The 72,089-nt window shown below is 35.0% G+C and overlaps 2 protein-coding genes across 3 annotated transcripts in view; both read right to left on the bottom strand.

The window, feature by feature from the left end:
• Window positions 1-1,248, bottom strand: part of LOC133863607 (shikimate O-hydroxycinnamoyltransferase-like) — a 3,541-nt gene extending 2,293 nt beyond the window's left edge. Inside the window, exons 1-2 of one of the 2 annotated variants that reach the window (XM_062299636.1) lie at window positions 1,126-1,248; window positions 188-648 (exon numbers count right to left, since the gene is read on the bottom strand). In XM_062299636.1, the coding sequence (XP_062155620.1) occupies window positions 188-595 (408 nt within the window). In that variant the 5' untranslated portion in view covers window positions 596-648; window positions 1,126-1,248. The remainder of the gene's footprint in view (window positions 1-187; window positions 649-1,125) is intronic. The other variant, XM_062299637.1, reaches the window with a different exon arrangement.
• A 30,899-nt stretch (window positions 1,249-32,147) lies between these two features.
• On the bottom strand, window positions 32,148-54,476 carry LOC133862284 (shikimate O-hydroxycinnamoyltransferase-like). The gene is made up of 3 exons (XM_062298051.1): window positions 54,390-54,476; window positions 53,064-53,501; window positions 32,148-33,257 (listed from the first exon to the last, which is right to left on the bottom strand). The coding sequence occupies exons 2-3, from the start codon at window positions 53,469-53,471 to the stop codon at window positions 32,373-32,375; spliced, it is 1,293 nt and encodes a 430-aa protein (XP_062154035.1). The 5' UTR covers window positions 53,472-53,501; window positions 54,390-54,476; the 3' UTR covers window positions 32,148-32,372.
• Between the last annotated feature and the right edge of the window lie 17,613 nt (window positions 54,477-72,089).

Below are 72,089 nucleotides of genomic sequence, written 5' to 3'. Positions count from 1 at the left end.
TATATAATTTTTTACCACCTTCTCAAAGGTGGTCTTTCACTATTTTTTGAATTTTTTTTTTTTTTAAAAATAAATTAAAGTGAGGGACAACCTTGCCACATAGACAAACTACATAGATAAGGTAATGAAAAATTGTATATTTAGGCGATAATGAATTATTACTAGTAAATAAATAAAACTCTCATACCTGCAAGACCAATAGGGGATAAGATTCGATCCCTTTGGAATAGTCCACAGCAGGAATGAGCTGCCGGAGCTCCAACGTGGGCGCAAAATCGCCGAAATCATCGATGACGGAGGTCGTCTCAGCCTCGACGAAGAGCACCCCCTCGGCATTACAATCAATCTCGATCCTACCGTCTTCGTCCCGCTTGAGGCGGGCGGCCATGGGGTAGAAGTGCACGAGGGCCCTGCTGAGGGCCTCCTTGAGCACATTCGCGTCGAAGAAGTTGGGTGCGCCCGTTGGCCGGTAGAAGTAGACGCTCGGTGTGTGGAAGCGCGGCACCACCAGGTCTACGTTCGAGTTCCACAGCGCGCGCTGCGGGGTCTCCCCGGCCGGCCGCACCATTGTAGACTCCTTCACGTTGATGATCATTCTTGCTTTCCTTCTCTTTGCCGTTTCCTAACCTGCGAAGATTCTGTTGGTTCCTAGTGAGAGAGGCCCCACCACCACAACAGATTATAGCATACTGTACGTTAGGTAGATTTGGCGGAATATATATAGAAATTTACCCAATCACTGTACAACTTAGATTTGCGTGTGAAAGATTTCAAATCAACACTTTGAAAAAATAAACTTTTAATTCAGTAATTTAGCTGATATTCTCTTGCAAAACTACCAGGGCCGCCAATCAGAGGTGCCAGAGGAGATCCAAATTCCGATATTACTCTTTTTTTTTTTTTAATTAAAGAAATATAGAAAACGGATTACTAAACAATTTTTTGGGTGTTGAAATATCGTTTTTCCGCCCACATTCTCCAAAAGTTCTTGCATTTTCCTTGATCAATCATTACTTACAAAAGAATGAACGAAAGGAGGAGAAGAAGAAGAGAATCAGTGAAACAGAAAACGGGAAATGCGAAGAACTGAAGAAGAAGAGTGAGAAGGAGAGGAGGGAGCCTTACCAAAATGCGGTAAAAGTGCCGGTTCTGTGTTTTGTGTCTTTTTGGTTGAGATTTGGTAAAGAGTGAGTTTAAAAAGGAAACAAAAACAACGTACACAAGGTTAAAGTGCCGGAACTGTCACTCACCTACTACGCCAACTACATTGACATGAACCAACTAGCACCCGCCACGTAACCGGTTAGAGGGCACTCGCGATCATAAAGAAATGTAATTGTAGTTAGTCCAGAAGGCGATAAGAAGCGAGAGAGAGGAAGTTGGTAAGATGGTGACCTGACCCACAACCATACTCCTCTGCGCTGGCCTCCCACCAATTCTTATCCTGCAAACTCATCTTTTGGGGCCAACATTCCCTTTTTTTTTTTTCTTTTTTTTTTAAATTTTTTTTTTCTATTCTTGTTGACCCACTTATTTGCTGACACGTCTAGAACCTGTCACTCGGGCCCGCCAGGACCATCATTTAGGGATCCATAACTCATCGTCACACTCACGCATCGTTTCTCCCACGTCTGGCGGGTGGTCGACTCTTGACCTGCGAAACTGTTTGGGCCCTGTGCGTTTTGCTCTGTTGCAAACTGTTTTAAAACCAATTTTGTGTTTTCATTTATCCTTGCGTTAAATAATTTTTAAAAAATGAATTTTGCGATTAGTAGAAACGAAGATAATGGTTAACCAAAAAATAATTTTTGTTTGACCAAAAATACTTAATAAATTTTGAAAAATAATTTACGCTTTTTGAAAGCGTAAATCATTTTCCGTAGATGGTAGATACAGTCTATCATCTTTTAAACGACGCAGTTGATCTTTACGTTCAAACAGTCGACTATTGTAAGATTTTGACAAGCCAGATTTCGGCACCATTTAAAAAATTTTATGGGCAAAAACACAAAACATTATTATTATTATTTTTTTTTTTGCTAAACAATTTTACTATTCAACAAAAACTTAAATTTCTTGTATTTCCTTGTGATTGTTGAGAATTGTTTCAAAGCTGGGCACAACACAGTTAATCTACTTAACTCTTAAGCTTATGCAATATTTCAAGTTGGGTTTGTGGATAGATTTCTGGTTTTAGCTTAAATGAGAGATTGGAATGAAAGCAATTGTTTGATTTCAACTGTCGTGGTTTGATGTAATTGGTTTGCAGCACCGGCCGTGAGCATGCAAGAATGAAGGGCTTGTTTGGCAACGGTAATAAAATTTTCTCTTTTCCTCTTCACTTATTCCAAAAACAATCAGCTTCAAAACATTCTAACTTTATATTAAATCAATAATTTTTTTATTATTATTTAAATAAAAAAAAAATCACTACAAAATAAAACTTTTTTACTTTTTTATACAAATTCATTTTACTTTATATCACATCTATCACTTCCAACTCTCACTACCAATTCCTCTTCCCTTCCCAAACAAGGCCTTAATGAATCATTAAGTGTGAAAGTCATGAAAGAGATGAAGTTTCCCTTACCAAACAAGGCCTTAATGAATCATTAAATGTGAAAGTCATGAAAGAGATGTTCGGGCTAGTTTGGCAACCCATTGTCATTCCCTCCTTATTTTTTTTCACTTCTTTCAAAAATATCAAATCAAAAACATTCTAGCTTTTTTACACTTTTTATATCACATCAATAATTTTTTATTATTATTCAAATAAAAAAAAATCACTACAAAACAAAACTTTTTCACTTTTCTATAAAACATTCCCAATTTTATATCACATCAATCACTTTTTACTACACAACATACAAATAATCCACAACCCAATCACTTACCAAACAAGCCCGAAGTTTCCCTTCCCAAATAAGGCCTTAAGAATACTTAAATGTTCCCTTAAAAAAAAAAAAAAAAAAAAAAGAATACTTAAATGTGAAAGTCATGAAAGAGATGAAAGAGATGAAGTTTCCCTTACCAACAAGGCCTTAATGAATCATTAAATGTGAAAGCCATGAAAGAGATGAAAGAGATGAAGTTTCCCTTACCAACAAGGCCTTAATGAATCATTAAATGTGAAAGCCATGAAAGAGATGAAGTTGCATGTAGTCACCAATATTAATAGAAGACAAGAAAGAATTGTCTACGTTATAGTACGTGTTTGAATAGGACTAATTATGTAAAATTGATAACCGTCCCCTCTCTTCCTTTTAATATAAAAAAAATTATAAAAAAAGTCAATTTTAAAAGCAAAAATACACTGTTCTTTTTTTTCTTTTACTTTTTTGATTGAAATTGATTTTTTTTTATATTAAAATGGGGAGAGGGGACGGTTAAACGTCCCCTCTTTATCAATTCTCTTAATTATGTGGGGACAAAGATAGTGGGGATCAGAAAATATAATGGCTTTCGGGCTGTGGGGGCGTCTGTGGCGTGGAAGGAAAATAAAAAATTATATAACTTTTAGTTAATTGTACTCCACTTTTATCATTTTTACAAATTTTTTTAAAGTTTAAAAATTATTAATTTAATTTATCATACTTTTTTTTTTTTTTTTTTTTGTAATTTCATAACATTTTAGTATTTAAAAAACTGTGCCAAACAAAAAAACTGGCCTGCGTGGTAAAAAAACTCATACTTCTATTACATTAACATATATATATATATATATATATATATATATATACACACATACACACTTGTTGAGTCTAATAAACGAGCCAAGCCATTTACAAACTTATTCACGAATGTTAACTGAGTTGAGCCAAATTCATACGAGTATGTATTGTTTAATAGTTAAACTTAGTTTTGTGTTCACAAGCATCCTATTTAATAATTTAGTCGAGCCCAAATATTTTCACGAATAATTATGTTTATTTACAATCCTACTTGCTTCACTTCCATAGTATGTTTTGTTATATGTTTTGTTGGGTTTCATTCCATAGTGTGTGTGTCTCTCTCTCTCTCTCTATATATATATATATATTGTTATTGGTGAAATGGGTTTGTTGCAAATTTTATATATATATTTTGGTATTGGTGAAATGGTTTTGTTGCAAAATTTTTAATAAATCAATGTTTATGTGAGAAAAGAGAAATTGTTTTCAAAACAATTGTCCAAAAGAAATAAGACCATTTTTTTTTTCCTAAACTGTTTTCAAAAACAGTTTATCAAACGCTTTATTAGCAAAAAAAATAATTGTTTTCTATTTTTATTTTTGAAAACAATTATTAGCAATAAAATAAAAACTAACTTATCAAACGAGCCCAAAATTTTTAAAATTAAAATGAACATTTTAGATAAAAATGAGGAGTGACCTGTCTGAAAATAAACAAGTGTCAACTTATTAAAAGTGTTAACATAAATTCCTATTAATTTGTAATCAGAAATTAAATAAAGATATCATTTACGATACAAAGTCAATCACAAGGATAAATCCGGCTGTCATGTCAATGTCATCGTGGAGAATAGGCGTGCGAAGTGCAGCAAAAGATATATGTACTAAAAATCAAAAAAATCATTGTACTAAAAATCAAAAAAATAATGGATCGAATCTTTGTACTAAAAATTAATGGATCGAATCATTTTACTAAAAATAAAAAAAAATAATAATCATTTTAATAATCAGGGTACGAGGTGTACTAGGTATCTGGTCTTGTGGGTTTCTCTGGGCATGGGAACGTCAGTTATCTACGTACGACGGCCATCACAATAAGTTTTTTCTAAAATAATACTATAAATTAAAGAATAATAAAAATATTATACAATTTTAAAAGATCGGATTGAGGCAAATGTATACTAGTTTGGCACGTTTAATATATATATTTAAATTTATATTCAAACTTATTTATTATCTAATAAATGATCGAGTCAAACTCCACTCGAGTTGGAGTTTATACCAATCAAATTTGAGTGGTTTATGAATAGTTCCGTTGATTTATGGATTTTGAAATTTATTGAATGTTAAATGGATTTTATTAGACGTGTTATCAAAGCAAAGTAATTATGACTTTCATGATTTTCCGTTAAGATATAGGCGTTATTTGGCAAAGCCGTTAGCAAGCCGAAGTAGTATGAAAGAGAGTTTTGGTATTTATTTTATTTTATTTTTATGTTTTTTAATAACAATTAACTTTAAAACATTTCAACTTATTTCACTTTTATATTACATTATTAACTTTTTTTATTATATTTCAAATAAAAAATTCATTACAATACAAAACTTTTTTCATTTTTCTATACAAACAATTTTTACTTTATATCATTTTTTATAATTTAAAAATTAACAATCCATTACTCTGTTCTGTACCAGCATTTATCAAACATACTCATAATTATATTTTTTGGTGTTGCTGATTCAACGATTTTGCTTGTTTGTTTCATTCATAGAATTTCATACAGAATCCATGCATCTTGCACTGTTAAGAGCATGCCCATACTGTGGCAAAATTTTGTTTTTTATCTATAATTTATTGTAATGAACACGTGTCGATTTTTTATTGGGTATGATATGACAAACTAACGGAATCTATTAACTTAATTGACGGAAAACAAGTTCAGAAAGTGATTCATATTTTTAGTTTACTACAAGGACCCTTTATAAACTTTTTGCACCACATGAAATAATTTATAATTTAGGTAAACTTCAAATATTAATAGTGCAATTATCGTTAATAATAATAATAATAATAATAATAAAATTGAGAATTGAATTTCGTACGAACCTTTCAAATCCTTAGCAAACGGGCCGCACAAGTTGTAAGAACATACAAGTCAATGGAAACAATATTTCAATGTGTCCAACCCACTGATGAAGACATTGCAGGCATGGTTGCACATGTACATGTGATGCATGTGTATTGTGAATTGAAATATTCACAATACCAATCTTATATTTGGGTTGTATGAAATTTCTTACAAATCAATTTGTAGGAAATTTTTGTTCTTTTTTTTTTAAACAACTAGACTTTAGGTAATGAACATTGTTTGAATATTAATTGAATAATTAAATTTAGAAATTCTTATCTCGATTTATTTGAACGATATAGATCTGTAAAATATCTTGACATCAAATATGAAAAATGGGTGAGATCGATCGATCTTTTATCAAACTCCTGTGCATGTAGGTGGTCTTGAAGAACACTACAAAGCTCTGTGCAACGAACCTTTCAAATCCTTAGCAAACGGGCCGCACAAGTTGTAAGAACATACAAGTCAATGGAAACAATATTTCAATGTGTCCAACCCACTGATGAAGACATTGCAGGCATGGTTGCACATGTACATGTGATGCATGTGTATTGTATTTGAATGGATGCCACATAAAACAGTAGATTATATTAGATGCATATATCTGATTAAAGCACGATGTGAAGGGTGTGATCGATTAATTCCCCTCTAAATGAAAAGAGTTAGGAATGGACCATAAAAACAGAATAACTTCACACATAACTGAATACCATCATAATATATACGCTGTTGATGGTGGTTATACAATCAATTATCAATAGGTCCATTTAGGCACCCAGTTCATTGCACATAAACTAATTAGGTAATTGGAACCCGCTATGTGACAAGTATCGATGGATCATACTTATGTTAAAGTATTGATCAATTATGCTTAAGTACTGGTGTTTTAACATGGAATCAAATCAGCTAAATGTCTTAAATTCGAACATTGACTCCGTTATTTACCCTATTTTAATTAAATATTCCACATGTCGAACCTCATCTATTAAAAAGGTAGTTTGAGCTCATACATGAGAGAGAATGTTAAAGTATTGATTAAGCTTAAGCTTTTGGGACAAATTTTGATTTAACAGATCATATCAGCGGAGCTGGCCAGCGTTATTAGGGTAGCTTTTTCATGTTTTACAAGAGTTCCATCAACCGGTCCGGCCGTCTGAATGAAAAGAAAAATAAAAAATAAATATGCGCGTCCAATTGGACACGTGTATTAAATACACGTGTCTACTTGGACGCGTGTATTTATACACGTGGCAACTGTTATTTTTTCCCAAATATATATTAAAAAGAAAAAATTGTGTTGTGTTCATTTTTTAAAAAAAAAAAAAAAAAAAAAAAAAAAAAAAAAAAAAAAAAACAAAAACTCATTATCTTATTAACCATATAAATCTGTGATATTACGGTGTACATAGTATATACACATAAAGTTAGCTTTTAAAGCTATATGCTATATGTAAATTCTATACTTCGAGTTTATGTTTTTTAGGTTCCTTATTTATATATATATGGTATACTAATAAGTACGTAAACCCTAACCTAATTTACATATTGTACTATATGCATAATTAAACCAAATAGTTCAAATTTGGGTTTAGTTTTGTACACCATCTACGTTTAGAAACAAAAAAAAAAAAAATTAAAACATAACAAAGTTAAAAAACCTATAATTAATACTATATATATAGATATGCATGAATGTAAACGGTTTAGAAACTATATACAGTAACCTTGCTATTTATGGCTATATATAGTAAATGCAATTATTTTGAGGGTTCCGCGCTACATAATAAATTAAATACTTATGGTTTAGTCTCTTATATAGTACATACACTTAGGGTTAGGGTTAGGGTTTATAGCTATATATAGTATATACACTTAGGGCTAAGGTTTATAGCTATATATAGTATATATACTTAGGGTTAGGGTTTATCGATATATATAGTATATACACTTAGGATTAAGGTTTATAGCTATATATAGTATATATACTTAGGGTTAGGGTTTATCGATATATATAGTATGTACACTTAGGGTTAGGGTTTATAGCTATATATAGTATATACATTTAATTAGGTCAATGACTATATATAGTACATACACTTAAGGTTAGGGTTTATGGCTATATATAGTATATACACTTAAGGTTATGATTTATAGCTATATAGCTATATAATATATATACTTAGGGTTAGGGTTTATGACTATATATAATACATACACTTATGGTTAGGGTTTATAGATATATATAGTACGTACACTTTGAGTTAGGGTTTATAGCTATATATTGTACATACACTTAGGGTTAGAGTTTATGTACATATATAGTACGTATACCTAGGGTTAGGCGATCATGTACATATATAGTACATACAGTTACGGTTAGGGTTTATAACTATATATAGTACATACACTTAGGGTTAGGGTTTATAGTTATATATAGTACATACACTTAGGGTTTATGTACATATATAATACATACACCTAGGGTTAGGGTTTATGTACATATATAGTACGTATACCTAGGGTTAGGCGATCATGTACATATATAGTACATACAGTTACGGTTAGGGTTTATAGCTATATATAGTACATACACTTAGGGTTAGGATTTATAATTATATATAGTACATACACTTAGGGTTTATGTACAGGGGCGGAGCCACACTATGGCTTGGGGGGGCTTGGGCCCCCCAAGCCAAAGAGCTCCCCCCCAAAAAAAAAAAAAAAATCTAAAAAAGAAAAAATATAATTTTTACTCCTATTCTTTAAAAAATTTGTAGTTTTGGCCCTCCCAAATTATTTTTTTTTCAATTTGGCCCCCCCAAAGCCTAAAAGCTGGCTCCTCCCCTGTTTATGTACATATATAATACACATACCTAGGGTTAGGGTTTATGTACATATATAGTAAATACACTTACGGTTAGGGTTTATAGCTATATATAGTATATACACTTAGGGTTAGGGTTTATAGTTATATATAGTACATACACTTAGGGTTTATGTACATATATAATACATACACCTAGGGTTAGGGTTTATGTACATATATAGTACATACACTTACGGTTAGGGTTTATAGCTATATATAGTACATACACTTAGGCTTAGGGTTTATGTACATATATATTAAATATACCTAGGGTTAGGGTTTATGTACATATATAGTACATACACTTACGGTTAGAGTTTATAGTTATATATAGTACATACACTTAGGGTTTATATACATATATAATACATACACATAGGGTTAGGGTTTATGTACATATATAGTATATACACTTACGGTTAGGGTTTATAACTATATATAGTACATACACTTAGGTTTAAAGTTTATAGCTATATATAGTACATACACTTAGGTTTAGGATTTACGTACATATATATTAAATATACCTAGGGTTAGGGTTTATGAACATATATAGTATAGTATATATGCACACTTAGGGTCGGGTTAGGGTTTATATATTTATATGTATAATTTTTACTTTTTATTAAAAAATTATAAATCATTTTTACAATTGGAGACGTGTAATAAAATTACACGTCTCCCATTAGGAACGTGTATATTAGTACACGTTCCTAATTGGCCACGTGGCCAACATTTGGCCAGGTGCACAGCGCGGGACAATTCCCGCGCGCCACCTGGCCATTTCTTTAAAATATTTTTTTTAAAAAAAATAAAATAAAATTTTTTTAAATGGGTAGCTTCCTCTCTGGAAGCTACCCATCGACTACATCTCTCTCACCCTCACTCTTACTGTCTCTCTCTCACCCTCGCTCTTTCTCTCTCCCTCTTCGTCGACGTCACCGGCCACCTCACCGACCTCCGCGCGTCAGGCCGTTCCTCCGGCCAGCTCCCTCTCCGTCAAATCACCTCCGGCCAGCTCACTCACTCACTCACTCTCTCTCTCTCTCTCTCTCTCTCTCTCTCTCTCTCTCTCTCTCTCTCTCTCTCTCTCTCTCTCTCTAACCCAAACACTACCGGCCCTTAACTCCGACCGGTGATTTCATCACTCCGGCCGTGACCTATCTCCAGACAAAGTCTCCCTCTCTCTCTCTCTCTCTCTCTCTCTCTGTCTCTATCTCTCTCTATATCTGTCGCTCTCTCTCTCTCTCTCTCTCTGAACTCCAGCCGGCTCCAAACACTCCGGTGAGCTTCAGGTCTGGACCTCTCTCTCTCTCTCTGACTTGTGTTTTTCTTTTGTTTTTTTTTTTTTGTTTAATTAATTTTTTTTTTCCACAATGCAGGTACAAAATCCACAACAAATATATACCACATAAATTGTGTAATTTTCCCTTATTTTTGTCATTTATTTTTTCGCTATAATAAACGTGGTACATTTAAATGTATTTGTTTAAAATATGTTCCTATTTGTTTTAATATTTTCGGACAATAAACGTGGATTTAGCAATTAATACTAGACAGTTTTTTTTCCCCATGCAATGCTACTGATTTGGTTGGGTTTGTATATATATTGTTATGTTGTTTTCTTTTAGTTTTTTTGTAGTTTTGCATGTGAAATATGTGTACATTTTTTTTGTCTTTTTTTTTTTTTTTTTTTTTATATATATATTTTACTGTACTACGAATATGTTTTGCATGGGAAACCAACGATTACAAATTGACCGTCCACTTTTTACTTCATTATTCGTATTATAAAATTTACAACATCATTTTGTCACTTTAAATGTTGGTGTGAGGAGAAGACATATTTTTCCTAAGCATCCAGTACAATTCGCCTTAACAACAAAATTTAAAAAAGCAACATAAAATAAATATATGCATTTTACATATGGTCGACATATACAAATTCATAAAAAATCCAAATATAAAAAAATGAATTCTAAAAATGGTTCACATATACCAAATCACCTTAAAATAAATTGTGGAATTGTTTAAAATCAAATTTCAACAACCATGCTGTACACTCTATTTTAGCATTTTTTTTCTACAAAAATAATAACATAGTTTAATTGTACATTGTGTTGCTATTATCCTTTTTGACAAATTTTTACAAAAATGATTTTCAAACAAACTTTCCCTCATTTAATAATAAAATGATCGTACCCAACGATTTCAATGAAAATTAACCTCAATAATTATAATGAATAAAACAAAAACAAATTTGAATCAAATTTGCCACCGTCTACCATTTACAATAATATATGTTATTGAGCAATTCATAACAAAGGTCTAAACCCTAAACCCTAAACCCTAAGGAAAAAAAAAATTAAAAAACCCTAAACCCGTAAGAAAAAACAGAAACCCTAACCCTAAACCCTAAAAAAATACAAAAACCCTAAATCTATAAGAAAAAAAAAAAAAAAAAAAAAAAAAAAAAAAAAAAAAAAACCCTAACCCTAAACCCTAAACACTACAAAAAAATCAAAAAATCCTAAACCCTAAACCCTACAAAAAGAATTATAAAAATCTTAAACCCTTAAGAAAAAACAAAAACCGTAATCCTAAACCCATATTTAAAAATACAAAAACCCTAAACCCTTCAAAAAATAAAAATAAAAAAATTAACCCTAAACCCTGCAAAAAATAAAAATAAAATCAAAAACCCTAAACTCGTAAGAAAAAACAAAAATCCTAACCCTAAACCCTAAAAAAATACAAACACCCTAAACCTATAACTTAAGAAAAAACAAAAACCTTAACCCTAAATCCTTAAGAAAAAAACCTAAACCCTAAAAAAAAAAAAAAAAACCCTAAACCTATAAGGAAAAAAAAAAAAACACCCTAACCCTAAACACTAAAAAAAAACTAAAAAATCCTAAGCCCTAAACCCTAAACCCTACAAAAAAAACCCAAAAACTATAAACCCTAAAAAAAAAATACAAAAACCCTAAACCCTAAACCCTTAAAAAACAACAATTAAACACGTAAATCCTTAAGAAAAAAACCTAAACCGTAACCCTAAACCCTAAAAAAACAACAATCCAAAACCCCAACCCTAACCCTAAACCCTTAAAAAAAGAATAACGTAAACCCTAACCCTAAACCCTTAATAAAAAAAAAAAAAAAAAAAAAAAAAAAAAAAAAAAAAAACCCTAAATAATTCAAAAAATATAAGTTAAAAAATAACACCTAAACCGTTAAAACACAAACAAAAATCCTAACCCTAAACCCTTAAAAAAAGAAATACGTAAACCCTAACCCTAAACCCTTAATAAAAAATAAAAAAATAAAAATAAAATAAAAATAAAAAACCCTTAAAACACAAACAAAAATCATAACCCTAAACCCTTAAAGAAAGAAACACGTAAACCCTAACCCTAAACCCTTAAAAAAAAAAACCCCCTAAATCCTTCAAAACATATAAGTTAAAAAATACAAATTTTAATTAATTTGTCTACATTTGTTCGCAGGTATCGATGGACCAGAGACCCCCTCCCTATGCATATCGGGCACCCCGCCCACCCGTGCCCCCCATGACCACGCCCACAGATTCGAAGGCATTATATACTGCGGCATGGCCACACTACCCAGATGCCGCTTATAGACTATTGTTGCCAGGTACGGTGGCCGTGCCCACGTCAGATCACGGGCAGACCAGCACAACTGGATGTTGCAGTTCTCCATTGTCGGAGCTCCCGACATTATCTCAGATAGGGTTCACCCCACCGGGTAACGTGGCTCGATGGTGGGTGCGAGAGGGGATGGGGCCACAGGGTTATGCGCCGTACTTTCCGTATACATATACTGGACATATGACATGTAACCTTAATAGTGAGACGCAGGATGATAGATTTCCTCTGTCACAGACTAGGGGGATGCAGATGCCGACTGTGGGGGTGGGACATGTGCCAGCACAGGCAGCGATGCAGGGCCAGATTATGGGGTTGAGACAGATGCCAGCATCGACAGTGATTCAGGGCCCGGGGCCTGGAGAGAGCTAGATGCCTTTATCTGGTGAGAGCCAGGTGCCACTTTCCGGTGAGAGTCAGATGCCAGATCTAGGGGGGAGCCAGAGTACCCATGAGGAGGACGTTGCGATGTTGGGTACCGATCAGTTGGCCCCCGATAGCCCCCAGGATATGCTTTCAGATGATGATCAGCAGCCTCCACCAGCAGGAGGGGTTGGCGAGGAGGTCGTAGGCGACCCAGCACATAGAGATTGAGCAGATTCGGTTGATGGGTAAGTACATATTTAGACATACTTAAAACTCATATTATGTTACCAAAAATAAATGTTAAGTTTGAATGAAAAATAAATTTTATGCACAATTTGTTGATATAATTATGTTTTTTAGTGTTAACCAATTAAATGTTGTATATTTTTTTTCATTAGGGTACAATCCAAACGGAACCATATATTATGAGGTGATTAGGGACCCAGAGAGAAACTGGGTGCTCCCGAGGGGGAAGAAGGTTGTGTTGCAGTACAATGCTGCTCTACAACCTGTAGGACGAGCCTGCAATCGTTTTAGGCGGGCTGAGAGAAGGCTTATCAGGAGCGGGTCCTACATACATATGCGGGACGAATGGGCGAGGGTAGATAAGCAGATTAAGCAGGCAATGTGGGACGCGCTGATGGTATGTTTTAAAAATCTAATTTATTTATTTATTTGAATTAAACTTAAAATTAAGTTTTTCTTGAAGTATTTAAACCTATAATGCTTAAATTGAATGTGCAGGAGGAGTTTTATCTACCTGTATCAATAGACAAGCGCAAGGCACAACAGGAAGCGTGGAATGATATAGGTCGGAAGCACCGCTCGTGGAAGTCGAGGTTCAAAACCAAGCTACATATTCAAGACGGTGACACGCCCGAGATTATCCGTGTGAGAGTGCTGGACAATTTTTTTTTGCGAAGTATGACGCAGCAGATGTAGAGTTCCTGCTGAGCGATTGGTGTACTGAGTATAAAAGGGTATGTAGGCTTTTAATTGTATGACAGAAAAATGTTGTGGTTTTTTAATAACAGTTCATTTAATTTTATTACTACTTTAAGTGTGTCAATGCAAACATTTTTATTGTCATGTTCAATGCGTAGGTGACCTCTGAACGGATGAAGAGGCTGGGGGAGCAGAATGACCTTCCCCATTGTACGGGATCCAAAAGTTATGCCAGATTTAATCACGAGGAGGTGTGTAAAAATATATGTTTATGTTTTCAATATTTGTTGGTAATTGTATTTCTTTTTCTTTACACTATTCTCTTGCTCTCTGTTTGTTATATATTTCAACTGGATGAAGACAGACATGTACATCTGGCATGCTCCCCACTCGCGCCGCGTCGTTCGTGAAGACCCACACAAGGAAGGATGGCACTTACTTGAATGAACGTGCACGGGTCTTATGCGTATGTTACTGATCTAATTTACTAATATTTCTAAATTATGTGTGATATGTCATTATTCAGTTTATGAGTTTTTCATGTTGATGGCGTACAGGAGAAGATGACGCAGGGTTTATCCAGTGATCCAGTCGCCACACAGAGTGTCTCAGCAGATACGGTACGTTGGGCACCGAACAACGCGTACGAACATGCGGTTGGGAGGCTTGAGTACGCGGGGAGGGTTCGGCAGGTTGGGCCAAACGTTACACCTGTTCGAGGGACATGTTTATCATACAGGCCTTGCTCACAGGGGGGACCATCTGAGGGCACCTCTCGGGATTGGGCCGAACACGCCCGGAAGATGGAAGAAATCCAAGCGGAGTTACGGGCTGAGCGAGAGAGGAATGACGCGTTGGAGCAGCGCATGCAACAGTTCGACGCTATGGAGCAGCGCATGCGACAGTTTGAGGTTTTCATGTCCTCCATGGGAGTATCACAACCATGTCTTGGTGCTCAGTCTTCACCTGCACACGTAGGTAGTACGTCGTTTGTTAGTAGTGCATCTGCAGGTATGATTTATATTGTGTATAGGACAAAATTAATTTCAATTTGTTTTCATTACTCCTTTTATTTTGCAAGTAATATTATATACTTTAATTGTCTATATTATTTGCAGGTGATTCGACAACAGTTGGTACGTTGTCGCCTGTTGGACGACGGCTGAACCAGCACTCCCCTATCGCTACACCTTGGCCCGCTACATCATCCCTTGCGCAGCAATCGCCGGTTGGCGATAACACGTCTATGACGGTACCTCGTGCTTCGCAGGAACGCCCTTCAGATTTGCAGATATTTTGTGTAATTATTTTTTGTTTGTAAAGATTTGCATAGTTATCAAATACGTTATTAATTATTGGTTTGTGTAATTTGGTTTTGTGATATTTTTGGGTAAAATAAATATTGCGTTATTTGTGGTCGGAAATAAGAATTTTTTTTAAAAAAAAAAAAAAAAAAAAAATTAATCCAAACAAATTTAAAAAGACAATAACCAAAACTAAATTGAAAAAAATTTTGAAATTGTATTTTCTTATTTAACTAAATTTTTAATTTAATTCTTTAATTGTATTTTTAATGTAAATTTGAAATTTTTTTAAAAAAAATAAAATAAAATAGACACGTATATTGAAATACACGTGTCGAACAACTGGACACGTGTATGTCAATACACGTGTCAAACAGTTTGACACGCAGGGGCGGAGCCACACTATGGCTTGGGGGGCTTGGGCCCCCCCAAGCCAAAGGGCTCCCCCAAAAAAAAAAAAAAAAAAAAAAAAAAGAAAAAATATAATTTTTACCCTTATTCTTTAAAAAATTTGTAGTTTTGGTCCCCCCAAATTATTTTTTTTCAATTTGGCCCCCCCAAAGTCTAAAAGCTGGCTCCGCCCCTGTTGACACGTGTATTTCAATACATGTGTCCAGTTTGACACGAGTATTAAAATACACGTGTCAAACTGGACGTGTCAAAATGTGCAGTTAGTGACTTCCACATCAGACACGAGTCGCATGCGTGGCGAAACGCACATAGCAACCTGTTCGACACGTGTACAGTGACCGTACACGTGTCGAACTGCACGTGGCGAATTTCATCTATTTTTGTAGTGTTTACGACGCAACTTAGGTGAATGGCGAAAAAAAAATAAAAAGAAAAAAAGAAAAGGAGGTTGACAGCCAGCATCGACGAGAAATCATTTTGAGGATGATGATTTTTTTAAAAATTATTTTCTTTAATTTATAAAAATAAAATCATTAAAAAGATCCTATATGTACTTTTTCATCTTTGTTGACTACAGATCCAATCGTGCTTTTAATTAACAATTGGTTCTAAACTCATGGTCAGCTAAGTTATTACACTTTTCTAATATATAAAATCCTTAACCATTTACTTATAAATAAATAAATAAATAACAGGAAAGAAATTACGGTTAGATCTAATTTAGAAACAAACAAATTAAGTGGCAAAACATAATTGAGGAAGAAAATAAACTATAAAGCGTGTTCTAGCCCAATTGCAAGTGTAGGACTGTGCAAATTAAACGGGTAGATATTCACCGTTAATAACCTTCGTTAACCAACCGTGTACTTGTATGGGTGGACAGTTGACTTTTTTCAACTAACCCCTTAAAACGGTGCGGTCAAAGGTGGTAGCTAGGGTAAGCGGAGGCGGTAATAATTGCCACTGCCAACCCTTATATATATAGCCAAATAATGTCATTTTGGTCTAGAGCGGTTTGAGCATAAATAACTATTAATCGACAGTGAGGATAGATGATAACTACTCGCCCTGAAAAGACGGTACTATTACTCAAAACTATTAACTGCCTAAGGCAACAATTAAAAGTAATAACTGCTAACCGCCATCACCTATACAACCATAGCTAAGTGTACCATTTTTTGGCAATCGCTTTAAGGCTTTGAGAAGAATTTGTAAGTAGGAAAATAAATTTAACGGTTAGTAAAAAAAAAAAAAAAGAAGGTTGTACAAGAGTTGTACAAACATTGTAAATGTATCATATCTTTAAAGCTTTCTATTGCAACTTAAGTGAATGGAAAAAAATAAAAATAAATAAAAAGGAGGAAGGTAGGGGAAGGGAATTGTTAGTCAGCCATCAACGATTATTGAGGAAGATGGTACTTTTAAAATTAGTTTCTTTAATTTATTAAATAATATCATTAAAATATCATATTTGTACTTTTTTTTATTATTAATATATATTTGTTGATTATAAATCCAATCGAATACAAGAAAAAGTAAGTGCTAAAGAAATTAAAAAATTAATTCTATATTGTTTCTAATTATTATATCCTTATCTCATTCAACAGATTAAAGCCAGTAATAGCGTGTAAAGAAGGAAGGCGAGACTCCAAGTTATTCAAGGATAGTGGCTTTGAGTTTCTCGACCCTTTGATTTAGTATTAGTTAGTTATATTTTTCAAGGGGGCCTGGACCGGGTAAACATTGAAATTGAAAAATGTTCATGAAATATAAAGTTATAGAATGTTGAGTTAAATTTCCAATGCTATCAAGGTTGCTTCAATCGGAGCTCGGACTTAAAATTTATGACCATTTTAGGTCGACTAGGTTAATGTTGATAACATACACAAACTTGAATAATTATGTCATGAATCAACTTTTTCATCAACTTTACCCTAGACTTAAAACTTACACCTAAACATGTTTTGACACTAAATTTTTCAATATTAAAAACCTAACAAAAGTCAACCTCGTTTTTTTTTTTTTTCTATTACCAAACAATTTTTTTTCACTACTCTCTCACAAAAAAAAAAATTCAAATCTTATTTCACATTTATATTATATTAATTACTTCTTATTACCATTCAAATAAAATACTCAAAACAAAATTTTTTTACCAAACCGACCATTGTGTTTGTATTTGAATTCTCTTGAGTTCATTTCAACCGGAGAGCCGTTTACCTTATTCTTTTCTTTTTATTTTTTATCTTTTTTTGTCGTCTTTTCACATTTTAGTACTCATGATGTAGAAATTTGAGCTCAAAATTCCAACATGCAAGTTGATTTGTCCCGGTCAACAAGATCGAGTTGGAATATTACTATGAAGAAGCCAGATAATCACGTTACATTTTGGATTATTATCAGACTTTATTGTTAGCCAATGAAATTTTGTTTAACATAAAATTCATCTTTATTTTCTGCAACGTCAACTCATGGTCTTCGTCGCCCATGTTCTTCTGATGGATGGCAACATTTTCTATTTGCCTCCCTTGCTTTTGTTTTGTCTTTTGCTTGATCTTTTCTATTCAATGGCCGGCCTACTTTCTTCGCACGATCGATGCTAGAAGAGTCTCAGAGACTGATCGAAAGGCAACTGTAGAGACCTAGGACTTCTCTCTCTCTTTCTGGAACATTCACTTGTACCAGGAATTTTTGTGATCGTTGGATTTAATTATTGGCTGAGACGATGATGTCAAAATTACGAGATCATTACGAAATAAAAATATAATTTTTAATATTATTCAATCTATAAATATATATAGTTTCTTTGTGTGTTTGTGCAAGCGAATTTATGTAAAATAAAAATAAAAAAGTCTTAAACTTAATTTAATTTTGATGTCACAAGTTATACCTGTATACAAAAGTTATGTCTATAAAATCATCGTTAAAAATAACCCTTTGGAATACAAAAGTTTTTATATATAGGGTCCTATAAACTTAATTCTATTTTATTTATTTAAACTCTTTTTGTCATTTTTTTTGTGGCAATATAATTGCTATATCAATATGCCAACATACTCTCTTACCGGAGCATATGAATTGATGGGCTTGAACGGATAAAAATTAGCTATAAATTAATTTAATAAAGTGACGTGTTTTTAAATCAATCTAAGAGATATTTGCTACATGCCAACCAAGTTTGTAGCTAACTTTCTCAAACCCTCCTAATAATTTGTGAATGGCTCTAAAGAAAAGTAATTAGTCAATGCATGGGAAGCTATTCTTATCGTCCAATATAAATTTCAAACTCTTCACTTGCAAAATATGTATTTTAGTGAGGCATGCATTCATGATTCAACATCAATCAGCTTTTATGGTCCCAACTTGTTTATGTTTTCTTTCACCGTTCATTATTACAAAAAGGAAAGCTAGCTACCACTTTGAACTCTTCACTAATATACTGCGACAATCTTGACAGTAAAAAGTGTAGGTGTTGCCCATATCATTAATCCTTTCAAAAGTCTTGACTTTGGGTAAGAGTTTTAGCCTCACAAATCAAACATTAAAAAGAAAAAGCTAACAAAATGCTAATCAAATCAACCCTACTTCGAAAACCCATTTGAGGGGGCAATTTGTCGTTGAGGAGATGAGTAAAATATATATGAGGCGGACATTTGTTGTAGAAAAATATATTTCTAGTGTTTTTATTTGACTTTTTTGCAACTTTGTGGACCCCAAAGCACCCCCTGGGTCCTGCGCTAAGGATAGAGGAAGAGGACCAACTACTACAACCTTCTGCATATGTTGCTTCTTTTTTCTGTCTTTTTTTTTTTATTATTATTATTATTGTTTTCGTTTTCGCTTATAGGCACTGTACTAATGGCTAATCTTCAATTTTATTATTTTTTATTTTCTCCTTTTTTTCCTTTCTTTATTGGTGCACGCTACCTTATTGTCCAAGTACGAGTTCTAGAGGGAAACGCCCTATGGGATGACAAAGTGAAGTAGCCCGGACTGCAGTGTATATCTTAAGGAAAATGTTAAATTTACAACACCAATACAATAACCATACAACAACCCTTCACATGAGGGTGGACCTCACACATTAGGACCCACCCTCATGTGAGGGGTTGTTGTGTGATTGTTGTGATGGTGTTGTGTATGAATCAAATCCCATATCTTAACGATGGGGTTGTGCCAAAATGCAATATATTTCACTGTTTTTTTTTTTTTTTTTGGCCTTTTCTTTATGGTAGAAGGCCTAAAAACTTGTGTAGAAATTTATGGAAAAAAAATAAAATATGAGAGTAAAAACGGAAGCAAGAGAGAGAAAAGATACAATAAATTTTGGGGTAGACTAGATACACGCTCGTTTGGGATGTATTTGCTGTACATTTCTTTTACAATTAAATCCAATGGTTGATTTGCAAAGAAACTGTATATATGGATATATACCGTAGAACGTAGATATATAACAGATGAAAAAAATAAAAAATTCTCATTTTGAGGTGGTTCAATGTCAAACACCTATATCTACCACGGTCAATTATTCTTAGGACTATATTAAGCTCTCGTCAACTTAATTCATGTTTATAATATACAAGTTCCAATTTATAAGAAACCTGTGGTACCTAGGATAACACAGATATGATAACTTAAACGGGCATTATTTTAGTATCGACCTAATACTGAAATATATATTCTAACAACATGCATGAGGCTAAACAAACAAAGATATGCTAGATATTAATTCCCAAATATATAATCAAATTTCAAATTCTTTAATGGATTTGAAAATGAAATGGGCAGAAATAGTAGCATTAAAATATTGAAATGAATTAATTATTCGGCCAAAAGGCTGGGATGGAAACAGGCCAGTGAAGAAGAAAACCATAATTATGTTGAATGTACACATTTAATTATTTCATTCTTTACTAGTGCGCACATTTGGGAAACCAACCTTTCAAGTTGCACCCCATGGTTGGTTGGGTGGCAGCAACCTTGCTGCCCACCCACACAGCCCACGCGAAGCTCGCTTGCACGCCACTGCAACAACCCCCCTTGCTTGGTGGTGATGAATACAGCTCCTTTTCGCATTGGATATTTTTTTTATTGAGCTTAATTAAGCTTTTATAATTATAGCGGATTAGAATTACAGGCTAGATATCATCAGATTAATTAAATGGGTCGAATTATGATTTATTTATATAGTCTTATATTCTTGTATTGTTACGATCAAAATTCAACACGCGTATACGAGCTGCTATCCTAAGTAACATGGAGTGTACGTAGTGTAACCCTTAATAATGGGGTTGTGCCTAAATTCAATATATTCAATATTCACTGTTTTCTTTTCTTTTTTTCTTATTATTTATTTATTTGGTAGATGGCCTAAAAACATGCATGAGACTAAACAATAATAATTGTAGCATTAAAATATTGAAATGAATTATTCAGCCAAAAGGATGGAACCAACTTAACCAAGTGAAGGAAAAAAAACCAGTTAATTGTATATATTGAAATGTACATAATTAATTAATGATAAAATGCTTAAAAGACTACATTTCAAACACATTATTGCATAGCAAGATGGAATTTTCTAAACTTTATAGAGAAACCAGGTTTAATTTTGAGAGATTGACAGACGCAGAGCCTCAAAGAACTCAAACAGCTTTGCTCGTCCTTCCATGCCCACAAGGTGGCCGGGTTGAGATTATCAGAGATTATTTGTCTGAATTGCTAGTAATTTAAGTAAATAATGTAAGAAACTTCATATAAAATATATTTATCCCGGTAGTTGGTCAGATAACTCAAAATTTATTTGGACAAGTGATCTCATAAATGTTGTCTCAAATGAATTTAGCTTAAGTGCTGTAAAATTTATTTTTTAAAAAATAAAAAATAAAAAATAGCATTATGTACAGTAATTTTTTCAATGGTCTAGATTTAATTTCAATTTCTCCCTTTCTAATGAAAAACTTATAATTAAATTTCGATAATAAAAACAAAATTACATGACATATGCGGTAGTTTTTTTACAATACCTAAATCAAATCTATCTCACATTATTTATTTAAATTATTAATAGGGTAAATGTCTAATAAATCCCTGAGTCGGAGCGTCATTTGAATTCGATCCCTCACTTTTTGAAAGTAAGTATTCAGTGCTTAACTTTTTTGCGAATTTGAAACAGGTCCTTTCGTCATTTTTCCATCCATTTTTCTAACCATCGTTAGTGCCACGTCAGCACTTTCACCATATTATCTTAAAATAATTTTATTTTATTTAATTATTAATTTAAAAACTTAAAATGTTATTATTTTTTTTTTTTTTAAAAAAGACAAAAAAAGAAAAAGAAAAAAAGGGGGTTTGGGGGTGGCTGCCGGTAGCAACCACCCCCAGAGGGGGCCGGCCCCACCTCTGGGGTGGCTGCACGGATACCCCCAGCCTCTGAGCAAATTCTTTTCTTTTTTTTTTTTTTTTTTTTTTTGTTCTTGACTATGCCCTGTATATCTTGAAGTGGGTATCAATCAAAATTCGTTCTTGTTGCTTGTCATCCCTGGGATTTTATCTTATTTTGGCATTTTAGTCAGAGATGGCATCCAAAGCAATTACAGGTCTTGGGAGTGAAACAACAGAAGCCGAAAGGTCTACTGAGAATGTTGCAATTGATGGCATAGCAACAAGGAGATGGCAAGCAGAGGCCTTTGGCCCCACCACAGGAAGTGCACAGTGCACATATCTGGAAGCTCCCCAGCCTCCTCCTGCTTTCATTCATCACCATCATCATCATCTCCATCTTCCCTTCCTCCATCAAAGGAACCATCACAGCCTCCGTCCCATTTGCTTCCAAATCAAGAAACAAACATTCAATCCACAAAATACCAACACCTAGATAATTATGGGAGCCACTCATCCAAAAGTTTGAAGGCAGAGATCAAGACATTAGCAAAGATCAGACATAGGAACATTGTTAAAATTCTTGATTTTTGTCATTCTGATGACTCAATCTTTCTAATTTCTGAGTTCCTACAGAAGGGAAGCTTAGGGGAATCAAAATCTGTTTGCCGACAACAATTCTCTTGCTTTTACATGCCATTATGAATATGGGCTACTCAGTCAACCACACCAGGATTAATTTTCAAGCTTATCAAATTGTTTTCTATGGGTTTTTGTTGTTGAAATACAATTTTGATTGATGTTGTTGTAAAAAGGAAATTGTTTGAATTGAAAATAATTTCTCCAAATCTGGTAGGAGACACCCCATACAAGTTGTTTGTAGAAATATCTCAATGACTTGATGAGTTGTAGGAATGTTGTTTCTTGGAAACCTTGATATGGGGTTCGGGCACGTAAGGAAATTGTTTTGAAATTTTGGCTTGTAATTCGTTAGTTTGATGGTACTGCTTGAGCTATTGTTGCTTGAGCTATGGGACGTCCGTGTAATGTTCTGGCTTTCATGCTGGAAATGGGGCAGGCCACTCCAAAGGGAGCAGCACCACCATCGGGTGGCAGCCCTCCAAATCCCTTACCTTTTTTGTTTTTGTTTTTTTTTTTTTTTTTTAAATATATATTATGTTTTTAAATTAATAATTAAATAAAATAATATTATTTTATGATGATGTGGTTAGTGTGCTGACGTGGCACTAACTGTGGTTAGAAAAATGGATGGAAAAATGACGGAAGGACCTGTTTCAAATTCGTGAAAAAATTAAGCACGTAATACTTACTTTCAAAAAGTGGAGGATCAAATTCAAATGGCGCTCCGACTCAGGGATTTATTAGACATTTACCCTTATTAATAATATATTAAAATAAATAATTATTGTGAATCTTTGTCCCGTCTAGATGATTTGGGACCACCGAAACCAAAGCCCCGGGTGGGTGGCCAGTGTAGGTTTAAGCTCAAAGCTGATGATGATGCTTCTCCTCTACTTCCAACTATCCCTTCCAAATCAATACTATTCATATTCCATTTCCGTAGGCTTAATTAAAAAAGATGGAACCTATGTAGGTTGGGGATTACCCAATCTCATTATATACTTTGTTCCATCCACCAACCACATCCACGTCCTTAACAATGTTGTCTTTGTTAGAGTACATGAGAATTTTTTTTTTTTTTTAACAGAATAGCATATGCTATCATATATTAATAAATAAAGTCCCAGGGCAAGGACAAAAACAAGAGATACAAGACCCCAGTACCCTAAGCTAGATAAATCTGACTTGAAACAGCAACCTGAACAATACAAATCGTTATAGGGACAACAATGAGCCACTCTTTACATTTACAGTGCAACTCACAAATAGAAGATGGCAGATCTAGCACCTAAGCCAACAAATAGTCCAGTAACAAATAAGCATCACAAAGGCAAATCGTGAGAAAACACTAAAATGACGAAATAGATCACCCTAAAACAAGAAGCACAAATCATTTGTAAACTTTATAAAGAGTATTAATGTACACAATCATATTAATCAATAAGAACACAAAATAGCCCTATAAGGCTCTATCTTAGTAGTGAACGTAGGTGTTTAATACCAAACCACACGTAAAATTCTTGTCTTCATGTTATCTCTTTCTTTCCTGTCCTTTCTTATTTCAATTTTCATTTAATTATAAACTCTTTCATGGGATCAGACCCATCAGATAACACTAATCTTCGATACCAAATGATATGATCATAATTATTTGATATTTTTCGTGTCGTGCTAGAGTCCAATAAGGAGTATATTTTCGTAAATTTTATATTCCAATAAAGAGTTAGATTCATTCCTTATTAAAACTGTCATAGTCCTAAAAGTCAAGACATAATTAATCTATCATGTAAGTTGTAATACATTGTTTCTCTATTTATAGGGGAGCTATCAATAAGAAAGTGTAAGTTGATTATTATTTTATAATAAAGTTTACTGTGTTTTAGAGGTTAAGGCTCCATCGAAGTAGCCATTGGAGATCACGGCTCTCTTGAAGTAGCCCATTTATCTTTTTCTATATTTTATTACTACTGGGTTCGCATCACCAAATTGTAGAGGTGTACATGTGGGCAGATATTAATCGCCCACATCCGCTATTCGCTATCCACACATACTGATGCAGATGCGGTTAATAAAAACTACTAACCGCATCCCACATGCCCCTTTATATATAATTTTTTTTTTTTTGTATATTTATATATATTATAGTTAATATACTCAACATAACACAACGCCATCAACATTCACTAATGAATGTTCTATATTTAGACAATTTATGTTGTTTATGTTATGAATTTGTAATATTATTTTTTTTTCTGTTGAATTTGTATTTATTTTTATTATTATTTGCTGGCTTCAAATTTGTTGTTATGCTCATTGAATTATGGATAAAAAAAATATAAGGGTGTTTCTTGTGAACATTCATTACTATAAATATTTTGAGATTATATATATTATCCATTCTACATGTTTTTGATGTTACAATATATTTTCAAAACAAGTTCAAAAGATTAAAAAATACCGGTCAAAGTTATTTTTAAAAGCATTTAAAATAGGCTCATTACTTATTTGCGCATGGCAGATAATAATTGCACTTGATAAATACAATAACTACACGGATGCGAAAAAAAAAAAAAAATGATACGGATACTGATGCAAATATCTAAAAATAATATCTTCATTTTACAGATGCGAGTACAAATATACAAATATCCGCATCCGCATCGATCTACACCCCTGCCAAATGGTTATATGGATTCCAATTCTTGTGGACGTACTTCCTTCTTCAGCATCTGGGAACACTCCCTAGTCACGACTCACTAGAGAGTGAGTCGAGTGACCAAGTGTGATAGAACTTGCCAAAACTCACATTTTCTTCTCTTTCACACTTCCACGTCTTCTACCAATGGAGCCGAATTGTCCACGAATCTTCTTAGGTAAACCTAATCATGGTGTTTCTTTCATTTCTTTGTCTTTAGGCCCCACACCTGTTGCTTCACTCTACACCAATTTTTTTTGTTTTTCCCTCACAAAGCAACCACTGCCTTATCTCTTACGCTTGTATCCTTTGCTTTAGCCTCGTCTTGCGTCAGGTTGCATCAACCTGATTTCATCCCTCTAAAAACAAAAGTCGGCTGAGAAAAAAAAAATATAGGGCCTAATGGCCTATATTTAGCTCATGAGGCATGCCTTTTCGGCTCTTTATTGGCCCCATTATATGGTCTTTGTTAGTCCTATTTGATAACCATGCTCGTTTAAGGCCGTAGTTGACTCCATTTTTTTGCCCATTTATCAGCCCAATTTGTACTATAATCGGCTTTGTTTTAGCCTATTGTTATTAAAGGCCATCTCCAGCCATGGTTGCCAGCTGCCACCAACTAATGGGATTTTCCACCATCATCTTCAGTGATTTTCCAACATTATCTCGAGCCGCCACCATTTCTAGCAATTTTTCGGCCGCCACCATCTCCCACCAAGCGCACACCCTTAGTTTCTCTTTGTGGTGCGTAAGATTATATCGTTCATCACTTTTATCCAACAGTTCTAGTGGTCGAGCTCACCAACAGTTTTTTATGTCTGTCACACTAGATTTTATTTTATATATATATATATATATATAAAAAAAAATTAAAAAAATTATTTTATTTTCAAATTCAAGCTTCCACAAACTATCGCATTGAGTTTGATGAGGTTCATGATTGGGGTTAATATCCGGCCAGAAACTCGTAACAGGTCACTAACCAACTTCGGGTAACCAGCTCCGAGTATATATATATACACACACAATAGCCCAACCCACAAGTCTTTTAATAATTGGTTTTGTCAAGACCACCCAGCCCATTGCAATTCCTCAATTCTCCATATAACATTATAACATTTTCTAGGTTCTTCTAATCTTCTCTACGCCACCATTTCCAACAATTTTTTGGCTGAGCGCACACCCTTTGTTTCTCTTTGTGGTGCGTAGGATTATATCGCTCATCAGTTTTATCCAACAGTTCTAGTGGTCGAGCTCACCAACAGATTTTTATGATTGTCACACTAGATTATATTTTGGGAAAAGTACACATATCCCCCTCAAACTACCACTTAATTGTCAATGTACCCCACAAACTACCAATTGTGTCAATTGCCCTCCTCAAACTACTAAAAAATGTCAATGTCCCTCCTAATACCAACAAAAAGACAAAAATAACCCTAAATTTTTTTGAATAAGACAAAAATGTCCTTATAAATTCGAAAAAAAAAACTAAAACTAAAATATTATTTTTTAAAAAACAAATTAAATAAAAAATACGAAAAAGAAAGTTTTTTTTTTAAAAAAAAAAAAAAACAAACGAAAAAATAACTGAAAAATATAAAAACAAATCTATTTTTTTAAAAAAAAACAAACGAAAAAGAAAAAGGAAAACCCAGTTTTTTATTAAATTAAAAAAATAAAAAAAAAGAAGGATTTTTTGTTTAAAAAAAAAACTAAACGAAAAAATAACTGAAACTTACAAAAATAATTTGTTTTAACAAAAAAAAAGGAAAAAAAAAAACAGTTTTTAATTTTTAATTTTTTTTTTTGTATAAATTTTTGTTATTTTATATTTTTTTAAATATTTTTTTAGTTTTTATTTTATTTTAATAATTTTATGAAGGATATTTTTGTCATTAGAGGGACATTGACAGTTTTTGATAGTTTAGGGGGGACATTGACACAATTAGTAGTTTGGAGGGGACATTGACAATGAGGTGATAGTTTGAGGGGGTTATGTGTACTTTTCCCTTTTATTTTATATATATATATTAAAGAAATTCTTTTATTTTCAAATTCAAGCTTCCACAAACTATCACATTGAGTTTGATGAGGTTCATGATAGGGGTGTAAATCCAGCCGGTTATAACCAGCCGAGAACTCGTAACAGGGCACCAACCAGTTCCAAGTATATATATATATATATACATACACACACACACAAACAATATCCCAGCCCACAAGTCTTTTAATAATTGGTTTTGTCAAAACCACCTAGCCCATTGCAATTCCTCAATTCTCCATATAACATTTTCTAGATTCTTTTGATCTTCTCTACGCCTCCATGATGAACAAACCCTAAAATCCCAAATGTTAACTGTTCTCCACCACTCCTCTCTACCCGATCAAGCTCATAACATGTCTACCAGTACAAGCAACAACCCTACACAGAAATGAGAACGTCATAGAGGGATTCGGCCATGGAGCATCACCATAGAACGTCAGAGAGGGATTCGCCCATGGAGCATCACCATCTAATCGACACATCTTCAATAATCGAATCATCAACTGATAATTCATCACCATCTAGTCTTCAATCGCTTGGTAATATCTTCTCTCTCCCCTCTTACAATATTGCTTTCTTTGTCTTTTTGGCAATGAATTCCCATGCTTATTCTTACTTTTTTGCTTGTTTGTTTGCTGGGAAAGTGAAGAAAAATGTAAAAATTCCTATTTTGCGCTCCGGTCCCATGTTTATTCTTACTTTTTTCTTGTTTGTTTGCTGGGAAAGTGAAGAAAAATGTGAAAATTTCTATTTTGTGCTCCGGTCCGAATAACCAGGTACCAACCAGGTGGTTAACCGGCTATCCAGTTGCAGAGCCAGTTTCTAAGTCTTAATAACCGAGGACCCCAAAGCCGGTTCCCGATTTTTGCCAATAACCGAGAATTGCCTCCGGGTTTACACCCCTAGTTCATGAGGATGTTAGACTATATGATAAGGATTTATATCCATATAATAACTGAGGATTGGATTACACTAAGTAAAGGAAACTGATTAGAATTAAATGAAGATTCAATTATCCTAAATAAAAGAATTTGATTAGATTTAAATAAATTCAATTCATTTGTAAGCTCTATAAATAAAGCATTTTATACAATCATATTAATCAATAAAAGCACGATGTTGCCCTATAGGACTCCACCCTAATCGTCAACGTATGTGTCTATTACCAAATAACCTCTAAAATTCTTGTCTCCATATTCTCTCCTTCTTACCTTTCCTCTTTTATTTTTCATTTAATTATAAACTCCTCCAGTTTTGCCTAGGATGCCACAAACTTCTCTATTATTGTCTCCCCTTAATGGGTGCTTTGGGCCCTCTTTGCATGTCATGGCCCGCCCTTCTTCGCCTTTGGGCCGTTTTTGCTACTCATGGTTGCTTTGCCTTCACTTGTACTTTTAAGTCTTTAGGCTTAACTCTCTAATGATGTAATTTGTGTATGGGGCTCGCATCTAAATTTACTTTTTTATATTTTCTCTCTCTTTTTTTTTTCTTTTTTTTTTGTTGTTCTAATAGAACAAGAAGAGAAAATAGAACAAAAAAAAAAAAAAGTATAAAATTTGTTTATAATTCATCGCATGCGTAGAGGGTATTTTGAAAATTTTGATTAGATTTAATATAAAATTTTAATGGAGAATTGAAATTAAAAATAAATATTTTAAATTGACACTTTTTAAAGTTTGAATACTTAAATTGTAAAAGTAATAAAATATCAGGAGGTATAAAGTGAAGTTTTCTCTTAAATTTATCTCTTCATATAAGCTTAAACTTTTATAATAAATGATATTTTGAGCACGCCAAACGAATCTAAGACCAATTTTAGAGAAAAACTTTACTTATCACCCTTGATCTTTCATCATTTTTGCTATCATACCTCTAAATTTTAAAAAATTTTAATTTAATGTATCTATCTTTCAATTTTTTACAATTTCACCCATTCATTATGATTTTCCGTTAAATCTTATCAAAATTATCAAAGTATGATTTTTTTTTCAAAGATTCATATATGTATATTTTTTGCAAATTTCTTTAAATCCTTACCAACGCCTAAATATTCCTTGCAATTGTTTTTTTTTTTTTTCCCTTAAAAAATGAAGAATATTTTTGAAAATTTTGACATCTCTCCGTTAGTATTTAACTAAAAATTCTATCGTATGGGTGAAATTGAGGGAAAAAAATAAATTAAAAGATAATTATATTAAATTGACATTTTTTTAAATTTATGAGTATAAGTACAAAAATAATGAAAAAAAAAGGGGAAAAAAAAAAGTTTTCCAATAGTTTTACGTAAGAAGACCCAAAAGCATTCGACATTCACTAGTCGTTTAATGCACGGTACATGATCCATCATGTGATCTCGTAGAGATTAGGGAAGAATTGCTTCTCAGTGTAAACTGTAAACTACCATATATTCATTTGCAAATGTACGTATATGAATGTGGGCATGCAGTCCAACTCCTAATAAAAACAAAAACTATGAATTGAATGAAAAATAAAGATAAATATGTTAATAGTACATATATATATATAAACAGAAAAGAACTTGCTGAGTTTATATGTTAATAGTAGAGGTTTCAACTCAAAGAAGTCCACTTTAGTTTTTTAGAAAAATACAATTAACCCCTCTAAAGTTTGACTATTTTTTTTAATTTTTTTTCCCGCTATTTAAAAATTTGCAATGTACCCTAACAAAGTTTTCAAATTTGTCAAATGGGCCAATCCGTTAGTAATTTATGTTAATTTGCTATGATGGAAAGGGCATCCGCACGTGTTTTTTTTTCATACGAGCTTCTCCATTTTAACTTCAATTAGAATCGGTCAATTACCGAATTGGCGTTCATAAAGAAAAAATAAGAAAAAAATAATAATAATTTGTTGGTTTCTCTTCATAATAATAATATAAAGATCCTGATCAGTGATCATGAGGAGACGAGATTTCTCTCGCCCAAGAACGCGGAACTAGGATGCATGTCTTAGAGCACTAGCAGCAGCTTCCCAACCATTTTCCTTATATTTAGGGAACAAAACTACTTTTTGTTTCCCTAAAAAAAACACCCCACAATAGATTCCCTTAATTTTCCCTATACCAATTAAATATTATTTTTTACTCTTATTTTATTATTTTTTTCTCTTTCCTACTTTTATTTTTTTTATCAATTTCTTTTCTTCTCCCACTCGTCTTCTATCTCTAGACTCTCTTGCTCTCGTCTTCTCCGGCTAATCTTAGATGACAACCAAATGAAAACCAACAAATCTGGTTCCACTTGCAGAAAAATGCCAACAAATTCCCAAAACCCACAAACAGAGCAGAAGCAAAACAAAAACCAGCCCAGTCCTCACAATTGGGGTTTTATCCGAAGAAAGCCACAAAAACCAGCTGATCCGGTTGATTTCATGTTCTGCTATAGGGATTGGAGTTCGAGGACGTGAATACCAAGAACCCAAATGGGGTTTCATCCGAAGAAAGCCACAATTGAAGACCGGCGCCGATTGTGGTACGGGTACCTCTAAGACCCCTCTTTGGCGAGGAAGCCCAGTCGGTCAGGCCGTCACCAAAAGAGAAAAAGGTTGGCGAGCGGTTGCCCCAACAAAATCAGTTGCCCGTGGAGGTTGTTGATAGAGGGCTAGAAGTAGGGATGGTTCGGTTGGTTCGGCTGGTTCAGCCATGGCGTTCTTGTTGGGAAAGGAAGGAGGACGGGTGAAGTGAGGGACGCGTGAAGGAGAGAGTCAGAGAGGAGAGAGGAGAGAGAGATAGAATTTTTTTATTAAAATAAGGTATTGGGTAGCACTGTAGCTACCCAACCAAAATGTGTAAATTTAGAGTAGCTTTTGTGGGTCAATTTTTGGTGTTTTTTATCAAATTTTCCTTAAATATAGGGAAGGGAACCATTACAGGGAATCTACTACTAGTGCTCTTACTTGAAGGGCCGGTCGGATCAAGTTCAACTGTTCAAAGATTTATTATTATTTTTTTTTTTATAAGTTAACTGTTCAAAGATTAACTCGTTAAGCCTTTATCTTCAAACTATTACTTTCTCACTTTGTCAAAATTTGACAATACGAACCTAAATTTTTTAACTAAAAAATTTCTCGGAGTTTTCTTCATCTTCGTCTTCAGCTATACTTCATCTCTCTCTCAACCCAAAATCTCTCTTTCTCGTTACCCAGAAATCCTAATCCACTTACAAAAAAGAGAAAAATCCGAATCAAAGTTTCGGCCAGTAAACCCAGAAACTGAGCGTTAAACCCATTTTGTTGACATCCATTCCCACATTTCTCACTTCTCCAGTTTCCACGATATCTTTCCCAAACTACCCCAGCCATCCCTCTCTATCTACCACTCTACCACCCATGGGCCAAACGCCAAATCATCAGTGTGATACAACGATGCTTGCCTTTGTGCTTTCCCCTGCCAGAATCCGAAGACCAAAACGAGGCCTCCGAGGTTGTCGGCGTCGAAGACCCAAACGAAGACGGTATACCGTTTCAAGGAAAAACTCAAGAATCGCTGAAACTCCAGAGGGAAGCCGAGCAAGAAATCGCTGAACAAAGGGCCAGAGCTCGAAATTACGGCACAGAAAGTAGCGAAGAATTAAGAATCTGTTGTCGAAACCAATGAAGCGGAAGAAATCGGCGAGGGTTTCAACGGAAGCGCAGGACGATGCATTGCGCATTGCGGAAGATGAAGCTGAAGAAAGGGAATTTACAGTTGCTGCTGATCAGAATGGTGCTCAAGAGAAACTAGGAGAAAGAAGAAGAAGAAGGAGACAAAGCAGAAGACGATATCACCGGCACAGTCACCTGCACCGTGGAATTTCGGCAATGTAGGTGCTAATTGCCTTGTGAAAGTAGGGATAGACGCAGGCATGGTTAGGCAGCGGTGTTTTCGATCGAAGAACATCGAGCCGCTACCAATTGGCGCAATGCGCGCAAGTGCTAATTACATGCGAAAATTATTAGCCGATGGCCACGTTGACAAATTTGAAAATTTTATTGAAAAAATTACGTGCAAAACATGTGTGTAAATTACTAACGAATTGACCAAATTGATAAATTTAAAACTTCGTTGAACCACATTACAAATTTTTAAAAATCAAAGTCAAAACTAAAGAAGTACTGATCAAACTTGGAGGTGTTCATGGTATTTTCCCCTTATTTTTAACATCCAGATATTCAACTAAAATAAGTCCCACTGGAAAGAAACACAGCCATGCACCTTTGGAAGAGTTGATCTTCAAGGGTTTCATCTCCTCAGAAGTCATACAACAAGTTCTCAAACACTTTCATATGTTCCGATTGCAGAGCGATGGCAACTGATAAGCTGCCGTCATTAGTTATTGGACTTGGTAATATATACGACAGCCCCTCGTACGGAATCCCACCAGGTCCCATGAATATCGGCCTACCCCACCCGAAATCGGCATCATGGATTGGCAGCCTGCTCCAGCTAGTTATACCAAGATTTGGACATCGATAAGTATGGGCCCCTCGAACAAGAGCCGATATGTCAGGCTGAACCTCTAGATAGTCAAGCGCCGATCTCAAATACTCGTCGTCCATCCGCGCCAATCCATTATGAATCATGCTCGCAGCATACGATGTCGGTTTAGACTGGAGATCGCCTGCTAAAGCTATTGGAGTGGTGATGAAGATGACATTGCCAAAGTAACCAGGCGGGAGTGGAGGATGCAATCTGGACCGTCCATCGACTGCGACGTACAATTTGGTCTCTTGATCATCAGGAAGTGCACGTGCCTTGCTTACGCATTTCCACAGGTGACCTGACAGCATCTCATAAGAGGTATAGTTCACTGTGTTGATACCATCTTTAGACTTGGCTTTGAGCGTGTTCAGCTGGTCCCTGGTTATTTTGAACATTGAGACCGTTGTACTCGCAAAGGATTGACGAGGGGTTTTCATAGGAGGGGAGGGCTGGTATTCAACGTGCTGGAATGCGGGTTGAGGTGGAATCCGGGCACGGAGAAGGGTCCGGTTTATGAATGGTGGAATGGTTAGATCAAGTCCTCGAGCCATATCTGACCATGTGTTCACAAAGTGGAGCCCGGAAAACCCATCGGCGAGAAGGTGTTGCGTCCCGATACCAACTGAGACCCCGCCGCATTTAAAATATGTTACCTGCATGCATGGAGAAAATGTGAATAGTTACTTAAACACACAAATATGACTGTACGTTCTAATAATTACTTCAAAGTTCAAATATTTCCTTGGTCTACCGATGAAAAAATATACATTAATATATCTGAAAAGTCGTGACGACGTCAACGTGACCTATACCTAAACAGAACAAATTGTTGTTTAATTTACAGCTTTCTATATAGTTTTTACTAGAGGATTTCTTTTTTCTTTTTTCTTTTTTCTAAGTGATAAGAGAAAATGGTTATAAGCTAGGGAGGTCTTTCCTTAGTACTCTTGATCTCAATGGATGACACAATGGGAGACCTAACTAATTAAAGGGTTCGTTTCTAAAGCATGTGAAATTTAAAACTAAAAACTACATTTCGTAGCACATTACGTATGTGCCAAAAAAGTTTCACTTTCCTGGCATAACTTATGGCACATAACTTATATATATATATATGTACATGATCACTTTTTTTTTTTTTTTTTTTTTTCCTTTAATTATTTTATTAGTAAGGAATCAGCCCAACATCATAAAAAAACATTTTCTGAATTGTGAATCCCACCAGAATACACGTCTAACCTTTAAAGCTAGCATATTTAAACACTTTTTCAAACCATATATATACACACATACCGTTATGCATGAAAATAAATCAAATAGCGACATAAAGTTTATATTTCCTTGTCATTTTTCAGTTTAATAATTTTTAAATGTTTTTCAATCAAACATTCTTATATATGCACTTAAAGAGTGAAACGTAAAGATCTTTTGAGGAGTATAAATAATTTCTAGAGGATGTATATCACTACAAAAATTGCAGCAAATAGCCACGTGCAGTTTGATACGTGTACAGTGTCGTACACGTGTCAAACATTTAGACACGTGCGGTTCGACACGCGTATTACGCGTGTCAAATGTGCATGTTACGAACTGCACAATTTGACACGCGTATGGAATACACGTGTCAAATTTGACACGTGTATTCCATACGCGTGTCAAACTGTTTTTTAATAAAAAAAAAATCCAAATTCAGTTTTTTATTTAAATCGAATTTAAATTTAATTATTTAATTGTATTTTTAATTTAATTAAAAATACAATTAAAAAATTAAATAAAAATTGCAATTAAATAAAAAACTGAATTTGGATTTTTTTTTTAAAAAATACTTTTTTTATTGTTTTTTAAAATTTATTTGGGTTAATTAAAATTTTTTTAGAATTTTTCAAGTTTTGTAATTTTCGACCACAAATAACGCAACATTTATTTTACCTAAAACAAACACGAAATCATACTACACAAACAAATATTTAATAACATATTTGTTAACAAGCAAATATTTACGAACAATTAATATTTACGAACAAAAAATAATTACACACAATATCTACAAATCTGAAGGGCGTCTCTGCGAATCACGAGGTACCGTCCCAGGCGTGTTCTCGCCCACCGGCGATTGCTGCGCAATGAATGGTGTAGCGGGCGAAGGTGTAGCGACAGTGGAGTGCTGGCTCAGCTGTCGTCCAACAGGCGACAACGTACCAACCGTTGTCGAATTACCTGCAAATAATATAGACAATTAAAGTATATAATATTACTTGCAAAATTAAAGGGGTAATGAAAACAAATTGAAATTAATTTTGTCCTATACACAATATAAATCATACCTGCAGATGCACTACCAACGGACGACGTACTACCTACGTGTGCAGGAGAAGACTGATTACCAACACATGGTGCTGGTACTCCCATGGAGGACATGAAGACCTCCATCTGTCGCAAGCGCTGCTCTATGCCGTCGAACTGTTACACGCGCTGCTCCAACCGGTCATTCCTCGCTCGCTCAGCAAGTAGCTCCGCTTGCATCTCTTCCATCTTCCGAGACTGTTCGGCCCAATCCCGAGACGTCCCCTGAGATGGTCCCCCCTGTGACCGAGGCCTATATGAGAAACATGTCCCTCGAACAGGTGTGACGTTCGGCCCAACCTGCCGAACCCTCCCTGCATACTCAGGCCTCCCAATCGCCTGTTCGTAAGCGTCGTTCGGTGCCCAACGCACCGTGTCTGCGGAGACGCTTTGCGTGGCGGCTGGATCACTGGCTAAACTCTGCGTCATCCTCTCCTGTACGTCGTCAACATGAAAAAGTCATATATTGAATAATGACATATCACACATAATTTAAAAATATTAGTAAACTAAATCAGTAGCATACGCATAAGACCCGTGTACGGTCGTTCACGTAAGTGCCGTCCTTCCTTGTGTGGGTCTTCACGAACGACGCGGCGCGAGTGGGGGGCGTGCCAGATGTACATGTCTGTCGTCATGCAGTTGACATATATAACAAACAGATAGCGATAAAAATAGTTTAAAGAAAATGAAAAAGAAAAACAATTACCAACAAATATTAAAAACATAAACATATATATTTAATTACCTCCTCGTGATTAAATCTGGCATAACTTTTAGATCCCGCACAATGGGGTAGGTCATTCCGCTCCCGCAACCTCTTCATCCGTTCAGAGGTTGCCTACGCATTGAACATGAAAATAAACATGTAACAATTGACACACTTAAATTAAAACTAAAATTAAATGAACTGTTATTAAAAAATAGTTGACAATTTTTTGGCCTACATACGATTTTATGCTCTCTGCACCAATCTCTCAGCAGGAATTCTACATCTTCTGCATCATACTCCTCAAAAAATTTCTCCGGCATTCTCGCACGGATACTCTCGGGCGTGTCACCGTCTCCAATTCGTAGTTGGGTTTTGAACCTCAACTTCCACGAGCGGTGCTTACGTCCAATATCATTCCACGCCTCCTGTTGTGCCCTGCGCATGTCTACTGATACAGGTAGATAGAACTCCTCCTGCACATTTCAATCAAAGCATTATAGGTTTAAAAACTTCAACAAAAACATTAAGCTCAAGTTTAATTCAAATAAATAATTAAATTATATTCATAAACATACCATCAGCGCGTTCCACATTGCCTGCTTAATCTGCCTATTTACCCTCGCCCATTCGTCCCGCATGTGTATGTAGGACCCACTCCTGATCATCTTGCCCACTTCCCGCCGAAAACGATTGCAGGCTGGTCCTACAGGTTGTATAGCAGCATTGTACTGCAATACAACCTTCTTCCCCCTTGGGAGCACCCAGTTTCTCGCTGGGTCGTCAATCACCTCATAATAAATGGTCCCGTCTGGGTTGTACCCTAATGAAAAAATATATTCAACATTAATTTAATTGGTTAACACTAAATAACACACACACACATATATAAACAAAATGTAATCAAATAGTTATTTTTTTCCAAACCAAAAAAAAAATTTTGGTAACATAATATGAGTTTTACGGATGTCTACATATGTACTTACCCATCAACCGAATCTGCCCAGTCCCTATGTGCTGCGTCGCTGGGTCGCCTGCAACCTCCTCGGCAACCTCTCCGGCTGGTGGAGGATGCTGATCATCATCTGAATCCATACCCTGGGGACTACCGGGGGCCAACTGATCGGTACCCAACATCGCAACGTCCTCCTCATGAGTAGTCTGGCTCCCCCCCACATCTGGCATCTGACTCTCACCGAAAAGCGGCATCTGACTCTCACCGGAAAGAGGCATCTGGCTCTCACCAGGTAACGGCATCTGGCTCTCTACATGCCCCGGGCCCTGACTCGCCCCCGATGCTGGCATCTGTCTCGGCCCCAAAATCTGGCCCTGCATCGCCGCCTCTGCCGGTATCTGTCCCAACCCCACAGCCGACATCTGCATCTCCCCGGTCTGTGACAGTGGAAATCTACCATCCTGCGTCTCACTATCAGGGTTACACGTCATAGGTCCACTATACGTATACGGAAAGTACGGCGCATAACCCTGTGACCCCATCCCCTCTCGCACCCACCATCGATAGGCGTTACCCGGTTGGGTGAACCCTATCTGAGATAATGTCGGCAGCTCTGACAATGGAGAGCTGCAAGGTCCAGCTGTGCTGGTCTGCCCGTGATCTGACGTGGGCACGGCCACCATACCCGGCAACAATGGTCTATAAGCCCCGTCTGGGTGGTGTGGCCACGCCGCAGTATATACTGGCGTCGAATCAGTGGGCGTGGTCATGGGGGGCACGGGTGGGCGAGGTGCCCGATATGCATAAGGATGGCGTCCCTGGTCCATCAATACCTGCGAACAAATGTACACAAATTAATTAGAATATTTTTTGTAATATATTTTTAATGAATATGCAAATTATACAACGAAATTTATGCAAATAATAGAAATTCGTATTCAGTTCAAGCGAATTGTACAAACAATATATATATCAGTCAAGTGTACAGACAAATTCGTATTCACATGTGTTGAGTTCAAGCTAATTATACTCACAAGAAATACATCAATCATTGTATCACGGGAGCTTCAATCGGATCAATGTCGGGCCTGTCGTACTCGAATTCATCATTCGTATCGGGTAGGTCATCAGTGGCTAGTACGAGCGGTACGCACTCATGGTAGGTTGTACCATCCTCATTACTCCCATCCCCCTGGCCAACGTCGTACACGTTGCGCGGTTTGGTCCTAACCGCACAAACCCAATTTGGGTTCCTTCCATCTTCGACGTAGAATACTTGATCCACCTGAGATGTAAGCACGTACGGCTCGTCCTGAATCAGTTCTCCCCTGTGGACAAGGTGATTGAAGTTGACAAACACTAAGCCATACTCGTCTATTGTGAATCCTCTTCCCATCATGGGGTCTGCCCAATTGCACTTAAATAGGACGTACGTAGTCCTGTCATAGTACTCGACCTCAACTATATCGGTTAACTGCTCGTAGTACGTTTCGCCTTCAACAGTAGGAACACATACGCCGCTGTTCTGAGTCCTCCTTCCCACATCATGGGCAAGTGTGCGAAACAATTTCTCATTTACCACGTACCTGTTGTACTTGACCGCTGTCTCGTCAAGGCCATCGACCTATGTTATAATTACAAATATTAAACACGTGTATTGGGTAATTATATTGAACCCGCATAAATTTATCAAACTTAAAAATTACAACTATTTCCTTACATATGCAGGGTACCATTCGCAGAACTGCTCATGATGTTGTGCTTCAATAAGAGCCTCCGTAATGCGACCTCTAGTGCATGATCGCCTAAGCGCGTCTTTGTGCATCCTACATTCAGCGTATACAATTATGTAGTAAAATCAATTAATTGCGTTATTCGAATTCTGTTAAATATACAAAACACTACTTACGTCCGCAAATTGTGAAACTCTTCAGAGTTGAACACAATATAACGATGAATCTGGTGCATTATCAACCGTTCAGGGTAACACGCGTGCCCGCCCCCTTGGATCCATCAGGATTCCTCTGAGGTCTATTGTGGAATGTTGGTGCGTGATTCAGATACCTTGAACAGAACGTTACCAGCTCGGTCGCTATGTACCCCTCCGCAATGCACCCCTCAGGAGCCGCTTTATTGCGCACAGTAGACTTGAAATGCCCCAGACTCCTGGTGTACACACATACACGACAATTTAATTGTCGTCAATTATGGTTACATTTAAATCAAATTATATATTTACATATTACGCCGAATTTTACCTCTCTGCCGGGTACATCCATCTATACTCCACGGGTCCGCCGAGTCTACACTCGCGCACAAGATGCACGACCAAGTGGACCATGCTCGTAAAAAACCCTGGAGGGAATATCTGTTCTAGTTTGCACAAAGTGATACAGACGTCACCCTGCAGTCGGTCCATATCTTCTTGTGATAGCTTTGTTGAGCATATGCCTCTAAAAAATGCCGAAATCTCCACAAGAGGTCTAACAACTTTATCAGGCAATGACTTACGCAGTGCAATTGGGAGAAGCTGTTGCATCAGTATGTGGCTATCGTGGCTCTTCAACCCGGAAATTGTACGGTCCTTCAGCCGAACACATCGTGAAATGTTCGAGGCGTATCCGTCCGGGACCCTCACATTTCGAAGAACCTTCAGAAAATTTTCTTTGTCCTCTCTAGTCATGGTGTGACAGGTAGCGGGAATATACGTTTTACCATTGGCGGCCGTGAACGGATGCAACTTAGGTCTCAACCCCATTTCCTGCAAGTCCAGCCGAGCTGCCAAGTTGTCCTTCGTTTTCCCTTTTATATCCAAAATAGTGCCAAGTATATGTCCATGACATTTTTCTCTATGTGCATAACATCAAGATTGTGCCGAAGCAAATTGTCTTCCCAATACGGCAATCTGAAAAATATACTTTTCTTCTTCCATATAATATCGGAACTCACTGCACCCTTCTTCCGCTTCTTCCGTTTCTTCTTCTTACCCGCGGTCTCATCCCCAAACGCAACTCCGTCCAACTGTTGGAGAACCTCGTATCCGCATGGCACAATTGGTGCGCTGTCAAATTCTTCAGTACCGTCAAATGTCCTCCTGTTAAGCCGCCACAGATGTTCAGGCGACAGGTATCTCCTGTGCCCCATATAGCAAAATTTGCATCCGTTCTTTAAGCGTATAGAACGCGTCGATTGCATACAGCAAGGACATGCCTTCGCACCCCTGTTAGGCCAACCAGATAAATCTGCATACGCTGGCAAGTCGTTTATCGTCCACATCAACTGAGATCGCATAATAAAATTTTCCTTCTTTGAAGCATCGAATGTTCGTACCCCTACATTCCACAGGGTAAGCAACTCATCAATAAATGGCTGAAGGTAAACATCAATATCCATACCTGGTGAGCTCGGTCCAGGGATAACCATGGAAAGGATGAAGGACGACTGTTTCATGCACATCCAAGGTGGCAAATTGTACGGCACAAGCATTACGGGCCATGTGCTGTGGGATGTGCTCATGTTCCCAAATGGATTAAATCCATCTGCTGTCAAACCAAGGCGAACGTTCCTAATCTCTGCCATAAAATCTGGATGTAAAATGTCAAACGATCTCCAAGCCTCACCGTCGGCCGGGTGCCTCAATACGCCATCCCTAGTGCGGCCTTCTGCATGCCATCTCATATGGGGCGCAGTATGCTCAGACATGAATAACCTCTGCAACCGTGGGATGAGTGGAAACCACCTCAAGATCTTCACCGGGCGTTTTTTTCTCGCTGATATGATCTCACCATCATCATCTACATGTGTATCAGCCCTCCACTTAGACTCTCCACATACGGTACATGAATCTAATTCTTTATTGTCTTTCCAGAATAACATACAGTCATTACGGCACGCCGGAATCTTCTCATACCCCAGACCCATGCCACTTAGGAACTTCTTCGCCTCATACGTGTTATCTGGCAATGCCTCATCGCAAGGAGGCAACAACTGATTGATGAATTCGAGAATGTCTGAAAAAATCTTGTTACTAATACCTCCAACGCACTTCAAGTTGTACATGTGTACAGTAGCACTCAATTTACTGTGCTTTGTACCAGGGTGAAGGGGCTTCTCGGCAGTCTTTAACAGCTCTTGGTACTTCAATGCGTCCCCGCACGAGGTATCTTCATCAACTTGTTGCGGAAGAGTACTGACGGCTTCAGGAACATCGTGCACACCGAAGGCGTCACGCAACATGGCGTGCATGTTATCATCCTGTTCCACGGCGACACCCTCCTGTTCTGTGACTTCACCATGTTCAGTGCTACGGTCAGCGGCCTCTGTGCCACTGTGATGACTCGAACACTGACCAGGAATAGCGGACCCAGTCGTAGTCTCACCGTGCATATACCACAAATTGTATCCCGGATTCATCCCCCGACCTCCAGTCAGGTGGGCAAGAACGTAATCAGGAGTGTGACGCTGGTTATTTCGACAATACTTGCATGGGCAGTAAATTTTTCCATCGCCGGCCGTACAGTTACTAACGGCAAATGCCACAAACGCCCTACACCCATCGTTATACCGTGTCGTACCCCTAGGTGTTGACATCCAAGACTTGTCCATGTTTCTCTGTATAGGGTTAAGAGGACAAGACAAATCATACGTCTTACAGTATAAACGTGTACAAATATAGTGCATGTCACGCAACATGGGGTGTACGAATTTATTTCCCTTTTAAAGGGTTTATGGTTAGAGTTTAGGGGTTTTGTTTTTTTTTTTTATAAAGTGTAAGAAATTGTTTTATTATTTTTTTTAAAGGGTTTAGGGTTAGGGTTTAGGGTTATAACCCTAATTAGGGTTTTATTTTTTAGAAAGTGTAGGATTATTTCATTTTTTATTTTTAAGGGTTTAGGGTTAGGGTTATGGTTATGGTTTGTTAGGGTTTAGGGTATTTTTTGATTTGAAAGTGTAGGATTATTTTATGTAGGGTTTTTGTTTTTTTTTAGAAAGTGTAAGTGTTTTTATTTTTTTTATTCTTTTAAAGGGTTAGGGTTTGTTAGGGTTTAGGGTTAGGTTTAGGGTTAGGGTTTTTTTCCTAGAAAGTGTAGGATTTTTTTTTTTTGTTTGGGTTTAGGGTTAGGGTATTTTTGTAGAAAGTGTACGTAGGTTATTTTTTATTTTTTAGGTTTAGGGTTTAAGGTTTAGGGTTAGGGTTTTTTTCCTAGAAAGTGTAGGATTTTTTTTTTTGTTTGGGTTTAGGGTTAGGGTATTTTTTTAGAAAGTGTACGTAGGTTATTTTTTATTTTTTAGGTTTAGGGTTTACGAGTTAGGGTTTAAGGTTTAGGGTTAGGGTTTTTTCCCTAGAAAGTGTAGGATTTTTTTTTTTGTTTGGGTTTAGGGTTAGGGTATTTTTTTAGAAAGTGTACGTAGGTAATTTTTTATTTTTTAGGTTTAGGGTTTACGAGTTAGGGTTTAAGGTTTAGGGTTAGGGTTTTTTTCCTAGAAAGTGTAGGATTTTTTTTTTTTTGGGTTTAGGGTTAGGGTATTTTTTTTTAGAAAGTGTAGGTTTTTTTTTTTTTTAGGGTTTAGGGTTTAGGATTCAGGGTTTGTTAGGGTTTAGGGTTTAGGATTTAGGGTTTAGAGTTTAGGGTTAGGGTTTGTTAGGGTCTAGGGTCTAGGATTAGGGTTTTAGGTTTTAGGTTTTTTTTTTTTAAGCGATTAGGGTTTAGGGTTTTAGGTTTTTTTTTTTTTTTTTAAGGGTTTAGGGTTTAGGATTTAGGTTTTATTTTAGAAAGTTTAGGGAATTTTTTTTTTTTAGGGTTTAGGGTTTAGGATTTAGGGTTTGTTAGGGTCTAGGGTCTAGGGTTAGGGTTTAGGGTTTTAGGTTTTTTTTTTTAAGCGATTAGGGTTTAGGGTTTTAGGTTTTTTTTTTTTTTAAGCGATTAGGGTTTAGGGTTTTAGGTTTTTTTTTCTTTTTTTTTTTAAGGGTTTAGGGTTTAGGATTTAGGGTTTTTTTTTTTAAGCGATTAGGGTTTAGGGTTTAGGGTTTGAGGGTTTAGGGTTAGGGTTTAGGGTTGTAGGTTTATTTTTTTTTAAGCGATTAGGGTTTAGGGTTTTAGGTTTTTTTTTTTTTTTTAAGGGTTTAGGGTTTAGGATTTAGGGGTTTTTTTTTTAAGCGATTAGGGTTTTAGGGTTTTGGGTTTTAGGGTTTAGGGTTTAGGGTTATGGTTTGTTAGGGTCTAGGGTTAGGGTTTAGGGTTTTAGGTTTTAGAGTTTAGGGTTTAGGGTTTAGGGTTTGTTACGGTTTAGGGTTAAGAGTTTTTTTTAAGAAAGTGTAGGAATTATTTTTTGTAAGGATTTAGGATTAGGGTTTAGGGTTTTCGTTTTTTTTTCGAAAGTGTAGGAAGTTTTTTTTTTTTTTTAAAGGGTTTAGGGTTTTATTTTATTCTTTTTATAAGAGTTTAGGGTTTGTTAGGGTTTAGGGTTTAGGAGTTTAGGTTTGTTTTTAGAAAGTGTAGGATTTTTTTTTAGGGTTTAGGGTAAGGGTTTTTTTTTTGAACGTGTAGGATTCAAAGTTTATTTAAAGGTTTATTATTGTGTTGGTTTTATGGTTATGATTTTAGGATAAAAAGTTTATATATGAATATGAGAGAAATTTTAGGTTTTTTTTTTTTTTTTTTTATCCGAAGATACCAAATTTTAGTTTAAATCTCTTCACATGAATAGTTAAAGTTAAAAATGGAAGATAAAAAACATATTCGTCGCAATTGATGATTTATGACATTTGTTTTAAGTTTTTTTATTACGAATATGATTGTAAATGGTGGACAATGGAATATTTGTTTTTTTTTTAATTTTTTTCCGAAAATACCACAATTTATATATATTAGTAGCACAATTTTTTTTCCCCACAAATTATATATATTCATAGCACAATATGTTGATTATAACTTTGTATTTTAATTTTACTTTGCCATTATTGCTCACGATCATATTTTTATAAAATTAAAATGATAGCGGATATTTTTTCTTTTTGCCACTTCCTAAAAATACCAAAATTCACAATAGCACATTAAATTCATAGTAGCACACCAAAATATATCTCAAATATCCTCACATCAAGAGTTTTTAAATTTGAAAAAAATTAAATATAATCACCAATAAATTCCAACATCTACATGCATAATGACCAACCGCAGCAAAAAAAAGTAAAATAAAATAAAATAAATCATATATATACAATTCACTTAAAATCAGTAATAAAAAATTAGTAATAAAAAATCAGTAATACAATTCATATATATATATTCCATATTTCCACGAACTAGACAATGAAAAAAATTAGACAAATATCACAAAAAAAATTAATAAAATATACAAAGTTATAACAAAAAATTCAAAACAAAAATAAAAATAAAAATAACTCACAGTAATAAAAAATCAGTAATACAATTCATATATATATATTCCATATTTCCACGAACTAGACAATGAAAAAAATTAGACAAATATCACAAAAAAAATTAATAAAATATACAAAGTTATAGCAAAAAATTCAAAACAAAAATAAAAATAACTCACAGTGATTTTTGTAGTGTAAGAACGGTTGCAAGCTTGTACGTGTGCCTGCAAATTTTTGGCAGGAAAAAAAAAAAAAAAAAAAAAAAAAGAAGCTGAAAATGTTAGAACATGCACTGTAAACCGAGAGAGAGAGAGAGAGAGAGAGATTGAGAAGATGAGTGAGAGTGAGAGGAATTGTACTGCAATACCGGTTTGTGGTGGGCGGGGGACAGTGGCCGGAGCTGAGAGAGAGAGAGAGCTAGAGAGAGAGGGAGAGAGAGATAGAGAGAGAGAGAGCCGGACAGTGGCCGGAACGGGAGGTGAGAGAGCTAGGGAGAGCGAGAGAGAGGGAGGGTCGCCGGGAGAGAGGCACCGGAATGGGCTGTCGCCGGCCAGCTGAGCTCGACGGAGAGAGAGAGAGAGAGAGAGAGAGAGAGAGAGATAGAGTGATGAGAGAGAACGTACGTAAGAAATGGGTAGCTTCCTCTGGAAGCTACCCATTTCTTTTATATAAATAAAATATATATATTAAATAATATATAATTTAATTAAAATATATAATTTAAAATATCAATTGTTTGGCCAGGTGGCGCGCGGGAGAACTCCCGCGCAGTACCTGGCCAAACAATTGGGGACGTGTATGTAAATACACGTCTCCAAATGTAATTTTTTTTCAAATTATATTTTTATATATTATATATATTATATATATATTTAATATATTATATATATTTTATATAAACCCATGCAACCCAGAACGTGTATGCACTGCATGTACTGGGTATGCACTGCATGCACGTAAAAAATTGTTAGGGTTTAGGGTTTTAGTTTCTTAGGGTTTAAGGTTAGGATTTTTGTTTTTAGTGTTAGGAATTTTTTTATTAGAAAGTGTAGAATATTTTTTTTTTTTAGGGTATAGGGTTTAAGGTTTAAGGTTAGGAATTTTGTTTGTAGTGTTAGGGTTTCTTTTTTTAGAAAGTGTAGGATATTTTTTTGGTTCAGGGTTTAGGGTTTAAGGCTAGGACTTTTGTTTTTAGGGTTAGGGTTTAGGGTTTGTTAGGGTTTTTATGGTTTGAAAGTGTAGGAATTTTTTTTTTTAAGGGTTTAGGATTTAAGGTTTGGGGTTTAGGGTAAGGGTTTTTGTTTTAGAACGTGTAGGATTCAGAGTTTATTTAAGGGTTTATTATTGTGTTGGTTTTATGGTTATGATTTTAGGATATAAAGTTTTGGGATACAGTTTTTGTTTTGTTTTAAGAGTTGAATGTTCTTTATTTAAAAAACAAAAACAAATACGGGTTTAGGGTGTTTCTTCTTTTTATAAAAAGGGTTTATTGTTCCGTGTTTAGGGTTAGGGTGTTAGGGTGTTAGGGTATTTTTTTAAAAAAAATGGTTTAGGGTTAGGGTTAGAGTTTTTGTTTTGTTATAGGGTTTGGGCACGTGTACTGAGTACACGTGTCCAATCCGGGACGTGTATTTAAATACACGTGCCGAAATGTATTTGCATGCATAAAAAGAAAATAAATAAATAAATAAATATATATATATATATATATATATATATATATATGTATTTATATAATTTAACCACATAAAAAAAAAAATACAAACCCATGCAGCTTGAAATGTATATACCGTACATATAGCTAAACTTTACGCGCTAAATGTACCTAAACCGTAAACTATAATTTAAAACTAAACCCTAACCCTAAAATTAAACTCTAACACTAAGTATATATACTATATTAAACCCTAAATAAAAAATAAAAACTAAAACCTAACCATAAAATTAAACTCTAACCCTAAGTGTATAGACTATATATAGCTATAAACTATAATCCTAATTAATGGTACGTATTGTATATAGTCATAAACCCTAACCCTAATCCTCGTGATTTAATATATATATTTAAAAGTATACAATAATAACACATGAAAAATATATTGACATTATTATTCATAAAATGTAAAATCAATTAAATTATAACCCATAACTTTAAGTGTATATATTATATATACCTATACAACATAAAACCCTAACCCTAAGTGTATATACTATATATAGCGATAAACCTTAACCCTAAGTATATATACTATATATAGCTATAAACCCTAACCCTAAGTGTATATACTATATATAGCGATAAACCCTAACCCTAAGTATGTATACTATATATAGCTATAAATCCTAAGTTTAAGTGTATATACTATATATATCGGTTTTATTTAATTTTGAACTGCTTATGATTTAATATATATATATATATTTAAAAGTGTACAATAATAAATTAATTTTGAACTGCTCATGATTTCATATATATATATATATATATATATATTTAAAAGTGTACAATAATGACACGTGAAAAATATATTGACATTATTATTCATTAAACGTAAAATCAATTAAATTATAACCCATAGCCCTAAGTGTATATATTATATATACCTATAAACCCTAAAACCCAAACCCTAAGTGTATATATTATATATATCGATAAACCATAATCCTAAGTATATATACTATATATAGGTATAAACCCTAGCCCTAAGTGTATATACTATATATACTATATATAGCTATAAACCCTAACCCTAAGGGTATGTACTATATATAGCCATAAACCCTAAATGTATGTACTATATGAGGGACTAAACTATAAGTATTTAATTCATTATGTAGCGCAGAACTCTAAAAAGGTTACTGTATATATTTACTATATATTGCATTTACTATATATTTACATGCATGCATATCTATATATATAGTATTAATTATAGGTTTTTTAACTTTGTTATGTTTTAATTTTTGTTTCTAAACGTAGATGGTGTACAAAACTGAACCCTAATTTGAACTATTTGGTTTAATTAGATATATAGCACCAAATTTGGTTAATTATGCATATAGTACAATATAGTATACTATATATATATAAATAAAGAACCTAAAAAGTATAAATTTCAACCATAAAATTTACATATAGCATATAGTTTTCAAACTTAATTTTATGTGTATAAGTTATGTACACCGTATTTTCAAAGATTTGTATGATTAATAAGATAATGAGTTTAATTTTTTTTTTTTTATTTTAAAAAATTAATACAACACTGATTTTTTTTTTTAATGTTTATTTTGCAAAAAAAAAAACAATCTGACACGTGTAATAATACACGTGTCCAAAGTGGACACGCGTATTAAAGACACGTGTCCATTTGGACACGAGTATAAAATACTCGTGTCCAATTGGACACGTGTATTATTACACGTGTCCAGTTAGACACGAGTATTTTATACTCGTGTCCAAATGGACACATGTCTTATTACACGTGTCCAAATGGACACGTGTATTTTATACTCGTGTCCAAATGGACACGCGTATAAAATACACGTGTCAAAATGGACACGTGTCTTTAATACACGTGTCAAAATGGACACGTGTCTTTAATACACGTGTCTATTTTGGACGCATGTACAATTTGACACGTGTCTTTTGAGACACGTGTCAAATTTGACGCGTGTCTACAGTAACGGGTACTGTAGACACGTGTCAAAATGCAGCGATTTTTGTAGTGTATATATAAGCCAATAAACTAAACATGAGAAGCCTAAATTTTTTGAATTCTTATCAAATTTTTACAAAGAAACTTCAATTCACTTAACACTCTTGAACTTTCATCGCTTTTTTAATCTCCCCCATCTCTCAAAATTTAAAAGCTTTCAATTTTTTACAATCTCACTCCTCTTGTTAGAATTTGTGATTAAATTAGACGGTCAAATGGTGAAATCACCCATATATATATCCCAGTAAATTTTCTTAAAAATTTCGAAGTTACCCTTAAATTACGATTAAGTTTTTTAAATGAAAAGTAAAATACAATATATAGCATTTTGGTCATTTTCACGTCCTCCATTAGAATTTAACAGAAAATCTTAATAGAAGAGTAAAATTGTAAAAACTTAAAAGTTAGATATAATAAATTAAGAGTTTTTAAACTTTAGAAAAAAAAAATTACAAAAGCAATAAAAAAAAAATTCAAAAAAAGAATTAATTAAAGTTTTCTCAACTTTTAATCATTCTCAATCGCGTGTTTAATCACGCGCCTACGTCACATTCGTGGAAATGTAACACTAAACTCCCAAACCAATAAGCACGTACGTAAATTTCCCGATCTATAAAAATAGAGTAATGCTACACATCATCCCCTTGTCCTCCTTTTGTCCTTTCAAATTTGATGTGGCTCTTAAAATCACCATTGAATTTATGATAAATCATTATTGAATTTTGATCCAATGATGATTTTAAAAGCCACATCAATTTTGAGAGGATAAAAGGTGGACAAGAGGATGATGTGTAGCATTACTCATAAAAATAAATAAAAATAATTACGTAAATTTCCTACCGCCGCTAACCCAACAAGTGACACGAAATATAATTACTTCTTGTTGTTTTTCTTTTATTTTTTTTGTTTTATATTCATAAAAAATAGCTCGATTTGTTTTTCTCTAAAATAATTCAGAAAAAAGATGAGCAACTATAATACTATTACATGGAAGGGGAAAATAATTTTTTTAAATAACGTTAAGTAAATAGATTTTTTTTTTATCAATTTAATTTTTTTTTTTTTTTTGAGATAAAGATACTTAACAATTGATACCCTTCCCTTAATTCACATCATATTCAGTAGTCAATACCCAATATTATTATTTATTACTAGCTAGAAAACATGGACTTTTTCTGTTAAGGTTTTTGTTTTGTCTTAAAAATTAAAATAGACAAAACAAAAAGCTTATCAAATAACTCAAAACATGAAAGCTTCTCAAAAAACACAAAACAATATTTTTCAATACACAAAAACAGTTTTTACATTAGACAAAGATTTCCTCCGACCAGTTTGAAGGAAGTTCCTTTTACTTAATTCAAAATTTTAACATGTGTTTATTTTTTTAATAGCATGTGAGAAATGTGATTTTTACATGTTCAAGTGACATATTATTTTTATAAGCTAAGTTAAAAGTACGGCCAAAAAGGCAATCGGACGGTTATTAAACCGCCCGCTAACCAAAAATCATTTATAACCTGTTTAATGTTCTAAGGGAGCTGTGCGGCCGAGGAAGTGTAATAGTCAAATCAAATAAGAAAAGAGGAAAAAGTTTCAAAGGTTCAGAGTAAGCTGTTTTTGGTGGTGTCGTTGAAACGGTGAGAGAGAAGACAGTAGTCAGGAGAACTTCTTGAGGCCCAGTTGCAGGGGCGATCCTACATTGCCCCAAAAAATTTTCCTAAAAAAAATTTAAAATTTTACCCCCTAATTTTGTAATTTTTTTAGCTTTGCCCCCTCAATTTTTTTTTTTTCAATTTGGCCCCTCTATTTTTACAAGTCTGGGTCCATCACTGCCCAGTTGGCTCCTCAACGATCGATGCTGGGGCGGTAGTTACTGCAAAAGTGAGGGTACTTCTCATTGAAGTTTTTAGAGCTTGTTATCTACGGTTTGGGTTTAAAATCTAAATTTTATTTTAGATTTTAAACCCAAACCCCCCCCCCCACAAAAAAAAAAATGTTAGTTGTTAAACCGGCCTAGACAATTACAGTTAGTAATTTTAACCAATAACTGTTAATTGCAATTGCCATTTCACCCCTAGTTGAAGAAACTTTTTCCAATCCAATTTAAAAGAAAACTCTTTTATTTTACATATATATCACATCAGAAAACGTACTTTTTCAATCTAAAAACAAAAAACACGTTCCAATACACATGAAAAAAAATTACCTCCTGCTAGAGATAATAATCATTTCAGAGAAAAATGATTTGATGGTTAAGATTTTGTTTCATTTAATAATATACATATACCTTTAAATGGAACAAAATTAAATATGAAATAACTTATATTTATTTCATTTAAAATGAAAATGATCATAGTTTTAGGGTTGGACCCACCAAAACAATAATAAATAGCATAAAATTTGCACTCAACCACAATTGCCAAAATTAGTAATGGCAAGGCAGTAAAACTATAGGGAATAAGATTCTCCCTTTTTTTCTTTTTTTTTTTATTGATAATATTTATTTTATAATCAGGATTTAAAGTTAATATATTTAATTGTGTATATAAAATTAATATTGATACCTTTTTTAAAAATAATTTAAATAATAAAAAATCATATACAATATTAGACAAACTAATTTTCTACTTTTAAAAAGAAAAAAGAAAAAACAACTTTAGATCTTCACAATAAAAATAAAAGTTTTTTTCTCGGGGACCAAACAAGTCACAGACTACTTCTCTGATGAATGTGAGAAAATGGAGAAAATGTACCTTTTCTCGGAGACCAAACAGCAAAAGAAGAGAGAATATGTGCACACGCATTTACATCATTGTCTCATAGAGAGTGTTTTGTGACTGAGGAAACAAATGGCCAACTACGATTAACTGGAATACGCGAAAAAGAGAATTAATTTCTAGGGTTTCGCAATCTCGCAGTTAGAGAGAAAAAGTGAGATTTTTCTTCTTTCAAGAGTGCTCTGACGCTCTCCCTGACTGAAAGCCATGACCGTCCTCTTTTGGAGAGAGTGAGAGTGTGAGAGTGGGAAATAATTGATTCTACGAGGGCAATATAGTAAATTTGTTTAGTATCGGGGCAACGTGCGTGGCCCCCACTAATGAAAGAGAGATTCTTTTGGACTTTAAGTTTGTCAAACTAGCCGGCCGGACACAAATTGACTCCCTGCCAAGACGATAAATAGCATAAAAAATCGTAGGGCAGTGCTACGCAGTAGCAAAATTTCCGGAATTCTTCCGGAAATTTTGCCTGTGGATGGCATTTTTGTAATTATTCATAATTACAAGAAATGCCATCCACAGGCAAAATTTCCGGAAAAATTCCGGAAATTTTGCTACTGCCAAACATTACCCAAAATCGTACCCACACGCAATTCCAAAAATTAATAAGAGCAGTGCTAGGGAGAAGCACTATTTCCGGAATTCATCCGGAAATAGTGCTTGTCCATGGCACACTTGTAATTATAATTACAAGTGTGCCATGGACAAGCACTATTTCCGGATGAATTCCGGAAATAGTGCTTCTCCCAAGTATTACCCAATTAATAATGGCTGCTTATCGACCGGCCGTATACTCCACGTCCACGAAAATGATTCTTAGACCACTCATAACAACTTATCTAAAATTTTATCTATAATAACTAATAAAAATTCAATTTTTTTTATTTAGCTAACCAATTTTTAACATCTTTTTCCATCAATTTATCTAAACTCTTCTCTATTTTATTAAAATAAGCATTTCCACGCTGCCATGCATCTGCATCTCCACGCAGCCAGCCCAAAATCAGAATAGGACTAAGCAAGAATCAACGCCCAGCTAGGTGAATCAGGTGATTGATCCCTCCAGCTTGGTTGAAGGTTCAGTACTGCAGTGGAATGGAAGTTTCGTTCCTGCTCATTCATCTTATTGGCAGTGCTTGGCCTTTCTTCTTCCTAATGGAAACGAGCGGCAGATAATGGGAAACTCGTGTTCGCATTTCAAGTTTCGAGCCGGTACCCCATTTCGCTCAATCTCAAGCACCGGTAGATAATTCCCCGGCGATCCGGCGCCGGAGAAGACGCCAAGCAAACGTGGAGAAATTCTGAAGAAGGCGAAAGGTGGTTGCACGAGGAGAAGGCGCCGGAGACGGCGCCGGAGACGTCGCCGGAGAACTTGTTGGCAGAGATATTGAGGTGCTCCATAGCCAAGCAATCGCCCAAAGGGGGAAGACGGTGGATGAGAAAATGTAGAAGAACAAGAAAGACGTTTCGAGAGAGTGAGAGAAAGAAAGAAAAAATAATAAAATATCAATACATCTGTGAACAGTGTCACGCCTCATGTGGTGTGACACTGTTCACAAATCCTCCGAAAATCTAAACTGGCGTCGGTGAAGATAAGCTGATGGAGGTGAGTTTTTCTCATTTCTCACGCTATTATAGCCAAATGAAGAAAATAGCGCATCTGCTGGGATTGCTCTTATCCAATTAGTTATATTACTGTAGAGCCAGATTTGACACCAAAAAAATTTAAAAAAAAAAAAAAAAAAAAAAAAAAAAAAAAAAAATTATAATTAACTGAATACTCTTCCATTCTGTTAAATTTAAAAAGATCGATTTACCAAAACACTAATAAATAATAAATGAGTAAAGCTAGATACTAATATTCGGTTGTATGACAATTTACTGTTTTTTTTAAAAAAAAATATATATATAAAAAGTCGAACTTCTTTTTATTACTTTTCTATTTATAAAAAAATTTAAAATTTGTTTCAATTTTATGTTATATTGACTTATTTATTTTTCATTTCTGCTTGATATAACTCCATTTCACCAGCTATTTCCCCCTGTTCACATGGTATTGTTCATAACCTAGCCTTTAAATTAGCTTTTATTAAAGAAAAAAAAAATTAAGAATTGATAGAAACCACCACCCAATTTAGTCAGAAAAATGAGAATGAGATCAAAATGTAATGAGACAACTTTTATTTTTTAATTTTTGACATATCCACACAAGAGTGGAAGGGGAATTCAAACTAGTGACCTTCATTTTATGACGCATGGTCTTTAGCCGATTGAGCTATCATTTGGGAACGTTGTACAACTTTTAGAGAAATGGTGAATATTACAACTTTTATACAACTCCGACCAACATTTTTTTTCAAATTAATCACTAAATTTATTTTTCTACGTATGGATCTACATATTCAATGATTGATCTTAAAAACAAATTATTGGAGATATAAGAAAAGTGTATGAAAACTGTAAACGTATCGCTATCTCAAATGTAATATCCACCATTTCTCTAAATAAATATCATAAAAAATTTGTATCCAACACAACATTAAAAAAAAGAAGAAAAAAAACTCCACGTACGTACCTGCATGACCACGAGGGGAAAAGAATTGACCCCTTTAGAATCGTCAACAGCGGGAATGAGCTGCCGGAGCTCCATCGTGGGCGTAAAATTGCCGAAATCATCAAGGACGGAGCCGGTCTCAGCCTCAACGAAGAGCACCCCCTCGGCATTACAATCAATCTCGATCCTGCCCTCTTCGTCCAGCTTGAGTCGACCGGCCATGGGGTAGAAGGGCACGAGGACCTTGCTGAGGGCCTCCTTGAGCACACTCGCATCAAAGAAGTTGGGTGCGCCCGTTGGCCGGTAGAAATACACGCTCGGGGTGTGGAAGCGGGTCACCACCAGGTCCAGGCTCGAGTTCCACAGCCTGTGCTTCGGGGTCTCCCCTCCCGGCCGCACCATAGTGGACTCCTTCACATTTATGATCATTTTTGCTCTCCTTTTTTCGCTCTTGCCAACCTGCGCCGCCGATGGAACTGGTGGGTCACAGGAAGAGGGATATATGGTACTACTACGGCACTAGCTACCACCACAACAGTTTATAGCATGGATCTGGCTTCAACTACAGCACAATCTGCTGTTAAAAAATTAAAGGCCAGATTTAACTTGAATGAAACCGTAACACGAAGAAGCATATTGTTATTAGCTTAATTAGACTCGGTGGAAATTAGAAACTTTCCCTTTTTTGAAAGATTTCAAGCAAAACCTTTAAAGAATGAGAAATGCTATGTCACATGGTTGGCTCCAACTTTTATTAATGATTTTTATTGCCACCTCACATCATTTAAAAAAATATGCTAATTTAATTTTTCATTAATTAAGAAAAAAAAATCTTTTAATTCAGTAATTTTTGTTGATCCACTATTGCTAACGTACGTACGGGCGCGAGGCCACGAATCTGAGGTCCCAGAGGAGAAAGTTTAAATTCTCCTCTGGATCGTGAGACTCATGAGTCATGATACACTTGATTTGTGAGGGATTTTCATGCAGATTCTATACGTACTTATCAGCTTAATTACATGCTCGAAAATATTGACAGATTGGTAGTACGTACACGTATAGCAGAACCAAAATGTGGCTTCTTTTTTTTTTTCACATTGCTTTCTTTAACACTACCCATCGGCCATCACAGTTAGGTAGGTTAACGCACGTGGAACAAACCAATTCTGGTCTCGAAATATCGTTTTTAATTCCACCAACATTCTCCCATATTTTTTTCATTTTCCTTTATCCATCATTACTTATATAAGAAGAAGAAGAAGAAGAAAGGAATCAGTGAAACAGGAAACGGGCCATGCATGAAAGAACGAAAAGAAAAGGAGCAGAAGGAGAAAAAGGAAACTTAACAGTACGTAGAATGCTGAGAGGACTCGGTGGCGCTACAGGCGTATGCTAGCACTGGCCACCGGAATGAAGGTATTTTGTGTTTTTCCGGTTCAGAGTTTGTGAAGAGCGAGTTCTGAACTTCTGCGACTGAGCTTATAATTAGAAAAAATATAAGGCTGACGTTGACCTGACTGAGGCGGGGGACTGAGGCGGCACATGTAGCCACGTTTCCGGTTAGAGGCCACTCGGTATAGGAAATAAATTTGACTAACTGCTATAGCTGTATCTTAAAAAATAATAATAATAAATAAAGGTTAAATACATCTCACTAGCTGGTTTAACAGCTTCTTTTCTTTTCTTTTTCTTTTTCTTTTTTTCTTTTTTTTGTTGTAGTTTATTTTGCATCGTAAATAATACTTTATTTATAGTTAAAAAGGGAGATAAAATCTCTGTCTAACTTTTGCCAAAAATTGACGAAAGTCCACGTTATATACCTTAAAAAATTAACATATGTCTATACGTATAATTAGAAAATTAACAAATCATAAAAACTTAAATTTTTTTTTAAAAAAAAAAGTTAAGTGGCCAACTCAAGCCACCCAATTACCAATGTGAGGTAGCCGAAACCATCCCCAAGAGTATTGGAGGTGGTGGCCACCCAACCCCCGTTTGGCCTGGGGTGGGTTTGACCACCATAGACTGGCCGTATGGGAGTGGTTCAGCCACCCCAAAGGCCAAATCCTAACTTGAGTTCTTCTTCTTTTTCTTTTTTTTTTTTCTCTTTTTTTTTTTTTTTTTTCCTTTTTCTTCATTTTCCTTTTTGGGCTAGTAGGGGTAGCCGAACCAGCCCAAAGGCCATGGGGATGGTCTGGTACTAGCTAGTCTGGGGTGGCCAAACCTACTCCCAGGCCAAACAGGGGTGGCCTCTTTTTTTTTTCAATTTTTTTTTTTTAAGTTTTTCTTATTTGTAGTTTTTTAGTTTCTAATTATACATAGGGACACGTGTCAATTTTTTAAGCCATGTGATGTGGAGTTCCATCAATTTTTGGACGAAAGTATCATCTCCGCCTTTAGCCATAAACAAGGTACCATTTACGAACCATATGGGACAAAAAATAAAGTTGTTAATCCACATGAGGCAAAAAGGTATTTAAGTAATAAATTATCTTTGTCGGCAAGCAAATGAAGGAGTAGTTAGTATATCGATCAGGATTGATTAACGCTAGAATTGTACCTTGTCTTCCTCTAAAAATGATGTTTTTAAAATTATCATTTAATTTGTGATCGATCACTATTAAATCTTTTTTATCCAACGATGATTTTAATAGCCACATCTTCCTTTAAAAATAATGTTGTTTTTAAAATTATCATTTAATTTGTGATCGATCACTATTAATTTTTTTTTATCTAACGATAATTTTAATAGCCACATCTTTTTTTTTAAGAACACAATAGAGACAGAAAATGAACTTCTAGAATTACGCATCGGGATTAGGTTGCCTTTGGGATTCTTAAAATAAACTGGCAAAGAATCTCACCATTTCAAGTAAAACGAAGATAAGTCATTTTATTATCAACATTTTCTTTTGTTGTATTTAATAATATAACGTCATATCATATAAAATGTTTAAATGATGTGATAACATATTGGGCAATGATACATGCACTGCAAGTACACAACTCGAATGCACATTAGGGTGGGATCCACACATCCATCTCCCTCCTTCACATGAGATGTATTTGGTAGTGTTTGAGACTAATTACCAACGATCAAGGCGATGAGAGGCATAAAATTCTGGAACTTCAACTCTAAAACTGAAGTCTCCATACTGCTTATCTTGAACATATTGTTCAAGAATCAGAACTTGCATGATTGTGATACAGGTTCTCGAAATTTGATTTTATTGTCAATATCGCAATGCATCTCCATGTTTCGCACTGCTAGATGCGGGATTAATTGCATAACTTGTCTTTGCAAGTCTTCAATCATCATATCTTGTATATTGGATTCATGGTAGGGGACTTCTTCATTCGAAACCTATAAAATGCCAACCACGACCATCAGTCATGAAAAGTGATGAAAAGATTACCTCAAGAAGACACTAAGCTCTGTTACCAACTAACGCGAGAAGAAATAAGATTATTCTGACAATGTATAATAGCAGCAAATTTAATAAACTGGGAATGAAACTCGAAGAAGAAAAATAATGATTAGGGAAGGGAAAGAGCCTAGTCGCCCCAAATAAGCAAACAAAGAATAACTCTTAAGACTAAAATATTATTGATACTCAAAAACTTAATTGTTTCATTGAGTGTGTATCACTAAATATAGACTAAGATACACCCCAAATTTAACAAGGAAAAAAACACTTAACTAAACTAAACAAATCCTAATTGAAAAATGAAAACTAAAACACACATGCATAAATATAAAAAAGAAAATCTATTCATAATGGAAAAGGAAAAACCAAATCCTTATTGAAAAGGAAAACTAAAACACATGCATAAATAAAATAAAAACAACACTAATGTTTGTATTCTCATGCATGTGTTATAACTACAAGAGTTGAATACTTAATAATTTTATCATACGCTTCATTTATAGCTCAATGGCTTTATATAGAGATTACATGAAAGAAATAGACCTCAATAGAAATACATGAATATAAGATAACTAATGAAATATAACTGCTAATTTACTAAAGTTCTAATGAGATAATACATCTCTTATTCTCAATTAAGAGTCTTGCAGACTCCTTCTGGCCTACGGCTGTAGACCCCTAACTGAATATGGCAGATTAATAGATTATTAAATCAAAGATACACTTGTTTCAAAGCTCACTAGCTTCAATCTAAAATCTAGATATATATTTAACTAAAATAAGTCCTATTGACAAGTGAACTAGGAGATTAAGAAACACAGCCACCTTACGAAGAGTTGACAATTTATACAACAACAAGCTAGCGTGTAATCTCCTAATCAGAATTCATACAAGAAGTTCTCAAACACTTTCATATGTGCAGATTGCAGAGCGATGGCAATTGATAAGTTGCCGTCATTAGTTGGACTTGGTAATATATTCCATAAGAAAAAAAAAAGGAAAGAAAGAAGAAGAAGCTCAAGCTAACAAAGACCCCATTCACAGATACACTCTACTATAAAAGCTCTAAAAGCCTCTAAAATAAATCTAGAAGTCCCCAACAACTAGTTCTGAAGCACACTTTACCCTCGATCAACATGGAAACACAACTTACAAAAGAGTATGATAAATCAATCACATAGTCAATCCAATAACAGCAATAAAGTCAATCCAATACAAAAAATCCTGATTCCACTATGCTATAAAATCAAATATAGATTCAGATCACAGTAAATTGCAAGATTTCAACCTCAAAGCACCATGTTATAATCTATCTTTTGTGACCAAATTCAATAATATACACAAAGATGATATCAAATCGAACCTAACTGTCTCAAAACAAGGTAAACACAAAACTGGATTCAAATAACATATATATTGCAAATGTTAGGTTCTACTGAAAACTAAACTAATTAGGGTCCTTTTGGGTTTGGGATTTCAAAAAGTGCGATTTAAAATAATGATTTTAAAATGTGCGATTTGAAAAAAGTGATTTTTAAAAACGCAGTTAAGCGTTTGGCAAAATCGCAGTTTAGCCTTTAAAATCATAAATTAGCCTTTAAAATTTTGCGTTTTCAAAAAAACACCATCTTACCTGCTATTTGAAAAAACAGATTTTTTGTGTTTTCAAATCGCAATTTTTAAAAACGCAGTTCCCAAACGATTTATGTTTTACGATTTAGTTTAAAATCGCACTTATTGTCTACGGAATCGCAATCCCAAACACACCATTAATAGATTAGCGCTACCTATACATCCAGGAAAGACAAAGATTCCTACTTTTGAAGAATCGCCTTTGCCCGCAGGCTTAATAATATTAAGAACAACATGATTGTCACCCATTTCCAATCCAAGGGAACAACAAAGCCAGTTCCTTTTGTATTATTCAACACAGCACAAGCTTATGAAAACATACAGCCCAAAGCAAATCTCCGGACCTGGGTCGTTTCAATTTTCACAACTACGTACATTTCAAACTTTCAATTGGGCAGGCCCCCCAACAGGCGACAGTCAAACTGTGGTGTCAAATTTTGTTTTTATCATATGTTGTTGTTGGCCTAGCCTATTCCATTTTCCTCATCACATTTCAAACTTTCAATTGCACTTACGGTAAGAATAGGGTGCCCACTAAATAATCTGCCTAAACCTACAATCACATAGATTGTTATTGCAGGTGAAGAAATTGATGTAGACCCTTATGCAAGCTATGATGTCTTCCATTGAGAATCTCAAGAACCTTTAGCTTGGATTGCTGACTAGCGATAAGTCAGTTGAAAAATGCTAGGGATATTTAAAGTTTTATAAAAGGAAGCTTACAAACTGACATGAATCCTCACATGAGGCTCCACATCAGCTTAACATTAAAATAAGTTAAAACAAATTTTAGTACATGGAGACAAAAATACCCTTCCATCTCCGGTTGAACCCGTAGCCGGCCGTTCTCCCCTCTCATCGGCCATTCGTCTCTCCCGGGGTCCAAGTCTCCGACAGCCAGAAATCTGACCAGATCTGGCCTTCTCGAACCCAGATCCTGCCGAGAATCGATTGTCCATTCCCATACCCAGTTCCGAACCGAGCATCGAGCATCCATTCCCGAACCCAGATCCGGCCGAAAACCCACCCCTGTCGTCGTTCCCTTGCTTTGTCCTCGCCAGCCGTTCTCCATTCTGGCTAGTGAATCTGGGTTCAACCAGATCTACTGGTCGGGCTTCCACTGGGCTGGTTCGGCCGGACACCGAAACCCATGCAACGGCTGGATCTCCCTCTCCTTCTCGACCATCTGGGTATCGACCAGGTCTTCTTGGTCGGCCATGATTGGAGGCTGGCCGGGATGTAGACTTCTATTGGGGCGGGTGAAGGGCATTTTTGTCTTTATAGAAGATGACACGTCAGTTTGTAAAAGCCCCTTTGTAAAACTTTAAGTACCCTAGTATTTCTCAAATCAGATTTGCTTCTTCTTCTTCTTCTTCTTCTTCTTTTTTTTTTTAATTTATGCCGCATGTGGCATGTTATTATGCTCAACAATAAGGTTAATTTTTTGTCATAACTTTTATTATGTAATAGAAGCTGTAGTATATTTTTATTAGAGAATTTGTTCAAGATATTCCGATGCGTTATATAAGGTAGTAGTTGTAATGTCTCGGCTTTGAAAAAAAAAAAAAAGGTCAGATTGTTACAGTTTGGTATCATAGAGGTTTAGTTCTAAGGATCCTAGGAATTGATCTCATTAGTGTTTGGGTCTATTTTTTTGGGCTTTTTATTTTCTGTATCTTTTTATTTATTTATTTATTTTTTTTTTTGCATTAGTGTTTGGGTCCTCTGAACTCTTTACACACTTTCAACCACCTTTACTGGTAGCTCAAGTCTCCGACAGCCAGAAATCTGACCAGATTTGGCCTTCTCGAACCCAGATCCTGCCGAGAATCGATTGTCCATTCCCGTACCCAGTTCCGAACCGAGCATCGAGCATCCATTCCCGAACCCAGATCCGGCCGAAAACCTACCCCTGTCGCCGTTCCCTTGCTTTGTCCTCGCCAGCCATTCTCCATTCTCGCTAGTGAATCTGGGTTCAACCAGATCTACTGGTCGGGCTTCCACTGGGTTGGTTCGGCCGGACACCGAAACCCATGCAACGGCTGGATCTCCCTCTCCTTCTCGACCATCTGGGTATCGACCAGGTCTTCTTGGTCGGCCATGATTGGAGGCTGGCCGGGATGTAGACTTCTATTGGGGCGGGTGAAGGGCATTTTTGTCTTTATAGAAGATGACACGTCAGTTTGTAAAAGCCCCTTTATAAAACTTTAAGTACCCTAGTATTTCTCAAATCAGATTTGCTTCTTCTTGCTTCTTCTTCTTCTTCTTCTTTTTTTTTTTTTTTTTTTTTTTTTTTTTTTTTTTTTTAATTTATGCCGCATGTGGCATGTTATTATGCTCAACAATAAGGTTAATTTTTTGTCATAACTTTTATTATGTAATAGAAGCTGTGGTATATTTTTATTAGAGAATTTGTTCAAGATATTCCGATGCGTTATATAAGGTAGTAGTTGTAATGTCTCGGCTTTGAAAAAAAAAAAAAGGTCAGATTGTTACAGTTTGGTATCATAGAGGTTTAGTTCTAAGGATCCTAGGAATTGATCTCATTAGTGTTTGGGTCTATTTTTTTGGGCTTTTTATTTTCTGTATCTTTTTATTTATTATTTTTTTTTTTTGCATTAGTGTTTGGGTCCTCTGAACTCTTTACACACTTTCAACCACCTTTACTGGTAGCTCAAGTTTTTGGTATCCATGCCACGAATCAATAAACCCACGTCATCATGTATTATCTCTACGTACTTGCTTTCTTAGGTATTTTTTGTTGGATTACCCAACTTTAATTTTTTATAATTTTCTTCTATGTTATTTGTAGTTATTTTTCATGTAAAACCTTAACTCTATATGTACCCCCACTAGACAACTGCCAAAATTAGAAATAGTAATGGCCGGCCGGACCGCACTTTACTATATATATATGCGGCTATTTTAGCATTAAATGTCGTACCCAACGCAGGTCACACTAATTATTCCTACCAAAACAATCATAAATAGCATAGAAAATCGTACCCAACACAATTTTCAAAAATTAGATTGAGCTCCGTATCAGTATCCACCGTATACTCCACCAACACTTATCTACAGAGTTATCAACATTCATTTGGTGAATGTTATATTTTGACAATTTAGGTGTTTTTGTGTTGAATTTGTAATTCGTATTTATTTGTTAATGTTTAAGTTTGCTAGCTTGATTGTTATACTTATTGAATATATATATATATATAGGAAAAATTATATTTTAGCCCCTCAAATTATTACATGTTTTGCAACTAGCCCCATAAACTACCAACATTCCGATTTCGACCCTCCAAATTAATAAAACTTTTGAAAAAGGTCCCATTTGACGAAATATCCCCATACTACCCTTGCCACATGTCATTTTTCAATTAAAAAATAATTTTTTTTATAAAAGAAATACTAAAAAACTAAAAAAAAAAAAAATTATAAAAGTAAACTAAAAAAAACTTAAATTTTATTTTTATTTTTTTAAAAAAAGAAAAAAGGAAAATGGGTTGTCTGCCCCTTAGCTCCTTTCTATTTTTTTTCTAAGTTTTTTTTTATTTTTTAATTGAAAAATGACAAGTAGCAGGTGTGATATGGGAATATTTCGTCAAATTGAGCTTTTTTCAAAGATTTTGGTAGTTTGGGAGGCCGGATTCGAAGTATTGATAGTTTGTGGGACTAGTTGCAAAACATGTGGTAATTTGGGGGGCTAAAATGTAATTTTTCCTTTTGTAAATATTGATTATTATGAATATTTTGAGGTTATATCCACCATCATTTTTTTTTTCTCGGTTCTACATTTTTTCAGTATTGCATTATATTTTCAAAACAAACTCAAAAAATAAAATTGATCAAATTATTTTTAAAGCATTTAAAATAGTCTCATTAACTGTTTGCAGATAGCGGATACCTATCAGCATGTTTGATACCAATTCTACCTCCATTTCACTCTATTTCACTCAATTGATATGGTAGTATTCATCACCCTTTATACCAGCTCTTATTAAAATACATTAAAGGCTGATGAATAGTGACACTGTTGTTAAAGTATTCAATATTAAATGATTAAACTTACTTATTCCTGTCAAATAATTAAGCTTTTGGGATGAGTGGTAACGGTGATAAGCGGTGATTTAACATGGTATCAGAGCAAACACTACAAATGTATCGGCTTTTTTGACATTTAACTGCATAAGTTTTACATAGTGAATTTACATGTATGGTAATGAAATAAAGAAATAGAATTGTATGACATGACCACCGATTATCTGAAATGTTGTGAGAATATGGTTGAAAAGTTATTTTGTAGCATTTGCATATTATATTATACAAACTTGATCCTATGGCCCAGTTGATGAGATAACAATTTGTACATTGGATCCAAGTGCTATTTGTGACCGAGGCAACTACTTACATAGCAAGGTCATTAGTTACGGGTATCACTAAGTTGAGTGATGTCACCTGAGGTCGAACCCTGTAGATTAGCTAGTGGATATCGTGCTATGTGCATCGCCCGTTTGCCATAGTGTTATACCAAAGGTCCTATGTAAATGAGTTCGGATCATAAACGGGTTAACCCGTTTATAAACGTGTTAAATAGGTCAAATCACTTGACCCGCGGGTTGACACACCAAAAAAAAAAAGAAAAAAAAAAAAAAAGGAGAAAGTGAGAAAGACATTAATATCTTTTAAAAGCCATGAAGCAATTTAAAAGCAATGGACTAGTTTTTGAATGAGCAAATTAAATGCCATGGACTGGTTGGCCATAATTTGATTCTTCTAATGAATATCTTTTAAAAGCCATGAACAGTCTTGCTCCATCTAGGTTCTTTATTCATTTTGTAGCAAATTGGTCTTTTGTACTAGTGGAGAATATATATATATATATATATATATATATATATATATATATATATATATATATATATATATATATATATATATATATATATATAGCCGTGTCAATCCTGTCATGCCGGGTTACCCGCCTCATAGACGTGTCGTGTTCAGGTTTAGGGTGTCAACTCGTTTAACTAATTGTGTCGGGTTCGAGTTGACAGATCAACGGGGTTAACTTGAACCCGAAACGCTAACCCATTTTGCCAACCCTAGTTCCAACCTTACTTGGAAGTATCTTGGTGAGTTTCCAACCCCTAGTTTCATCAGTTTTGTGATTTAGAAGTTATTATGTTATTTAACTTATTTTGAGCTTAATTATGTGCCTAAATTAGTGTTTTAAAAATTATCTTCAAAAGTTGTGCATTTATTTACCAAAAAACCATTATGATGCCTAAATTTAATTAGGTATTCCATAAATGTGCCATTACGTTATCCAAAATTTTAAAATGCTTTTAGGCATTATTTATTAAACATTGTTATTCTGCAAAACTTTATAAAGAATATGATAGAAAATATTCATATTTATGTTGTTATGCCGTCCGTATGTTTTGTCTTTTTTTATACAAAAAAGAGTTTAAGCTTTTAGCATACTAATGCCAAAGTAATGACCGTTTTACTTTAAAAATATTTTTAAGCATTAACTATGTAAATGTTGAAAAAATACCTGTATGAAGATATGTGGTACTACTACCCATCTATTTTTATATGTTTTCATAGGCCCAAAGTGGTATTAGGAGACTATGTTAAGTTTTTTAAAAGTCAAATGTAATGAAAATGTTAAAATAAGCTTTTAACAATTTTATAGCAATTCACTATCACATGAATAAAATTGTGTTGTAGTAATCACTTGTGTGGATGCTCTACGAAAACTTTGAAGTTGTAAGTATTACTGAGATACAATACTGATTTCCATAATATAATAATTTCAGATTTGTTTAAATGTATGTGTGTGAATGGGATAATGTATATTGTATTTACTGTTGTGACTAATGAATATTGTTAATAACAAAGTTGGTGAGTAGCAGGAGGTGAGATGGTTGTCAGTGGGACCTTAGGCTCCCGCGAAAGATTTAATAACAACAAGACTACAACCATATACTTTTAGTCGACTGAAACCATAGGCTTCCAGCCAAAAAAAAAAAAAAAAAACTATATATGGTATGATTGTCGGCCCCAAAAATATCCCTTAACCGAGTGTCGGCTCTAAACGAGTGGAGTGAAAGAAAAGAAATAAGATTCTGCATAGAAAACTGGCATTACATCACATCATTGCTTAATAAATGTGTGTGTGTGTACTATTTAGCTGATATTGTAACCATACAAGGATAATATTTTCTTATTAAGTGGTCCTAAAGAAATCAATGGCCCTCATATTATTAAAACAGTTGACCCACTTAATTGCATATGTTATTGTAGTAATGTTCACAATCACATAAATGGATGTGCAGGCATGGAGGAGGAAGATCAGGTCGGCTAGGATTCATATGTCGATCATAATCTATGGATAAGGCTATATGTTGCCTCTTTATGAGGGACTATTATATTTAGTCCGTCTTTTGCTATGTGTTTACTTTTTCTTACTATGTACTTGTTTTCTATGTTATGTGTGAATGTTTTGTTTGTATTTGTTATTATGTCTCTTGTGGCACTTATGTGTAATTAATGCTCTAGTATATATTGATTATGTAAGAAGCTGTTATTATATTTATTTAATTGAGGTTTATGTGAGGATTACAAATTATTTTAAAAAAGAAAAAAAAAATATTCCACTTTGATCTTTTACTGTCTCCGATATAATAATGTCACGTGGTTGATCAAATATCACTACTTATATATGTTTTTTTTTTTTTTTTTTTTGGGTCTCAAAGAGATAGCTCAATCGGCTGGAGACCACGCCTCATGAAGTGTAGGTCACTAGTTCGGGAAATGCTAAACATCCTCCACTCATCCCCCCTTCATCACCCTCTTTTCCTTAAAAAAATTGATTTTTATTAAAAAGTTGTCTCTGATGTCACATCAGAGACAACTTTTTAATAAAAATCAATTTTTTTATTATAAAATGGTAATAAGGGAGGGATGATGGGAGGATGTGTAGAAGGGCTCCACTAGTTCAAATCCTCCCTCCCCCTCTTGTGTGGACATGTCAAAAAAAAAAAAAAAAAAAAAGAAAAAGAAAAGTTGGGGCGTTACAGAATGTTAAGTGCTCATTTGAAATAGAAACAGGTCTTGAAAAGTTTGAAATGAAGTTATGAAAATAAGCAAAATTCGACTTGCTCCTCTTTTGTGTTCCATTGTAAGGCTTGGATTGCCGGGCTCAACTCCACCAACCAGAGCGATAGGCCTGCCTTTTTTGGGCCAGGTCTTTATAGCATGTGCTTCCTTTGCTGGACAGGTCTCATGGTCGTCTCTACCCACTGCGACATTCCCTTCCTCTCATAGATGTTGCCAAACATTTGAATGGGAGAGAGCCAAATAAATTTTTTTAAGTAGAGGTTGAAGTATATATATATCTATTGTGTGTGTGTCTATATGTATATATATAAAAATTCAAAAATATAGGTCCATGTCCTCATGTCTAAATGGTCATCTATATAGTATATATTACTTCATATTAAAAAAGAAAAAGAAAAAAGAAAAAAGAAAAAGAAGAAGCCAAATTTTAAGTAAATTAAACATAACCCAATTTTTATATTTTTATTATTCCCTTCAAAATTTAAAATTGGTAAGCAAAATTGAAAAGAAAGTGTTTTGGAAAAGGAGTAAAAAAAAAATAAATCACTATCCAAAGATTCAAAAAATGAAAAATAAAAAAGACACAAAAACATAGACATAACAAATTACGATTTTAATCCAACCGTGGTCTCCGGGAATGATAAAAGATCAAGGGCCATCATATGGCATCGCTTGTTTTTGGTATTTTGTTTTGTTGCATTTTATTTTTTCACGATTCCGCTCAGACATCCCATGTTACGTAAGAACGTAATGTAGGATGAGAGCTCAATAAGAATGATAAATATGGTAGAATTTGCAAAGAATCCTAAATCTTCTTAGTTGAGCAATTATAGGTGATCAGAACTCACAAACATAAAGTTTGAATGATTTATTTGTTACCTTCTTTATTCAATAGTAATACCTTATATAGAAATTGTACTGCACTATAGGAGCCCCACGAGAACAACTCTCAAGGTGAACTCCAACTCTACTACCAACAGATGATGTTAAATACAAAACAAACACTCACTCCCACTAACCATTGATAACCACTACTGAATAATAATATAATATATAGCCAACAACCACGTACTCTAACAATTGACAACTCTGCATTGCTTTAATTGACTTCTGGCCTTCTTGCACTTGTAGCCACGGCCCACGTAACACCCCATATATGAGGCACATCAGGCTTGCTAGCAGCCATATATATGGTCCTCTTTATGCCACGATGGTGGCTGAAGAGTGAGGAGCATATATAATCGAAAGGAAGAAAGAGACGTCTTTCATATGTGATTTGTGACGGATTAGGATACCTATATATAATTCAACATCAACGTATATATATATATATATCCATTAATTAAACAAACAAAAGATGTTAAAATAATTACTAATATATATATGCTATATATAGAATTTTGAACAAGCTCCTGCCATGCCATGATTTGCTTGCAATTCTTTTAAACAACCACTGTTTGTAGACGCGTACATCAAAATAGCTGAAGCTTTATAATATATATATATATATATATATATGTAGAAAGAGAGAGAGAATTAATCGGTTATTGAATTTTGGATTTGGACATCATTTAATGCTCCGTTTGTTTCGATGTAAAATAGTTTCGTCGTAAAATATTTTCGACGAAATCATTTTCAAAAAAATTAATTTTCTCGAAAATATTTTTTGGCGTTTGGTTCACACGAAAAAATTACAAAAAGAGAAAATGCAACTGTCGCCGGATCCATCCAAATCCAGCCGGCTTCTGACCATGGCCGGATTTCGGCCGGAATCTGGTCCACCGGCATTCGGCGACCGTGGCCGGATGTCGCCGGATTCCGGCGCCGGCATTTTTCCGGTGGTCGGATGTTGCCAGATTCCGGTGCCGCTTGGATTCCGACGACCGACTATTGTCGGATTCTTGCAGTCAAATATCAAACATGCATGTAAAGACGAAGAGTTTAATTTCGGAAAACGATTTACGGTTTTTAAAACTGTAAATCGTTTTCCAAAAATTAAAGAAGGTAAACCGTAAATCGTTTTCCAAAAATTAAAGAAGGTTTTACGGTTAAACCAAAAATGATTTTTGTTGACCATTATTTTCGCCCCTACCAAACACCGTAAAATGCCAAAATTATTTTTCAGAAATTATTTTACGCCGAAACAAACGGAGCATAATATTCAATATAATGCTCCATTTGTTTCGGCGTAAAATAGTTTCCGTCGTAAAATATTTTCGACGAAATCAATTTCAAAAGAAATTATTTTCTCGGAAATATTTTTCGGCGTTTGGTTCGCACGAAAAAATTACAAAAAGTGAAAATGCAACTGTCGCCGGAATCCGGCGAACATGTTTGGCCGGATCCGGCCAAAATTGCCGGATTCCGGCGGGAAACCTCCGGGCCCGGTCAGATCCGGCCGAATCCGGTCATTTTGGCCGGATCTCGGCAGGATCAGTGGCCAGATCCGGCCAAAATTGCCAGATTCTGGCGGGAAACCTCCGGGCCCGGTCAGATCAGGCCAGATCCGGCCGGATCAGTGTCCAGATCCGGTCATATCCGGCCGGATTCCGGCCATTTTGGCCAGATCCGGCAGGGTCAGTGTCCGGATCCGGTCATATCCGGCCGGATCCCGGCCATTTGGCCAGATCCGGCCGGGTCAGTGTCCGGATCCGGTCAGATCTGGCCGGATCCCGGCCATTTTGGCCAGATCCGGCCGGGTCAGTGTCCGGATCCGGTCAGATCCGGTCGGATCAGTGGCCAGATCCGGTCAGATCAGGCCAGATTCCAGCCGGTTTCTGTCCATGGCCGGATTCCGCCGGCATTCGGCGCAATTACCGGATGTCGCCGGATTCCGGCAGCCGGCAGTATTCCGGTGGTCGGATTCCGACGCCGGCATTATTCCAGTGACTTGATGATGCCGAATTCCGGTGCTGCCTATTTTCGAACGACCGACTATTGTCGGATTCGGACAGTCAGATATCAAACGTGCGTGTAAGGACGAATAATATAATTTTGGAAAACGATTTACGGTTTTAAAAACCGTAAATCGTTTTCCAAAAATTAAAGAGGGTTTTACGGTCAAACCGAAAATGATTTTTGTTGACCGTTATTTTCGCCCCTACCAAACACTGTAAAATACCGAAAGCATTTTCTGAAAATAATTTTACGCCGAAACAAACGGAGCATAATATTCAATAAGTTATTGAAATCTTTAACCAAATCCTATAGTTGAAGAGGTTTTTGAACACCCATCTTATATTCAAGCCGGTTACCAATTCATTGCAAGGTAACCAACCACTATTAATGTCAAACTCCACTGCAAGCACAAAATGAGCTTCCATTAATACTATATACATTTATTCAAGACCGGGTATTTCAGCTGTCGCTAAATTTCATTAAACCAGAACTGCGTCCGACATTCGGGTCTAAAAGCGTGTTTAGAGAGAAGCGAATTTTTAGGGCTTGTTTGTGATTGAATTAAAAGCTTAAAAAATACTTTTAGTACATAAAAGTTTTTTTTTTTTTTTTGGGGTAAATTAGTACATAAAAAGTAGTCTTAAACAAAAATGAGTCGGTTTGGTAAAATATTAAAAAAGACTTTTATTGATTATTTTGCTCTAAAAAAGCTCAAAAATTACGTTTTGAAAAAACCTTAAAAATGAGGCTTTTGTTTTCAAGCTATTTCTAAAAATAAAAGTTCCATTTTTCAATGTAATTCCAAACAAGCTTTTTATTTATTTTATTTATTTTTATCATTTTTCTAAGGGTAAATGTCTAATAAATCCCTGAGTCAGAGCGTCATTTGAATTCGATCCCTCACTTTTTGAAAATTAGTATTCGGTGCTTAACTTTTTCGCGAATTTGAAATATGTCCTTCCGTAATTTTTCGGTTCATTTTCGCAACCACCGTTAGTGTCACGTCAACATTTTCGTCACATCATATTAAAATATTAATTTTTTTTTTATATTATCAATTTAAAAAATTATTTTGTATTATTATTATTTTTTTAAAAAAAATGATGGGGTTTGGAGGTGGCTACCACCGTGGGAGGGGGTGGCTCCCAGGCCACCCCCAGGCCTGGTCAATCCAAGCAAGGCTTCTTCGTTTCAGGAACTACCAACCATTACCCTATGTTTCTCTCTCTCTTGCTCTCTCTGTGATCTACAAGCTCTGCTTTTTGCGATCTCTCAGGTACGCTTCTTGATAGCGCCAGATCTGAGCACAAACTAAAATATAATTGCATTACACTTAGATCTATACGCTTCTCGATAGCCAGATTTGAGCACAAACTAAAATATAATTTCATTACACTCAGATCTAAATAGTGATAAAATCAAAAACCATGAATTCGAATTACGGTAAGTCCAAATCCAACTTTGACTTCGATTTGGGTCTCGAGGCACACAAAATGTTTGATTCTGGTACGCTCTTGGATGGCTCTGAACGGTAATTGAAGCAAGCAAGCCCTTTTTTTCGTATGAAGGGACGGAATTCATCCGGTTCAACCACCGGTATCAGAATCGTCGACAAGGGTCCAAATCTTGGAGGTCCATCTATTTGAGGTGTGGGTAGTGGAGGTGGGGTTGGGATAAACTCTAACAAAGACCCATTTGGTTCTTTGGTTGATTTTGGATTGAAACAATCGGGTGGTGGTTTTTTCCAGAATGCATCAAAATCCATCTCAATCGCATTCCCCTCGAATGGTTTTAGCTCAAGTAATGACGATTTTATGGGAGTGAATTCGGGATTCAATTCCAAAATGAGGGATTTTGGGATGCCCGGTGTGTATTTTGGTTCTAAGAATGAGACTGGTTCAAAGCTCTGGTAGTGATTCGCTGGACATGTTATTTTCGTCGTCCTCAACTTTGGCCGGAGGTGGTATTGGAGGACAGCAAATGTCGGAGGCTGATATTGATTATTTGGGATTCGATTTGGAGTTTGGTGGTGGGAGATCGGAGGCCATGATGTGGGTGGTTTCACGACTGGGGGTGGCCAGGCGGCCACCGCCAAACCCCTTCATTTTTAATTTCTTTTTTTTAAAATAATAATAATACAAAATAAATTTTTTAATTTGATAATATAATAAAAAAAAATAATATTTTAATATGATGTGGCGAAAATGCTGACATGGCACTAACGGTAGTTGCGAAAATGGACGGAAAAATCACGGAATGACCTATTTCAAATTCTCGAAAAAGTTAAGCACCGAATACTGATTTTCAAAAAGTGAGGGATCGAATTCAAATGGAGCTCCAACTCAAGAATTTATTAGATATTTACCATTTTTCTAAATAAGCTTTTTAAATTCACATGCAACCAACAATGCAGCTTTTTTTACTTTTTTTAATTTTTTCTTTCTTTCACGCCTTTAACAGGAGGTGTTAAAATTAGAATATTTGATCACGAATGTGGTGGACTAAAACTGTGCTAGTCCAGCCCATCCCTCTTAATTGGGGGGTGGGCTTTAATTAGAAAGCCCGTGATAAACAGAATAGTGGGTGTTGGAGTCAAAGACACATGCAAAGTTCTAACAACTTTTTGATAGTTATTATTAGAAAGAAAAATTAAGAAATGATTGGGATTACTATATTAGCATTGTGACATAGACGTGAGACAAAATTGTGGTATATAACATTATTCAAGTAAAAAACAAAGTGTAATGTTATATATTTCATTTTTATCTCATAATATTGATGTGACAATTTTAATCAATTTTTATATTTTTTTTTTAACAGTGACTGATCCTAACAGTTATTTGGGACTGTCACGTTAATATTGTAGAATAATTGTAGGATAAAAATATAGTTTTAAGCATTGTGGAGAGAACAAGATATTTTTTTGTTTTTTTTTTAACAATGACTAATTCAACAGTTATTTGAAATTGCCAATTAGCATTGTGAGATAGTTGTATGATAAAAATGTAATTTTTAGCATTGTATGATATTTATAGGATAATATCCAAAAGTTGGTTTGGCTAGATTTGTACAATATTTAGGGGAGATAAAGAGCAAGAGCGAGAAACATAAAGAAAGATAGAGAAGTTCAATTATTTAAGGGAGATAACTTTACTAAAGGCCCGTTTGGGTTTGTGATTTCAAAAAGTCCTATTTACAAATAGCGATTTTAAAATGTGCGATTTTAAAATATGTGATTTCAAAAAGTAATTTTTTAAAATGTAGTTAAGCGTTTGATAAAATCGCAGTTTGGCTTTTTAAAATCGCAGGTTAGCCTATAAAATTCTGCGTTTTTAAAAAATACTCCCTTGCCAGTGATTTGAAAAAACAGTTTGTAGCGTTTTCAAATTGCAATTTTTTAAAAACACAATTCTTAAACAATTAATTTTATCCAATTTGATTTAAAATCGTATTTTTTTTGTTTACGAAATCGCAATTCCAAACGCACCCTAAGCTGCTCAAGGCAATAGCTAAGTATACAAAAAGTTGAGTTTACAATGACCGCTGATGAATGGTATTGTGCTCTTTTGAATCGTTGGATTGGCTATGCAATTGAAAGCAATGTCAAAGAGTTGAATCTCTTTGTATGGCCCATAAAGAGCATGTTTAAGATTGTGTTATAGTACTCCCAATGGATTATTTATTTGCAACTTTAAGCTAGAATAGATAACAAAAGTGCTAAAAGAGACCCCATCGGCTTATGTATTCTAACTTCATAATAGATTTTTCTTAATTCCATAAATAGTGCAACTCTACCAGTAGAGTTATACTATTCACTTATCTATTTTTTTATTTTATTCTTTATCTCCACCTTTTCTGCTTTGTTTTTTTTTTTTTTCTTTTTTCCCTCTACCACTCCACGTTCTTCCCTTTTTTCTTTTTCTTTTTTTCTTCCTTTATAGTGGAGATCTAAGGGAAA

Source organism: Alnus glutinosa, chromosome 3 (genome assembly GCF_958979055.1).
Source record: "Alnus glutinosa chromosome 3, dhAlnGlut1.1, whole genome shotgun sequence".
NCBI classification, from domain to species: Eukaryota; Viridiplantae; Streptophyta; class Magnoliopsida; order Fagales; family Betulaceae; genus Alnus; species Alnus glutinosa.
The sequence above is the reverse complement of the archived record's forward strand: the minus strand, read 5'-3'. Positions and strand labels throughout refer to the sequence as shown.

Excerpts from the sequence above, each read along its gene's own strand:
- LOC133862284 (XM_062298051.1), bottom strand. The coding sequence starts at position 53,471 with ATGATCATAAATGTGAAGGAGTCCACTATGGTGCGGCCGGGAGGGGAG. Across the intron at positions 33,258-53,063 it reads TTCCCCTCGTGGTCATGCAG|GTAACATATTTTAAATGCGG; the intron begins GTACGTACGTGG and ends CCATGCATGCAG.